The sequence below is a fragment of the Tachypleus tridentatus genome, chromosome 13 (genome assembly GCF_004210375.1).
Source record: "Tachypleus tridentatus isolate NWPU-2018 chromosome 13, ASM421037v1, whole genome shotgun sequence".
Classification (NCBI taxonomy): domain Eukaryota; kingdom Metazoa; phylum Arthropoda; class Merostomata; order Xiphosura; family Limulidae; genus Tachypleus; species Tachypleus tridentatus.
The window spans coordinates 194,253,354-194,325,442 of record NC_134837.1 but is presented as its reverse complement, the minus strand read 5'-3'; the positions used below and the strand labels follow the sequence as shown (position 1 = coordinate 194,325,442).

Sequence of the window (72,089 nt, the reverse complement as noted above, 5' to 3'; positions counted from 1 at the left end):
GTATGCGTGTGTTTTTATATTTTTTGCATGTTATTAAATTACTTTTTAATACATTCCACATACAGAAAACGTTTAATGGACATACGGATGGTTTGAAGTGTAAAGAATAACAGTGAATGATTAGAAGACATATAATAAATTATAATTTCTGTATTTGTAAACTACCATAATGTTATTGACAAATAAATATTACCTTATTATATACGGACAACATTTGATCAAAGTCATAACAACAGACAGCAAATCTCATTACAACATTTTCACGAGAAACGACAAAAATTCAGCAGTATCTCAAGGGTTTTGTTAGAGGTCGCCACTTAATTGCTTGGTTGTTTTAAGCCGTGTTAATCCTGATTCGTTCACTAAATAGTAGCCTTTTAGTCTTATCCTTACGGGCAAATTCCACTTGGGCGAGTAAAATTGTTTAGAAGTTGACAGATAAAATCATTTTTTGATTCAGAGCCCTTAGTTAAGAATGTTTTACATCTGACAGCGTCTTTTTTATTACTACGAGGAAAAAAGTTTATTTTTCCTGATGCAGCATTCAAATTAATCCACTTTTTTGTGCACTACTTTTACGAAACAAAAAATATTAACGGGTAGTAAATTAGTACGAATAGCAATGATTTTAATATTCCACCTTGTCACTGGTAGTTTTTATTTGGTTATTTGAACCATGTTCGATTTACATTTGCTTAGTCAAGTCATGGGAAATGTTTAAATTCATAAATGAATTTATAGCTCGAAGGTTTAAAATTTATAAAGATAAAAATATTAGTATGTATGCACATTATAATCTGTTATAAGTTGAAATTGGGAAGAGGGGAGGGCGTATGTGTCTTCATAAGAGAATAGAAAGACACTGACTAAGAAAACTATCGAATTTATCATACCTAATTCTGATTTAAGAAGAAAATAATGCTGATATATCATTACGTACACATCACCAGGTGGCGATAAGATATAAAAATTAGAGTGAAACTCAAAATGTGAAGGAAACATTTCTGCAGTTTACATATTTGTAAAAGTTCTGAACCTGAAGGAATACAGAACAAGTAAATGAATTTTTTGTTTAAAAACGTTACAACCACACATATAAAACGGTTGGTATTAACATAGGTTTATATTTAATATAGGTATGTATAAATACAAAGAAAGGTATTTTTGGAATGTGCTATGCCTATTATTGTTTTTCTCTATTACCTGTGAAACAGAATGTAAGTCTCGTGGCTTTTATTCCATTATTGAAGCAGTTTTGTTTTTGATTTGTTTGCTTGTTTGTTTTAAATTTTCGCGCAAAGCTACTCGAGGACTATCTGTGCTAGCCGTCCCTAATTTAGCAGTGTAAGATTAGAGGGAATGCAGCTAGTCATCACCACCCACCGCCAACTCTTGGGCTACTCTTTTACCAACGAATAGTGGGATTCACTGTAACATTATAATGTACTCACGGCTGAAAGGACGAGCATGCTTAGTGCGACGGGGATTCGAACCTGCGACCCTCAGATTACGAGTCGAACGCCTTAACACAACAATTTTTAAAAGAGTCAAAATGGGTATTCGTCAAGTTTTTTCTCCCATTGTTTGATTACTGGTATTTGTCACTGACTAACATTATTATTTCATTTTTGAAAAACGTGATATATATTATAGTAAAGGCTAAGTCTACTAGAATTATTCGTTCTATTCCCAGATTTCTATATTATAGCAGAAATTCAAGTACCAAAACTATTATAATGTTTAGCGAAAGAGAAATACAGAACATTTCTATAAAAAACAATGGCGACAATTTGTTTCCAACCTTTACAACAAAATATGTGATAAATTTATCTTGTTTCCCTGAGACTGACTTTAAATTAATTCATAATGTGAAATTGCATTCTATTACTCTTCTTGCTCTATCGACTATTTTATTCAGAAAATTAGATAACTTAATAATTCAGATGCAAACCACATTCTGAAACAACGCATCATCTTCACTGGTATAGATAAAAATGAATAATTAAGCCAGGCGCTGTTGGTAAATTATTTAAATGACAGTAACTCTTAATGTTAGTGGTAACATTTATGGACACATCTTTAACAAGTATAAGTTTAGCTTAATTTTCTCAATTTTATAAGTTTGGGATGAGCCTGAAATAGCGTACCGACCGTCAAAAATGAGGGTACAAGTATTACCACCCCTTAATATACCCTAACCTCACGTTTCATAGCTTACTGAAATAAATTAATTTTGCAAAACTAAACTTGGCCAATAAAGAGGCAGAAAAGTGCAGTCGCGACAGTTAAATGGTAAAATCCTTCGTGAGCCAATCAAAATTAGTCATTCATAAAATTAAGTCGTGACGTATTCATAGAGTAATTATTAGTAAACAAAACAATGCCTTTTCTGTTACGTTGCTCAGCAACAGAATTGTAACCCAATATTGTTGTTAGTCTGTCTACTTAAAACATAAAATGAAATGTATGTAAAAGAACACTGATATGTGTTGACTTCTTAATATCATGAGACTATTTATACCTTCCTCGTGCTATTATGAAGCGTAAAGAGATTCTTTTACGATTTTATTCCAACTTACCAATTACTGCGAGTACAGAACGCCATGAACGTTCAGAACGCTGTTTCACATGCCTAATTTCTAATGAAAGTATTTATGAAATTTAAAAATAAAGTAAAAACCAAAGCGATAACAGCAATACAAGTCAACCGAGTCGACCTGTAACTTTCCAAGCTTTCGAAAACTAAATTTTTATGCTTCCCAGATGTAGCTTCGTAGAATAACAATCAAACTTTTCCTTATCGTAAATAACCACTTTCATCCGGAAAACGGAAACGTAACAAACAGTAAGTAAAAATACAGAGATGAATTGCCAGAGCTCGTACGTGTATATTTAGGCACCACTTAACATTTTTCTATCCATAATACAGTGCATTGCTGTGTAATTATCGTTTATTTTATAATAGCTCGCAGGCAAGCGTATATTGCTACATGCTGAGGACTTTTTAGTCTTAGTTCAAGGTTTATGTATAATTACGTCTGAAATCAAATAAATCCTGTGTTGTTTTTTCCTCGTGACTTCAGGACACATACTGCGTTGTTCTGAATCTGTGACGTTAATAAATCCTGTGTTGTTTTTTCCTCGTGACTTCAGGACACATACTGCGTTGTTCTGAATCTGTGACGTTAATAAATCCTGTGTTGTTTTTTTCTCATGACTTCAGGACACATACTGCGTTGTTTTGAATCTGTGACGTTAATAAATCCTGTGTTGTTTTTTTCTCATGACTTCAGAGCACATACCGCGTTGTTTTGAATCTGTGACGTTAATAAATCCTGTGTTGTTTTTTTCTCATGACTTCAGAGCACATACCGCGTTGTTTTGAATCTGTGACGTAAATAAATCCTGTGTTATTTTTTCCTCATGACTTCAGAACACATACTGTGTTGTTCTGAATCTGTGACGTTAATAAATCCTGTGTTGTTTTTTCCTCATGACTTCAGAACACATACTGCGTTGTTCTGAATCTGTGACGTTAATAAATCCTGTGTTGTTTTTTCCTCATGACTTCAGAACACATACTGCGTTGTTTTGAATCTGTGACGTTAATAAATCCTGTGTTGTTTTTTTCTCATGACTTCAGAGCACATACCGCGTTGTTTTGAATCTGTGACGTAAATAAATCCTGTGTTATTTTTTTTCCTCATGACTTCAGAACACATACTGTGTTGTTCTGAATCTGTGACGTTAATAAATCCTGTGTTGTTTTTCCTCATGACTTCAGAACACATACTGCGTTGTTCTGAATCTGTGACGTTAATAAATCCTGTGTTGTTTTTTCCTCATGACTTCAGAACACATACTGCGTTGTTCTGAATCTGTGACGTTAAAAAATCCTGTGTTGTTTTTTCCTCATGGCTTCAGAGCACATACTGCGTTGTGCTGAATCTATGACGTTAATAAATCCTGTGTTGTTTTTTCCTCATGACTTCAGAACACATACTGCGTTGTGCTGAATCTGTGACGTTAATAAATCCTGTGTTGTTTTTTCCTCATGACTTCAGAACACATACTGCGTTGTGCTGAATCTGTGACGTTTATAAATCCTGTGCTGTTTTTTTCCTCATGACTTCAGAACACATACTGCGTTGTTCTGAATCTGTGACGTTAATAAATCCTGTGTTGTTTTTTTCTCATGACTTCAGAACACATACCGCGTTGTTTTGAATCTGTGACGTTAATAAATCCTGTGTTGTTTTTTTCTCATGACTTCAGAGCACATACCGCGTTGTTTTGAATCTGTGACGTTAATAAATCCTGTGTTATTTTTTCCTCATGACTTCAGAACACATATTGCGTTGTTCTGAATCTGTGACGTTAATAAATCCTGTGCTGTTTTTTCTCATGACTTCAGAACACATACTGCGTTGTTCTGAATCTGTGACGTTAATAAATCCTGTGTTGTTTTTTCCTCATGACTTCAGAACACATATTGCGTTGTTCTGAATCTGTGACGTTAATAAATCCTGTGCTGTTTTTTCTCATGACTTCAGAACACATACTGCGTTGTTCTGAATCTGTGACGTTAATAAATCCTGTGTTGTTTTTTCCTCATGACTTCAGAACACATACTGCGTTGTTCTGAATCTGTGACGTTAATAAATCCTGTGTTGTTTTTTCCTCATGACTTCAGAACACATACTGCGTTGTTTTGAATCTGTGACGTTAATAAATCCTGTGTTGTTTTTTTCTCATGACTTCAGAGCACATACCGCGTTGTTTTGAATCTGTGACGTAAATAAATCCTGTGTTATTTTTTCCTCATGACTTCAGAACACATACTGTGTTGTTCTGAATCTGTGACGTTAATAAATCCTGTGTTGTTTTTTCCTCATGACTTCAGAACACATACTGCGTTGTTCTGAATCTGTGACGTTAATAAATCCTGTGTTGTTTTTTCCTCATGACTTCAGAACACATACTGCGTTGTTCTGAATCTGTGACGTTAAAAAATCCTGTGTTGTTTTTTCCTCATGGCTTCAGAGCACATACTGCGTTGTGCTGAATCTATGACGTTAATAAATCCTGTGTTGTTTTTTCCTCATGACTTCAGAACACATACTGCGTTGTGCTGAATCTGTGACGTTAATAAATCCTGTGTTGTTTTTTTCCTCATGACTTCAGAACACATACTGCGTTGTGCTGAATCTGTGACGTTTATAAATCCTGTGCTGTTTTTTTCCTCATGACTTCAGAACACATACTGCGTTGTTCTGAATCTGTGACGTTAATAAATCCTGTGTTGTTTTTTTCTCATGACTTCAGAACACATACCGCGTTGTTTTGAATCTGTGACGTTAATAAATCCTGTGTTGTTTTTTTCTCATGACTTCAGAGCACATACCGCGTTGTTTTGAATCTGTGACGTTAATAAATCCTGTGTTATTTTTTCCTCATGACTTCAGAACACATATTGCGTTGTTCTGAATCTGTGACGTTAATAAATCCTGTGCTGTTTTTTCTCATGACTTCAGAACACATACTGCGTTGTTCTGAATCTGTGACGTTAATAAATCCTGTGTTGTTTTTTCCTCATGACTTCAGAACACATACTGCGTTGTTCTGAATCTGTGACGTCAATAAATCCTGTATTGTTTTTTTTTTCATGACTTCAGAACACATACTGCGTTGTTCTGAATCTGTGACGTCAATAAATCCTGTATTGTTTTTTTTTTCATGACTTCAGAACACATACTGCGTTGTTCTGAATCTGTGACATTAATTCAGATAGTTTTTTCGATCGTTCATGTCTCTGTCTGCGATCCGAATGTTGTTTTCCAAAGCCGTTGATGTAACTTTTAACACGTGTATGTGTGTGTTTTCTTATAGCAAAGCCACATCGGGCTATCTGCTGAGCCCACCGAGTGGAATCGAACCCCTGAATTTAGCGTTGTAAGTCCGTAGACTTACCGCTGTACTAGATGGGGGCTTGAACACGTAAAAAAATATGACCTGACATTTTTTCAGATCTCCATTAAAATCAGGCGATTACAAACATTTAAGATGGAACTACGATATGTGGTGATTTTCTAAATTTATATTTATAATCAAAACTGTTCTCAATTCTAAAGAACTGTATTTTGTAGACTAGTTCACTGCTAAATTTTAGGTTGAAATCTGCAGGAAAGAACACGTGGAAAAGAAGAGCCGAATAAATCGAAGAAAATGGATTAATGAATTAATGAATGAACAAAGCTGCCCACACGTGCTCTCGGAAACATTTACTTCTAGAACATGTTACGTATTTTGCAGCTCATTAACGGACATACCATGAACATCTTTCAGTGTTGCTGTGGGGAGGGAAAAGATGAAACTAAAAAGCATATGATTTTTATAACAAAGAGAACGATGCACCTGGCCTCCAGAAGATGACAATTATTTAAGGAAAAAGCTGGTATCGCAGACGAAGCTGATTGGTGGAATCTTTCTTTGTTCTTACCGTTCTGTAATGAATTTGTTGTCATTATAAACCTAACATATCCAACGTCACACTTGGTTTCAGTGACTTTTCTTCTGAAGAAATAAAACCAAAACTTGTAGTTCAGTCACTAGAAAATTAGGGATAACCAGAATGAAAACACACATGAATGTATTTCTATGCTGTTGTTTTTTTAATAAATTGCGAAATTTTTACAATAAAAACTTGGAAATATGTATAAATTGAGATCCACACATATGGTACCATATGTATATAGAATGTGATTACGTTACTGTAAGGAAATACTAGAAAATTTAAAGGCATTGATTTCTAAATAAAGAAAATATGCTAAATGCTAATTTTAAAATAAACAGAATTTTTCCATGGAAAATATCTCATAAGAAGTTATCGAAATAATTCGTCTACACCAAATTAAAATGAATTGGAAACAGACACATTACTTTAGACCAATAAAAGAAATTGCGTTAATTAAAGAACCCACTTACAGTAATTCAAATAACATATTATGCATGTAGTTCACTTCAGCTAGGACTTTTTTTATTTCAGACTTACGTCCAGTAAAATTTAAATCACTGTAATGTATAAGAGATTGACTTGGTGAATATGAAGAAACAACTTATCGTACTCCTTTACAATACTAAATTCAAGAATTCGACTGCTCGCGATTAACAGAGTGTAGATAGCCTATTGTGTAACTCTTCGCTACAAACAACCAAACATTATTATGTCCTCAATATATCGTTTTGATTCTACCATATTTAAAACAGTAGTGGCTTTGATCGACTTTTTAAGAAACGTATATCGGAGACAGCTATAATTGTAACGAAACGGAACGTATCAAGTTAAGCCTAACATGTTCTCATGTTAAGGGCAGTTGGCCATTAATCTGTGGATCACGGGTTCGAATCCTATCAAGGAACATACTTGCCATTTCAACCATGGAAGCATTATCAAAGGAAAGTCGATCATACTACTAATTAGTAAAAACTGTCTTTTTTTCTAGTCTATCATCTCAGAATTTAGGGCGGTTCGCTAATTAGTCCGTAAGTAGCTTTCCATGAAACTTCCCAAACAAACATCAAATTAAATATCAAATTTCGCAAAAGTTTGTTTGTTGGTAAGCGCAAAGCCATATAATAGGCTATCTGTGTTGTGTCCACCACGGGCATCCAAATCGGGTTTTTAGCGTTAAAACCGACATACTAACCACAGAGCTACTTCGAACATGTTCCTCCGCCGTGGTAGCGGTAAGTCTACAGATTTACAACGTTAAAATCAAGGGTTCGATTCCCCACGGTGGACACAGCAGATAGCCCGATGTGACTTTGCTATAAGAAGACACAAACACTACAAACATTCTGCTCGTGACAAATCACATGTTTAGAAAATAAAATTATTAAAAAATTACAGTACCTTACCTACTTTCACAAACCAGCTTTTACTGTTGAGTGCTGCCCTCTATATTCAAAGTTTTTTCACTCGGCATTAGCCTTGTGACTCCAAATCTACCCCACGATCAACGTGGTTTACCACATGTAAATTATCAAGCGACAACTCTTCACCGATAGTTGTGTAACAAACGAAGTAGGAAATGTTTGAATTTATTTCGGTACTGGTCTTGTAAATCTTGGATGTTATCAATGGAATGAGTTTAAAAAGTGTTTTTCACTCATTTTGCGACGTCGGTAAACAGACATCACACAACATCTTCCGTAACAGCCTACAGAAGAAACATACTTGATGTTACAAACAAACTCTCTCTTTGTTTAGGTCAAGTTGTGTAGGAGGCAAAATTTAATACAACATTAACAACAAGGACGTTGTTTTCATTTACGTTCCTGATAAAGTATGGTGTCCAATGATTAACACGAAAATTAAACAGCTCGAGTATCATGCCCAATGACTAATAAGAATATTATACAGCTGTAGATACATGTCCAATGACTAATAAGGACATTATACAGCTGTAGTTACATGTCCAATGACTAATAAGGATATTATACAGCTGTAGTTGCATGTCCAATGACTAATAAGGATACTATACAGCTGTAGATACATGTCCAATGACTAATAAGGATATTATACAGCTGTAGATACATGTCCAATAACTAATAAGGATATTATACAGCTGTAGTTACATGTCCAATGACTAATAAGGATATTATACAGCTGTAGTTACATGCCCAATGACTAATAAGGATATTATACAGCTGTAGTTACATGTCCAATGACTAATAAGGATATTATACAGATGTAGTTACATGTCCAATAACTAATAAGGATATTATACAGATGTAGTTTCATGTCCAATAACTAATAAGGATATTATACAGATGTAGTTTCATTTCCAATGACTAATAGAGATATTATACCGATGTAGTTTCATGTCCAATAACAAATAAGGATATTAAACATATAGGGATATCTCAAAGAGACGCAAATATTTGCGCCAAGCATGCGCTTATGAAAATGATAACGTTCCTAAAAATAAATGCGAAATGAATCCCTAAATAATAACTCTTGTAAAATGAACCCCTGAACAATAACCCTGAAACAAATGTTAATGATAAGTCGAATTTATAAAGAAAATATATACTATAAGAAACCATTTACTTAAATATGATTTATCATCACTATTCTTTCTGAAATGTACAGCAAGATGTAGTAACGACGTGACATAGAGTACAACTTGTTGAAATTAATACATCATCTGATATGTACTTGTCACAACATCATGATTTAAAACACGTGAAAAATATAGACCACCTAAAGCTGTATTCGTTGCAGATCGCTAATACTTAAGGTTTGGCATCTCCCAGTCATTAGTGTGCTGGGGCTGCAAATCTGAGGGTTCATGGTTTGAAGCCACTTGCGCAAAAAAGCACTCTGTACTATGAATATAAGAGTGACAGTAACATTCCACTAGGCCTGGAACTACCTGATAGTTAGCGGACAGACTTGAATCGCAATTTTCGGGTCGCGATATTGAAACACATCCCCGAACATGCTTACTCTTTCAGCTATGGGGGCGTTATAATGTAACGGTCAATCCCACTATCCGTTGGTCCAGTGTCCCAAGAGATGGCAATGCATGGTGTTGACTAGCTGCCTTCCCTTCTTCACTTCATCAGTATTATGTACGGCAAGCACATGCAGTTCTGTTGAGCTTTGCGCAAAACCCAACAACAACAACTATTCGATAAAAAAAAAAGCCCAAAAGTTGAAGTGGATGGTGTTTACTTTTCTGTGCGTGTGGTTAGCGTGACGAGGAGTAGATCTGAGGTTCCGTTACCACAAAAACACGCGCACACAAAGCGCTCCACACTTTTTGGTCTAAAGATGACACAAGTATGAAAGTCACATCCCACTAATAGGACAGAAACGAGCAGCTTAAGAGTTGGTATTTAGCAGATACGTTCTCCCCCCCCCATTCAATCAGTTCAAAATTAGTAACGGCGATCGTGAAGCTTTGCACGAAATTCAACAAAACAAACAATCCTTCCCTTTAATTTATAAATTCAGAATTAGGGACGACTGTGAGGAGATAGCTTGAGTAGCTTTGTCCAAGGATTATGAAACAAAACTAACACCTTTTCTGGTATGGATTGAGAAAATGTTTATGTAGAGGAGCGAACAACGTTTCGACCTTCTTCGGTCATCGTCAAGTTCACAAAGAAAGAAAGAGGTAACTGACCGATAGCTGACCACATGTATGAAGGGGGTTGTATAATTGAGTGTAGGAATGTAGATGGCGTGCTTAGATGTTTGATTACATTTATTAATATTGGTATAAAGGTGTTCCTTTGTATTGGTTTATTTTGGGCTTGAGTTGTTGTATAAGTAAGGGTTATTTAATTTTGCGTTTGTTTTTGTTCATACCAGCTATTTTTATACATATATTTTTCTCTACAAGTGGGTTTTCTCGTCATCACAGATTAACATCTGTTCTAACGAGAGAGGGTAGATACAAAGGCGTCAGTGTAGCAACTCTCTAAACAAAGAGATTTTAATATAGAGGGAGCTCTAAAAACAAATCTCACATTAAATAAGAAGTTAAACCAATACCACAAAATGAGAGCATTCAAGATTCTTTATTGTTTCAATGTAAACATTCTTTCTACAGTCCCGTATATGGGCTTTAGGTTGACTTACAAAGCTAGAAAACAAGCCAAGTTACTAATGAGGCGTAGATTCCTTTGTCATTTCGATCATCTTATAAATGCTTCCTCAAACCTAACTATTTGATGTATTCAGAGCGATGTTCCCACTAGGAGTGCATTTTTAGAATGCTCTGCATATTTCAAACATCCGGTTAATATTTCTCAGGGTTTCACTCCGTATCCTCGTTATTTTCCACCCGAGATAAAAACAAATCTCACTGAAAACGTTAGTTAGTTTATACGAAGCATGCTTCAAAAGCAGCACGCTTGTAATCCGTTTTGGCGCATACCGGTCCACTAAGCTTAAAAATGGCCTTTAGGCATTCGGAAAGTAACTCGGAAGAAAAAGTAAAAAAAAAAAAAAAAAAGAGAGGAGGTGGGGGGAGGCGCAGAGAGGCAAAATGATGACAAGACGAGTACGGTTAAAAACCGTCTGATTTACGTGTGTTGCGGTTATGCTTGGAGCATGGACGGCCGACGCGGTCGCGACCTGTCACTGTCGGAGGGACGAAAGCTCGGAGAAACGTAGAAAGATAATCATCAAAGGCAGGCTGGGAAGCATGCAAGAAGCCGGTCAACCCCCCGTGGATGGCCTTTGTCCTTCTCTGCGGCGGTTGGCGCGGCTTGGGACGTGGACGTCTTTGGATCTCGCTACCATCATTTATTACGACATATAAAAGTAATGTAATTTCTGTTTCTTTTCGAGGTGATAAAATCTGTAATAACCTCCATGGTTCCTAAGCAGCACTGAAAACCAAGGAATAGATACGTCACGCATAGAAACACTGACAAAATACTTTGGTCTGAATGAACTACATGAACATAGCTGACTTCTGTTAGTTTATCCGTCAGTATAATTTAAATAGCTTTTCATATAAAGCTGTTAGTGGACATGGTATACAATTTTATGATAACTAGCTAACGTTTCCCAGTTTTATAATGAGATGTGTCTTTTTTTAGCTTTGTACATATTTAAGCTGTGTGTGTTAGTTGTTAAATGGTAAGTACACTTCGTTGCTATTATAAATAAATGACTATAGACAAATTAATATCGCTTTAACTATTTTTCATGTATAGATATTATATATATATATATAAGGATGTCACAATTTCGTTACTAAAAAAAAAAGGCTTGATTTGTTTCGGCTAATCGCACAAAGTTGTTCACTGTATACTCATGCTAGCCTTCTCTAATTTTGAGCTGAGAAATTAAAGAGAAGACAGCTGGTGAACAACACCCACCTTCAACTCTTGAGCTGCTATACCCACAATTTTAAATTCCAGAACGCTACGACGGAACGCGATCTTCAAGCCCTCGCATTCATACTCCTGCACTAAACATTAGACCACGCCCGATCCAAATGCTTTTGTGTGCTTTTTCTTACAGCAAAGCCACATTGGGCTATCTGCTGAGTCCATCGAGAGGAATCGAACCCCTTATTTTAGCGTTGTAAATCCGTAGACCTACCGCTGTACCAACGGGGAATCCCGGTCCAAACACGATTTCGTTAAAGTACGACACACAATATCATCATAACATTTCTTCTCTTTATGAGATGGAATGTTGTGCTACGAGTTGATGTTTAACATTCAAAAACCAAATTGTTACTCATCAAAAGGCCCGGCATAGCCAGCTGAATAAGGCACTCGACTCGTAATTTGAGGGTCGCGTGTTTGAATCCCCGTCACACCAAACATGCTCGCCATTTCAGTCGTGGGGGCGTTATAATGTAACGATCAATCCTACTATTCGTTGGTAAAATAGTAGCCCAAGAGTTGGCAGTGGGTGGTGATGACTAGGTGCCTTCCCTCTAGTCTTACACTGCTAAATTAGGGACGGATAGCGCAGATAGCCTTTGTGTAGCTTTGCGCGAAATTTAAAATTCAAAGAAACAATACTCATCAGAAACTAGTTGGAAATTCGTTTCTGTACATAGACAGTGAAAACATACAACCAAACATTCTCCGATCTTAAATGCATTCGTGATTATTCAGTTATTTAAAAGCGATTTCTAAATAGTTACGAGCATTACATTTTCCACATACCAAAACTGTCATCACACAATTGTTGCTGCTATTTATAGCAAATGTTTGAAAATGTATTTGGTGTGCTGGTCAAAACCGTGTTGATGAATTTTGAACAGGTGAAACTGGAGTCAACAAGAAAGAGTGGGGGCGAATAAAATAATTTATTAAGCCTCTACGTTAGTGACTAATTCACAGTTTTACCTTTGGTTAAAAGAAGTCTGTAATATAATTATTAAGCAGTTGATCCATTGCATAATATCGAGTGTAAATTACGCGCAGCGACGTATTATTAAAATACTTAATTTGGTTACTACATAGTGAATTAAAAAGTACCTAAACCATCCATAAATAGTTCACTTAATGTCTTTATATACGTTTTATTTCTTTTTACAAATCGTTATTTGCATATTATCTCGAGAATAAGAGAATCAGAATAGTGCAATTCCAATTAAACACTTAATCATAATGTGCTGCCATCTACACGAATAATTCCAAACTATCATAAAGCCAAGATAACGTACTAAAATTATGTACTGAACAGTGTATTTGCTATTGTTAGTTGTTTATTTTTATCTTGATTAAAAGTATTAATTGTTTGAGCAAACAAGCTTCGGTACCAATATATGTGTTAGGAAGAACACAAAGCATGTAGCTATCTAATTATCTCAAAATAAAACTGCGTCCGTATTCACTAGGAAATCCAAAGAAATTCAAGAAAAATATTTTTATTCAATTATTTTTTGTGTAAAACTTTTAAAGTATGTTCAGCTCACACACGAAAAAAGCATGTTATTAATTAGATATATATGCCATGTTCTATGAATGTAAACAACATTCTTTTTTTTGAGTAATAATTTTTTTTACTCTAACACATGAAGGTAACATGCGATTTTATTTCTGTTTAATCAAGATCTCATTAAAGTCTTGATTTAACTATTAATAATGCAATGTACTAGCTCATGATGCAATTTCCCCGTCGCACCAAACATGCTCGCCCTTTCAGCGGTGGGTGGTGATGGTAATGACTACATGCGTTTCCTCTAGTCTTACACTGTTAAATTATGGACATGACGCATTTTATGTAACTTACGTTTATGGGTTGTTAAAAGATAGTTAAGAGTTACCTAATTATTTGTGTGTGTACCAAGCTTATTAACCCTTAAACAGCGGAAATCAACTGATGATGGCTGCCATTTGAAGGGTAATGAATACTCCATTCACACTTGATTCCTACATATTAATTTCTTATTGGAAGTAATTTAAACCATTTGGTGTTTAGAAATCATCATATAGTTTCATAATCTCAAATAACATTTAGAAATCATCATATAGTTTCATAATCTCAAATAACATTTGTTATTTATTTCCGATATACGTGCAAGAAAACTAAAGTAATATCTTCTGTAGCTGTCCACAATAGACGATAAGAGGGACAGCTGGTCAAAAGTACCATAAGCAAACTTTTGGGCTGTTATATGACCGAATAGTGCGACACGACTGTTATCCTTATAACGCACCCACAGCACAAAAGTACGAAGCCGGAAGTCTATCTAGCACGCTAACTACCAGCCAAACTTTAAGTATGTTGCTTCTAAACTATGTCTTTATACATATTTTTTTAAAAGTAACCACTGGAATTCCTGGGAAAATGGTTTTCTTTCTGAAAGTAACGGTATAGCATCTTTCATTTATTTCTTTTCTTCTTCTTCTACACCTAACGATAGCTATCATTTCAGACGAATTCATCATACTGATTTCGATGATCGCAGCCTACTTTTACTTGTACGCTTTTTTTAAGGTTCCTTAATTTTATATTGCAACCTGTCTTCTAAAGCTACTTAGGAGAATCCAAAAGCCAAGTACGTAATTCTTTTTCATATTTCTAGATGAATTTACACAACAAATACATAAAATATCAGTCTTATACTGGTCTGGTCGGATGTATCGAGTAATTTCGGCAAACCAGAGGCCAGGACCATGTCGAAGTTGTAGAACTGTATTCTGTGTTTATGATGTTTAAATCATTTTTTACTCGAAACTAAATACTCTATATTAATTTAAACATATGAAAATTGATGAGTAGCTAAAAATTAACTTGTTCTTCTAAACTACTAAGAAGGTAAATTGTTTGAAAGAACCGTTTCGTGGTGAAGATACAATCTTTTGAAATATTCTGGCCACTGAATAGTGTAATATAATAATTAAATATTACACAATAAAAAAAATTTGCATTCTGATGGTCATGCAGTATTAAACCTCGTATTGCATAAACTACCAAACGTAGTTTCATTAATTTATATTCGTAACCATTTTTGTTAGCTAAGGTGTTTCTTCAATCTCATATAAACCTTGCTGCACGCAACGTACTCGACTGCTACTGACTCAAGACTTTAGGCCTAGTATAATTATATAATGAAAATTACATCTTAGGCTGTCCAAGTTTCAAATACCCTAGAAAACGATCGGCGCTTCTCGAAACACCATTTCTGCTGAATAGTATAGGCGAATAAATCAGTAATATTCGCGTTATTTACTCATCAGATTCCTATAACTATACAAGTAGAAATACTTTATAGTGGGTAATAGACAATTCAAACACCATACTGTATTATAAAGTAAATATAACGTTTCAAAATGGGATTGACTGTATTCTGCTTAATGGAATATTAAACTTTGCTTCACTCCCACTGTTATTTCCACGGGGCTAAGAATCATGTTACACATGTTGCCCGATTCAGCTGGAGAAAAAATTGTTAGGGTAAGTTAATAAATAGCATTTGTAATAAAATACAGTATTAGAAACCTTGTTTGAACAGAGATGGCATAAACCATTTAATTAATATCTGTATTGTTGAGGTTTGTGTTTACAGGGCTGAACTTCCATAATTTCTTTCAGTAAAGACTGTGGTAATTGTCATAAAGTATTTGGAAAAAGGGAAACATTAAAAATTATTATGGTTTTCCCACTCGTGTAGTTAAACAAATTATATATTAAAGGATATATATATAAAGGTGTTTATCTGTGTTTGTATTTATTGTTAAGCTACTAAGACCATATGCCACTGTTCCTGATTCTGAGTTACTAACCAGAGGAAAAACAGCCAACCACCTGTATCTTATGTTCTACTATCATAGCTATGCATTTGACTGTTACTGACAGTTTGAAGTGTACAGTTTTTTGTTTGGTATAAAATTAATTTGAACCTGTTTCCCCAGGTCCAAAAATCCAGAGTTCTATTACAGGGCAAACCTGTGTCTAATATTAAATAAAACATGTCTACTTGTACTACAATGTAATGTGTTTGCCTTAAACACCTTACCTCATTCTTTTTTTGACACATAATACTTTCTACATTGTAATTATTTAAAGCTATAACACATGAAAGTCATCTAACTTTACCATGATATTAAGTGAAACACCTAAAAATTACATAACTTTATCATGATACTAACAACTGGAATATCTAAAAGTCATGTGACTTTACCATTATATAACTAAATTTCAACCTTTGGTTTGGTTTGTTTTAAATATTGTGCTTAGCTACACGAGGACTATTTGTGCTAGTCGTACCTAATTTAACAGTGTAAGACTAGAGGGAAGACAGCTAGTCATCACCACCAACTGCCAACTCTTGGGCTACTCTTTTACCAATGAATAGTGGGATTGACCGTAACATTATAACATCCCCATGGTTGAGAGGGCAAGCATATTTGGTGTGATGGGAATCGAACTTGTGAACCTTGGATTATGAATCAAATGCCTTAACCACCTGGTCATGCTGGGTCTTCAACCTTTGGCTAAACAAGTTTAAAACAAAAGGTTAAGAAAATATAATAAATAAAAGAAACTCACCACTTTTTACAGACAATACAAACTATTTGTTATACATTTATTAATAATTCTTTTCAAATAAAAATAAAATTATGAACATTTGTTTAATTTTTCTTAGCAATTAGTATATGCAAGTTACAAGTAATTACTCTTGAAATTTCTAGTTAATGGTATGTTCAATTTTTAAGTTTTTAAAACTTGTTTATAAATGTAAAATAAATATATAATACATGTATTTTATTTTCCCTGTTTAAAAGGAATAATAATAATGAAAGTATGGGAAAAACTGTAATTATTGCATCAAATAAATTATGTGTACATCAAACATAAGACCTGAAGTAATGGGTAATTCAAGCACACAGACCTTTATGAAGCTTTATGATGAATTTCCTTGATTTATTTAAGCTCAAACTGTTATTTTAAGGAATTAATAACTGCAATAAAAAAATAAAATAAAAATTATCTTGTTTAGAATAGTGTGAGGTCTCCTGTCTTGTTTGTGCATCAGGCCAGCACTACATGAAATAGTGTTTACTATATCAGTTTTTAAACTTTGCAGAGGTAACTGAGTGTTGAAGTCATGATCTTTTTCAAACATTCTTTAATAAGAAACACTACTGAAAAGTAAATAATAATCTTGTTAGTGTAACAGATTTAATATATTTATTTTAATATCTATTTGTTTCAGTTTGACATATATTTAGAAATGTATGTGATGTATATACTGCAAAAGTTCTGCATGTTCTCTAAATTTTCAGATCTTCATGCACAAGAATCTACAATGTACGATACATGTACACAAAATACTAGTGAGTGCCAGTATTATTGCCAATTGAACTTTTGAGAACCTCACCTTAAAGCTTAATAAAGGTAACCAATGTAGCCCAGAGAGACAGTTTAAATATTATTTGTTTGCTACAGTTGGTACACTATGTATCTCAGAAGCTATAACTGTGATAAACACTTGTCAATTTGAAAAGTACAGATATTTGACCAGAAACGTTTATAGATTTCAAACATTACAAACCGTTCAATTTCAGAGAATTAACTTTGGATGTTAGTATTTCTACACAGACATTAGATGCCTTCCTTGGCAAAAAGTTAGCTTGCAACCTGCATGAGGCTAGTCAAAAATAGACAACTAGCTTCCTGTTAACTGAATTGTACTTTTGTATCAACATACAATTAATTCTTTCTAATTCTTTCATTGTGAACTGTTGATAAAGTACTCAGTTCCAAACCAGATAGGAGACTCAGTATTGTTTCTCAGTTTTTAAAACTTTTGTGTATAAACCATTATTCATAATTACCATGATAATAAATTGTATTGTTGTTTGTATATTAAAATATATTTATGTTAAAAAAGAAAATTGTGTGTATCAATCTTGTTGGTAAATATAAATTTGATACATACTAACATTCAATTATCTTCTAAATAGAAATTAAAATTTCAGGCTATTTGAAATTGTAATATGTAACATAATAAATCGGAGACTCATCTAAGATAAATTATAACATGTAACACAAAAAAAAACAGACTGTGTACTGTTAAATATGTAATATATGAAATGACATGCTCAGTATTATATCAGATACATTGGAAAAATTGGTTGTCCAGTACTTGAGCACTTTCAGGAACACATCCATGCTAATGTTAATTTTTATTCCAAACAGGCCACTTTCAAACACTTGCTTATGAAATATGGTAAAGTAGATAAAACAAAGTTTACTCTTAAGCTCTTAGCAAAATGCAAGTTTCCTTGATATGAAATCAGAATCTTTTGATTCAATGTTATAAATGTAACAAAAAATTCTTGGCCTTTGTAACTAACATTTTTGTTCACTTATTTTTTTAGTTATATTTGTTAGATAGCTCGCAATTTTCTTTTATTCAATCATTTGAATGCTTCTTAATATGCATTCAGTAACACAGGACATTGCCACTGTTAAACTACAGCATCAAGTTTGAATAAATTCACTTTTTTTGGATAGTGACAAGTCATTTCTCTGTACATAGTGTTTAACATATTATAACAGTTACCATGGATCACACATTATAAAATGGGAATATACTTATGATTTTACAAACTGTTTTCTTCCTGGTTTCCAGTTATAAACTACATAAAACCATAGTAGCATTAGCTGCAAAATATCACAGTTTTACTATCATTTAAAACAACATACCTTCATGAAGATAAAATAGTCTGCTTATCATTTGTAGAACAGAGAAGTTTCTTCATTATATAATAGTCTGCCCATTTCTTCTAAAGCATACAAACTTTGATTATATGACAGATTTACCTTTATTTTTATAGCATATACACTTTTATCAAGATATCACAGTTTGCACATCACTCTTAAAATGTGTGCTGAATACTTCACATTTCTAATGTCTTGAACAGATCACCTGTTTAATAATTAAAAATTTTCACTGTTAACCATACATAAGAAAATTCCTGTACACACTTAGTGCTGGTGTGTTTAAATGTACAAGATAAAGGCTTGAATCCAACTGATGTACTAAATCAGAATGTGCAAAACCATTTGTACAGTACACTTATTTTTATATATATAAATTATAATATTTCACTAAACAACTGGAAAGTTTATGATTATAATTTCCAACATTTAAGACAACAGGTCTGACAGGGTAACCTGTATATAATATTAAAAACGATTTTACTTAACACAGTAAATTTGGTTTTAATTAAGTTTTATGAAAAGCCTTACAAATTAAGTAATATGGAAGAGGATAGATTTGAAATTTCAACTTGCTGGCTTACTTGAAGGAAGGCAGGGATTTTCGTGTACATGCTTAATGGTGATATGTTAAATGTTAGAGCGCAATTTCTCTGAAAAACACCACAGTCAGAAAACCAGTTTTAAGATTCAAATTTATAGCATTTAAAAGACACCAGTAAAACATTAATAAAAAAAGTTTTGGATATGACAGTTGTTGAGGTATCAATGCTAAAAAAAATAATAGATTCTGAGGACACAAACAACAATTACTGTTTATAAATGAGCTTATTTAAATATGATAGTACATAAACTAAATCTCACTCAAAACTATTAAACAAGATACAGTAATATAAGTAAAGTCTCAACAAAATAAACATCCAAGACCTAATAACCTTGAAACTATACAACTAAATTCTGACCACCCCAGGATGATAACAAACATTCAAATACCTCTCAAGTTTACTGGATCAGTGCTGACTTTGTACAAAGCTGTATCATAAACATTATCTTGACTTGAACTTTTATTACTTTAACTAGTTCTTGTTACAACCACTTTACTGTAAATAAGCTGATACATTCTCCTTATGTTTACTGAGCTGAGATTACAATAAACACTGTGGAAATCTTGGTTGACTGCATTGCACAAGCTTGTTTGCTACTGACAGTATCAAATAAACAGTCTAACAGCAGGAATGGTGATTCATTGCTCTATGTTCTACTTCAGATGCTAACAGTAAAATAAACATTGAAAATAGATGTGTAAAGGCCACAGAAACTCTCAGAAGTACCTAGGAACTTTGTGGTCGATATTAAAGAAATAGCATAATAGTATTACTTCTTTTATTTAACTTTTTTTATGGTCATCATGAGTTCAGTTCAAATTGACTAAATGAGTATAGAGAAAATAACAGATCAAATATAAAGTTTTACTCATCTTAGAATGAAAATAACTTTGCACTGAAAGCAGTCAACACTCTGACTTCGTATATTCATGAATGTTTTTGTAAAACCCTTGTTTAAAAATTCCAAATTTTGAGTTTAAAAAGCCTTGTAATATTATTATAAGTCTTAAAAATTCATGAAGATATGCAAAACACATTAAAAATTATAGCATGGAAATTCAATGGTTACTTAGGAGTCATGAGGTCAGTGTAATTCATTAAGATAGGATTAATCCTGAAACTATTAAGAAAAAACTGGAGAGTTGAAAAAATGATAAATCTTCCTGGGCCAAGGGTTTTGAAGAAGGTTAAGGACTGGATGTCTATTCCTACTCATTTTTTTAATAGTGAGGAGATGCCAGAAAATTTGAAGTTGGCCAATTTTCCTTCTCATTTTCAAGGGAGTTGATAAATATTGTCCCACTAAATATAGATTCATTAGTCTTACATCAACATTGAGATAAGTTTTTCAATGTTTAATAACAGATGCTTTGCAAATTCATTTAAAAACGTTGAAAAATTTGTTGGACAGTCAACATGGTTCCACTAGTGAAATCTTTTGAGGTTGCTTGAAGAGATGACTGCTTATGTAAATGAGACTGCAGGTATGGATTTGATATATATACTTTTAGAAATTGCTTAATAAGGTGTCACGTAAAAGGCTTGTTAAAAATATATCTATAGGTGTGGGGTAAAAGTTGGTTTATTACACAAAAAAGTAACTAATAGCAAAAAATCAGTATGTTGTTACAAATGGAGTTTGGTGGGATGCCTTAGGATTCAGTACCAGGACCTTTGCTTTTTCCAGTTTAAATCAGTAGCATAGATGAAGGTCAAGCCATTAAATTACTCAAATCTACTCAAGATATTAAAGTTTTGGGTTTTATTGACAGATTTAGTTAGTTGGGTAATTAAACAGCAGATGGCTTTGAATTATAATAAATGCAAGGTAATGCATGGGGATACCATAATTTGTGCTGTAAGTATAATTTTGATTGGAACAACCTTAAACAGTGTTATGGAAGAAAAGGATCTTGGTGTTCTAGTTGATCAATATCTTAAGTCATTCATGCAGTAAGTAATAGTAGAGTAATTGAGATTTCAGATTATACGAGGGCTGTTCAAAAAAAATACGCGGACTGACGTCATAAAACAAAATGTACTTTATTTAGAAGTGACAGGTCTGGGATCCCTTCAAAGTACTCTCCTCCCCAATGCACACACTTATCCCAACGGTGTTTCCACTTGTTGAAACAGTCCTGGTACGCTTCTTTTGTAATGTCCTCCAGCTCCTTTGTCGCATTTGCCTTAATCTCGGGAATCGTCTCAAATCTTCTTCCTTTCAAGGGTCTTTTGAGTTTGGGGAACAAGAAAAAATCGCAAAGAGCAAGGTCAGGTGAGTAGGGGGGGTGGGGAAGAACAGTGATCGAGTGTTTGGCCAAAAACTCATGAGTTCTGAGGGCTGAATTTCACAGCAACGTGGTGCATCTTCAATTTTTCAGTCAAAATCTCGTAACAAGATCCAACTGATATCCCACACTCTTCACCAAGCTCCCTGACAGTCAGATGTCGATTTGCCCGCACCAGGGTGTTGATTTTGTCGACGTGTGGGTCATCAGTTGATGTGGAAGGACGTCCAGGACGCTCATCATCTTCAATGGACTGTCGACCATCCTTAAAACGTTCATGTCACTTGAAACATGCCGTACGATTCACAGCAACATCACCGTAAGCCGTGTTAAGCATAGCAAACGTTTCAGTCGCAGATTTTCCAAGTTTAACACAAAATTTCACAGCAAGTCGTTGCTCCTTCACATCATTCATTCTGAAATCCGCCAAACGAAAAAAATCGCACTTCACTTAAAACTGTGTAGCTAATACACAAATAAAGATATCTGCAATTGCGAAATGGTGTCCTAATCAGCTGATCTGTGCAAACCTAGCGACACCAAACGGATTCCCCTGGAACCAACTGGAGCCGTGCAATTCAAACAGTCAACATATTTTTTTAACAGACCTCGTATTTAACGTAAGTATTGAATACAACTGTAAAGTAATTATAATATCATTGCATAGGCCACTGGGAACCTTAATTTAGGAAGAACATTGAAGTTTTAGAAAAGATTCATATAAAGGCTACAAGGATGACACCTGCAATGGAAAGGATGCCATACAAAGAGAGGTTATCATTTTTGATATTATTTTCTCTTCAATAAAATAAAAAATTAGAGAATTTGAGTGAAATATTAATGATTGTTAAAGAAACAAATAGTGCTAATGTTTCATCTTTTTCACACTTAATGGTGAGAATGCAGAATTAGAGGACAAAAATACAAATTTGGGCAGAGTAGAAATTATCTTCAGCTGAGTGAATCATATTTTTTCTAAAAGAATAGTTGGTCTTTAGAATGAATTCTGTCAGACTTGGTGGATGCAATAGATTTCAGAAAAGGTTTGATAAATACTTGAAAGATGAAAGCTGGCTCTGAATGTTTTATTTCTATTTTAAAGTTCAGTTTAGTGGATGGAATTGGCTAAAAGAATGAACAAGTTTCTTGTTGTTTTTAAATTATATATTACACAAAAAAACTTAAAGACCTTTAAAAAAAATCAATACATGGTCCCTAATGTGATTTATCTAAACATTATCTAACAATTCAGTAATATAACAGTCTGCATGTAGTCGATAAGACTAACCTTAAATTTACAATAATTATTTTTTTAAATTCATCACAAACAATGAAGGGCATTGACAAATCAGATATTATATGCAAAAGTAAATTACCATAGTGTTAATGAAGATTTCATGGAGTTCCACATGTGCTTCAGAGTTTTCAGGAAGAAGGTTAAGTTTTTCCAATAAACTGATATTCTAAATATCTAAGACAATATCTTTTCTAATGTAATTGAGATACACATTTGCTGCTGGACCACAGTACCAACCTATCTGTTTTGTGGATGACAGTAGAAAGCCAATTTTCACATTCATCATAAAGTTCACTAAAATGCCTGATCTTATAAAGCATGGTTTGTGCATGTGATTCTTTTCATTCCTCATGAAGACCTCTGAACATCTGGCAGCTTTCTTTCTTTAGAAAAACGTTTAAGATAATTAACTACCTGGACATTTTGAGCTTCTTGAGCCAATTCTAATGGTGTCACTCCATCCTGTCAGCAAAGAAAAACCATTGTTTGTTTGTTTTTACAGAATGAAAGAGATCTCACAACCAAAACTGAAACCAAAGTATAACAGTAAATGTGAACCTTAAGCATAAACAATGGTTATTACATCATATTAGGACAAAACTAGAAAGTACACTTTGTGAATAACAAGTATTTTGGCTCAACATACCCCAATAATTCATTGTCTTTCCACTTAATAATTGGGTATCATAATCTTCAACTCATTATAAAAGAGAATTTGAGAAAATCACACCTTTGTTCCATATCTTCATAAAGTGCATCACAATTAGGTATTGTAGTGTAGTCTTTAACTATTAATATACAAGTTAACTGGTTTGGTTTGTTTTGAATTTTGCACAAAGCTACACAAGTGCTATCTGTGCTAGCCATCCCTAATTTAGCAGTGTAAGACTAGAGGGAAAGCAATTAGTCATCACCACCCACTGCCAACTCTTGGGCTACTATTTTACCAACGAACAGTGGGATCGACCGTAACATTACTTTTATGCCCCATGGCTGAAAGGGCAAGTATATTTGGTGTGATGGGGATTTGAACTCGAGACCCTCTGATTACAAGTCAAATGCCTCAACCACCTGACCATGCCGAGCCACTAATTAATTGGTATAATTGAAAGAGAAAAGTAAACCTAATTAAATGTTTGACAGATACAAATAAAAAACAAACTTTTACCAGTTAATGTAGGTGGTTATAACTCAGTGAACCAGCAGACACAGGGTAAGTATGAACCATACTGAAACTTTACACTTATATTATAATTCAAAAATATGACAGTATATTTTACAGATTTATTTTTATCAATCAAGTGTTTCATTATTGTCCACACAGTACATCCCATTAAAAAAAAAACTGATACTGTAACTTAAACTATTTGCCACACAGCTTGAGTTGTGTTAACCATAAAAATAGTATTTGAAACCGTATAAAACTAGGGTATTTGATATAAGGCTAGTCGATCAGGTTGTGTTAAACACAAAAGTAGTAATTAAAGATATTTAATATATGGCTACTACCTTGAGTTATTTGAAATATTGGTAACTTTGGTTATTTACCACAAAACTAGCAGTTCAGGATGTTTGATACTGTGTATCTACCTTATAGTATTTTCCACAGAGCTTGGAACTTTTCGCAACAGAGCTAAAGGTTTCAGCAGTAACGACAGCAACCTCATCAAATTTATTACAATTTAAATAAGTGAAACGTACCTGTTCCATATCTGGGAACAATAAATAACTTCAATATTCGATAAATAAGTAAAGCATAATTAAACTTAACACAAACCAGTCTATTCTACTCTAAAGGAAAACAGCAACTCAGAAATATTTATCAGTCTTTCATAAGCCATACAAATTGTGAAGCAGTCCTTCAACATATGGATTTCACAATGTTCCTTCAGTGGTATGAAGACAGTGCTGGCATTTTTATTGTAAAGGTTATATGGCACATGAGCTAAATAGGCTGCTGCAATTTCCGACTAATTGTAAAAATAACTTATATGTAATTGCAAGCAAGAATCTAAAACCTGAACCTCCAACATTTGTTATTAGCTGAGATATCAATAAATTTCTCAAACCCACCAAAGAAACCCCTTCCCTTCTGACTTTTGGATTGGTTGCTGATGAACGTCATGTGACTGAGAGACATGTTTATAAGCAAAAGATGGAGCAGATTCTCATCCAGATCAAGCTTACAAATTTCCCTTTGAATTTGATACTATGGTATTCTCTTCATAGAAATATCATTTCATATAATCATGGTTATACTGCTGAGAATGGCCAAAAGATTCTTTTTAATGTATTTATAACCAACTTAAAATCCAGATAAATAATAATAACATTGAGATGTTCTATTCTAGTATTTCATAAGTTTTCTTTTATTATGAAATGCATATTTCAAAACTACCAAATTATCAGTGATGAAAAGAAAACCCACTTGTAGAGAAGTGAACAACGTTTCAACCTTCTTTGGTCATCGTCAGGTTCACAAAGAAAGAAAGAGGTAACTGACTGATAGCTGACCACATGTTTGAAGGTGGTTGTGTAACTGAGTGTAGGAATGTAGAGGGCGTGCTTAGATGTTTGATTATATGAATCGTTTAATTACAATCTTGGTAAATACATAGCATGGGCATTCTCCAAATATGTAACATCAGCCAGCCCATTCATCAAAGAATTTTAATTTCAAGTCCAATTTTAATTGATTTAATCATAAAACCTTAATGGCCAGTTTCAATGTTATATTCCTCTTTACAGAAGTCTCAACTGCTGAAGCCTGCAAGATAGCCTTAGAACTCTATATCCAAGACCCTAACCCATCAATACACATTCCCAGCAACCCTCACAGAATTCACCATGATGAAGACAAACTTCATGTTCAACAACCACAACTGTATACAAACAAATGGCCTAAACATGGACAACCCAATATCACCAGTTCTAGCCAATATCTTTATGACACAAGTTGAAACACAAGCAATTAACACAGCATAACATCCACCACTATACTGGTACGGATATGTAGATGACATGATTGCAGGATTCACATCTACAGAATACACACTTAATTTTTTCAATCACATTAACTCTATACATCCCAACATTAACTTCACATGTGAACAGAAAGAAAGCAATCAAATATCATTTCTTAACCTCAAAATTACAAAAACCGATACGCAATTTAAAACAGAAATCCACCGAAAAATCACTCATACTGGACTATACATTCTTTGGGACTCAGCACATGAAACAAAACAAAAATTTAACATACTAAGAAACCAAATAAACACAGCCATAAAACTATGCTCACCATATAAAATTAATGATGAATTAGGCAAAATTAAACAATACTTCATTAACATCAATAAGTTTCCTCCACAAACTGTAGAAAAGATAATACACACACACCTAAACAAAAAGCAAAATCAACTAACAAAAGTAAATATATCCCACAAATTAAAAAATCACAAAACCATATACTGCTGCATACCATATATTCCTGACATCAGCTGAAAAATAGCCAACATTTGGCACAAATAGTAATAAAATATGACATTCCAGTTAATACCAAATTTATTCAAAATCCAGGCACAAAACTAAGGCTTATACTATGTAAAAACTACACTGACAAACACCACACCAACATTATTTACAAAATACAATGTGAGATAAGTGCCACGACTTTTATATTGGAGAAACAAGTAGAAAAATGGAAACCAAATTCAAAGAACACAAAAGTCACCTTCACACGTTTTCAAACACTGTAAATCAAATAAACACAACATAACGATAGAAAACACCCAAATACTAAATACAGAAATAAACATAAACAAATGCAAAATTAAAGAAGCCTTACTTATACAACAACTTAAACCCAAAATAAACCAATACAAAGGAACACCTTTTTACCAATATTAATAAATATAATCAAACATCTAAGCACACCCTCTACATTCCTACACTCAGTTACACAACCCCTTTCAAACACATGGTCAGCTATTGGTCAGTTACCTCCTTCTTTCTTTGTGAAAGATGACCAAAGAAGGTCGAAATGTTGTTCGCTCCTCTGCATAAAAACTTTCTCAACCCAATACTACCAAATTGTTCTTTGGACACCCAAGTCTGTGAGACTCCATGAGGGTGAGGGGAGGACATCGACTATTTTATTCAAGTTCAAACAGCTGAAAAATGAAGTGGGTGCTAGAAATCTTTTGTTTTTATGTATATCTTTTTGTTGTTAGTTACTACTTAAGAAAGTTATTAAAATGTAAAAAATTACAATCTTTTCAGCCTAGCCTAACAAAACTTCATTAAAATAAAAATGAATAAACTCACACTATATCAATCCTTGATGTGAAATATGATAATAGATAACTTGCTGTTGTGTTAGCTCTCTGAGAAACAACTAATGGGCTCTCATTATGACTTACTGTTTGTAAGACAAGAATTGCTGTTCTGCTGGTACAATGTGTGATAATAAAACCATAAAATGATAAGAAAACAACTATGCAAAAATTTAACATTTAAAATATTAAGATAAGTAATTTGGAACATTTTGATATAAAATGCAATGAATGCACAGGAAAAACAGTATCATTAATTATTTTTTATCATATTATTTAACTTTATTAAACACTGATTTCTCTACAGTTAGTGTTGAGGAAAAGAAAATAGAGATAACATGTAAAGTTTTACCTGAAAAAACTTGAAGTTGATTGTAGAGGTTATACAAATGAAACACAATAACAGTAAAATGAAATAAAGAATCTTTCTTCTTATCATGAAAACCACCTTTCACTCGAACTGATTCATTAAACTCTTTGTAAATTCATAGTTAAATCTTTACTGTACAACGGACTTGTAATGTTAACTAAACATTAGCCAAATTTCATAAGTAGACACACATTAAATTCAGGTATGGTGTCACAGTTCCAAAGTTGGCTACATTAGCTAACCTTGTTTTAATAATGAGCATGCTGACTTCTCTTTGCATCTTGTCAATTGGAAGAACTTTTAAGCCTAACCAAATGTCAGATGGTACAGTATTAGCCACTGCATGACATAAGAAACAGTAATAATGATGAATTTCTTTTTCTTTTCAGCCTGTCACAATAATCTGCTTCACCATCTATTCTGATTATGTATATGCAGTGGTTGTGAACCTTCATACGATGACTAATTTGTAATACAAGTAAACTATATTTACAGGCATCAGTACAACATTATCACACTATAACTCTATTAGTAGTGAACACGTCATCAGTACAACATGATAACACTAACTCCATTACTAGTGAGCATGTCATCTCCATGCAAACTATTTCTTAACTTCACCAATGTGTCAAATGAAAGCAGTTGTAAAAAGAACAATTTGTTAATTTCAGCTCTGTCTTCCAATACTAGTTTCTGTATATCAACACTCTAACCTGTGTTTCCAATGTTAGTTTTTGAATATCGACACTGTCCAATCTGTGTTTCCAATACTAGTTTCTGTATATCAATACTCTAATCTGTGTTTCCAATGTTAGTTTTTGTATATCGACACTGTCCAATCTGTGTTTCCAGTGCTAGTTAATGTATATCAACACTCTAATCTCTTTCCCAGTGCTAGTTTTTTGTATATCAACACTGTCTAATCTGTCTTCCAATACTAGTTTGTATATATCAATACTGTCTAATCTGTCTTCCAATACTAGTTTGTATATATCAACACTGTCTAATCTGTGTCTTCCAATTCTAGTTTGTATATATCAACACTGTCTAATCTGTGTCTTCCAATTCTAGTTTGTATATATCAACACTGTCTAACCTGTGTCTTCTAATTCTAGTTTGTATATATCAACACTGTCTAATCTGTGTCTTCTAATTCTAGTTTGTATATATCAACACTGTCTAATCTGTGTCTTCTAATTCTAGTTTGTATATATCAACACTGTCTAATCTGTGTCTTCTAATTCTAGTTTGTATATATCAACACTGTCTAATCTGTGTCTTCCAATTCTAGTTTGTATATATCAACACTGTCTAATCTGTATTTTGCTCTTTTTCGTTATTATACATGAAAATGACTAATATTATGATAAAAGTAAGCTGATGATCTACCTACATTCACCAAACAACTTTACATCACATTAATACCTAAAGTAAACAGGTAACAATAACTAACACTTCCTGTTAACCCTAGTCTGATTATTCTTAACTATATCACTATAGTCAAATTTCTGGACTTACTTGACTACGGAGATGTGGATCAGCTCCTGCCGATATCAAGAACTTTACCACTTTCAAATGATCAAATAGGGCTGCAGCATGAAGGCAAGACTCTCCATTCTGTTAAAAAATTGTTTGTTACTCAAGATATATATTCAGGTACAAATTATTATAAATTATATGTTAACACCCATACATTTCACAACAAATACTTCTGCATGCCAACTGTCCATCAACAGTCTCTGTCACTTAATGTCTGATGAAACCTGAAACATCACTCCTTATGAAAAGTGTTTTGTTGCAGACTAATGTATTTATAAATATATACACTGCTGGCCAAAATTTTAATGCCAATGAACATAAAGAAAAAATATGCATTTTGCATTGTTAAATTCAAGCATTTATTTGAGTAGAGCTTCGAAAGATGAAAATAAGAAAAGGGAAAATAAAAATAAAAAAACTTTTTAGCATTTAATAGGGAAAATGTGAACACTATGAAATTAGCCTAAATACTAGTTGGTCAAAAGTTTAAGACCATACCAAAAAGAAGTCCTAAACAGGGTAGGAAATGCCCAACAAGAGGTCTCAGTAGTGAGTTGCATGGCCATCATTGCAAATAACTTCAAACATTCACTTTGGCATGGTCGATACAAGTGTTTGCAGAAGGCTGGCTAGAATGTTATTCCAAGTGGTGAAGATGGCTTCACGAAGATCATACACTGTTTGGAATTGACATCCATTTCTACAGACTTCCCTTGCCATCCACCTCCAAATATATTCAATGGGTTTCAGTTCGGGCGAACACGCTGGATGGTCCAAAAAAATCATGTTATTTGCCATGAAAACGTCCTTTATCCTGAGGGCATTGTGGATTGCAACATTGTCCTGCTGAAAGATCCAGTCATTTCCACACAAGCAAGGGCCTTCAGTCAATAAGAATGCTCTCTCCAACATACTAATATAGCCAGCTGCTGTTTGATGCCCCTGTATAACCTGTAGCTCCATTGTTCCATGGAAGGAGAAAGGCACCCCAGATCTTGATGGAACCTCCTCCACTGTGTCATGTAGAAAATGTCTCCGCTGGGATATCCTTATCGTGCCAGTAATGTTGGAAGCCATCTGGACCATCCAGGTTAAATTTTATATCATCAGACAACAAAACCTTCTTCCGCTTTTCTACGTACCATGTTTGGTGCTTCTCAGCAAAGTTTAACTAAGCTGTTTCGTGGTATGGAAGGAGGCATGGCCTTTGAAGACGAATACAGTTTTTAAAGCTTTTCTCTCATAGATGCCATCTTATTATTCTTGACCTGCATTCTGTGTCCATAAGGGCCTTAATCTGGTTCAATTATCAGCTGGTGTCTTGCCGGATAACCCGTTGAATCCTCCTGCTCAACACTGGGGAAATTTTCTTGGGTTGACCACTTGAAATTTTCATTCCATATCCCTCAAGGTCTTTTAAGAAATTTGCAACAGCAGTTTTACTACACCCAATATCACCAGCAATAGTACGTTGAGAGAGACCTTGCTTTTGCAGCTCAACAATTCTGCCACGTTTAAACTCTGTCAACTTTTTAGCCTTTGCCATGTTTTCACTCAATGTAACACAGGAGATGTCAGTGGGAGATGTTGACAACACTAATGCTTAAACACAAATGACTAAATTTCATTACGTGTTTACCGATTAACACTTCGTTTCAGTATGGTCTTAAACTTTTGACCAGCTTGTATTTAAGCTAATTTCATAGTGTTCACATTTTCCCTATTAAATGCTAAAAACGTTTTTTATTTTTATTTTCCCTTTTCATATTTTCATCTTTCAAAGCTCTACTCAAATAAGTTGTTGAGTCTAACAATGCAAAATGGAAATTTTTTCTTTATGTTTTTGGCCTTAAGATTTTGGCCAGCAGTGTACATATAATTATTTAATTTAATGCAATTACTGCACTGTAAACACAGGCATCACCAAGGGTTATCATCAAGTGTAAATGATATTGCATCACATCTGAGCCAGGTATCTTTTCACCATGAAAAAGGGAATGGTCAGGAGAACCAGACCTGGCAGTACATATAAGGAACACATCTGCATGGGAGATGATGGTGGAAGAAAGAGACAGAAAAATATCAACTTACCAAATTCCACAAGGAAAGTGGGGTAATAGATGATGTCCCATGGTGTAGAGTGGCTAGGATGTAATGGACCATACTCAGTAAGTCAACTACATCCAAAATTTCACTCACTGGGTACCAACATCCTCACAAGTGTAGGATGAGAGTCATTCTGTCTTCACCTTGAATCCTAAAGTCCAGCAGGAACCTATAAGAAGACTCTAAGAAACCATGGGGTGGCTTAATATCAATGATCTGGGTTATTCAAAATAGGAGTGAACTTCATCAGATGCACATGACCCATGAAACAAGCCTGGTATGACAAAGGTCATCAACAACTGTGTTACAATGAAGGAAACAAAAACATTCCACAAAGACCTTCTGCAACCCACAACACAGAAAACCAATCATGAGAGGAAAATGTACAACCCAAAAACTGTTAAGGACTTATGTAATTGGTTCACTCAACCTCCAAAACCTCACATGCAGGTTACTGACATCCACATGAGGGTAAGAGGAGGGGATTCAGTCAAAGAGATGAACTGAATTTGAGTGTTTCAACTTTGGGCAAATCACCCATCCAGATTATACTGTAAACTCCTCTACACTGGTAGAACACCATCACCTTATTCTGAACTGAATGGTTACAGCCATCATGTAGAACCAATATAGCATGTTGCCTCCATAATCAACCATCCCAGTGGCTTAGAACTGGTAAGTGGTAAAGACACTTGTACTGTACTGTAAAAAGAAGGGGGAACTATGCACTGGAGAGTATGAAGGGAAAGCAACACCCAAGACATTGCAATGGATGATCATGAAACTCCAGTTTTAAAAACATACCACACCAACTTATTCAATCTAGGCATGGCAGGGATGAGCAACAATCCTTTTCTGCTATACCTATGATGTCCATGGGTGGTGGTCCAGAATGGACATATTATGAAGCAGTTATCACAAGGAATTTACATTCTAGTGATTTTATGAAGTACCCTATCTCATGGTTGAACATACATAACCATGAAAAATGTATAACAGTCAACATGACTTACAACACAGATTTAATAGCAAGATGTTTGTGAACAGTTATAGCCATTGAAGTGGAACCCATTCCAAGTATAGATAAAATACCTGGTTAGGCACTACTTGCTGCAGAGGGGGATCCAAAGTGAACTGAAGCAGGTGCCCCTGAAAGAAAAGAAAGCACCAGTAAAGACTTATCTCATGTCACAGCTGTGTTGAAATCTGATGGTAGGCAATACCCCAAGGAGGCAAAAACAATGACATGGTGTAGGTAGTGGGAGGTGAACACAAACAGTTGTCCACATGCCCAATCTAAGAATATCTTCAACTAGCCAATAAAGATGAGAAGCAAAAGAGAAAGTAAGGTGATGGATTTGATATGAGGAAACATGAATGTAATACACTATGAAGGAGACAAGGAAGAAGAAGCCAACTGGATCAAACACAGGACTCAAATGCTCAGGGTAACTAACCAAGGAAAGAGGAAGGTTGCCAAAGGTATAAAGGTGGAACAAGGAACTCTGAAATGAAGCCGTATAAGCAATGCAACAATGGAGGGCATGAACAAAATAGAGAAGTCTATCTTAATCAGGACTAGGGTAAAAATGAGAAGCAGAAGATAGCAAAAAAGGAGAACTGATCATCTTGAGCCACAGAGGTCTTAGAAAGGAAAGTACAATCTGAATAAAGGATAAGGTAGGAGAAGTGGTACAAAGTCTTGGTAATGCTGAGAGCGAAAATATCCAACCTATAACATTTGCAGGACAGGAGGAGAGGGAAATATGCTTGCAAAGAGAGGTGGATTAGGGATCACACAGACAGCAGTTTAAACAGAGGTAAAGTGACAGCATGAAGGACCACATTAATTACCCAGTCCAGGAGCAATGGACATCTCAGTAGCTGATGGAGCTGGAAGGAATGAATCAATAAGGAAGCAAAGACCCTGTGGAAAAGGGGAAAATGAAAGGCATGTGATAATGCTGCCCAAAATTGAGGAGTTTGAAGAATCCCTCTCACAACCATGTGAGAAACTCAGAGGTATGATCAACTATAAGGTGAGAAGTCTAGAAACATTGAGTCAAAGCCCAAGAGCAAAAAACACTCCACTTCCTTGAATGAACAGCTAAAGAAAAAAGACAAAAAGAACAAGCTAAATGAGAAGCTACATTGTGAGAATATTCAGAACTCTTTGCCAAGGACTGGACAAAAGCCAGACTTGAAAATGTTGGATAAGAAGTGCAGGATGTAAAACTGCTGAATAAGGTTAAGGTAACCAGTTTGGAAGAAAGGGAACAGGGATAGAAGGGATTACCAGGAGCTCAAACAATTGAAAAACCATAGTTGAGTGAGCCAGTAAGAAGCAATCAGAAGGACTTTGTTAGTAGTGGTAAGGGATAGGGAGGCTAGCTAATAAAGTAGTTGGATAGGAGAAGAAATAGGTGGGACTAATCCCTGCTGAAGGCATCTATTGCCAAAGTTTTATAATGGGAATAGGATGGTAAAACGGAGGTAACTTGTGATTGGTGGTGGTGACAAATGCATCAATACAGGGATTACCCAAATGATGAAAGTACTGCCCAAAACAGCAGGATATATGGGTCACTATGAGGAATGAACCTGATCCACTTGGAAGAGATGATTTGTCACCAGATAGAAAGTGCCTGGAATATGACATGCCATAAAAATGTGATGGTACTGGGCCTAATAGATAAAATCCAACATGCAAAACAAGAATCTCAACTGGGTGTTGCCCTGGTGATTGATATAAACAGCAACAGCTGTTTACAGAAAGAAAAAGAACTAATGCCTGACCAGTAGTTCCAGGAGGTTGATTGGAAGGGAATGTTCTTACATAGGCCAATAACCTGAAGGGATACATCTGTGAACAAATGTGCATTCTGGCCTTGGAGGATGAAGTGGGACTTGTGGCAACTTAAGGGCTTTGTCTAACCACCATTGTAAAACATTCATTATGGAGAAGGGAAATAGAATAGGATCATTTGAGGGTTCTGTGAGTGTTTCCACTGGTCATGAATGGTCCATTGAAGCAAATGCATATGAGTCCTGCCAAGGGCTATTATAGGTGTCAGAGAAAACCACCACCCCAAAAGTGATAGAATCTTGCCATTAGTAAGTAAGTATGCAGACAGCCACTTACATAGAAATGAGCTTAAGAGAAGGTTGGGCCCCATTAAGACAGGTATTTAAGAAAACATCCAGAAGTACAAGGTACTTGGGAGGATGAAGGAAGAACTCCTATAATGTGATCAACCATCCCATATGCACAGCTTCAAAAAGGAGCCAACAAGTAGGACTGGCTGACTCCCATTCAGAATGGAGAAGAAGAAGCTAGTCATCCAAGTATGCATGAAAGTGTGGTCCCAGAGTATGATTATGCTGTGAAAAGGGGCAAATCACTCACAAAAAATCATATGGTGCAGAAGTCAGACCAAAAGCAGAACTCTAAATAGATATACCATCTCACAATACATAAACTGTGGGAGTAAAATCTGCAAAACTGAGAAGAGCAGGTGCAACAACCTGTTGGGTCAGGTGATCAATGCCTTAGATAGACACTGACATGTCCAATGATACTGAGGAAAAGGAAGGAAAAAGGTATGATGAAACCTTCTAACAGAACAGCATAAACCAGAATGTCAGAAAAGAAAGTGCTGCTCTGATGAACAAAATTTGCAAGACAACCTACCACCAGACCTACACTCACCAGGAAGTCACTACATCCATTATTTGCATATTGTGTATCACCCCAAAAAATAGCAAACAGGCAGGGTTAGAAAGTGTAAAGTTGGGAGATGGGACATGGATCCACACTCAGCTCTGCTGGAGGTCAATGGGGCACCTGTTGGGAAAGGTGAACCACTGTTAGACAGAAGCCACAGTAACCATGTCACACTTAAAATGTTTGATAAAACTGAGTTATAAGAAGGTCCAGTATACACTGAGCCATGAGAATAAAGTCTTCTGACCCCAAACGTTCTAAAGAAAAGTGAATCATGGGTGTAGAGCCAGATCCAAACACAATACTCAGTCTAGAGTAAAAAGGATGTCACCAGAAAAAACCTATAGGGTTCCTGTGAAGAGCCTCAGACAAGAAGAAGATTGAGATGAGGTATTACAGAGTGCCAGAGAAAGACAAAATGGGGCATAGGTAAGATAAACAGGAAAATTGGTACCTGTCCCCAAACATGTAGAATTGAACCCACAACTGGTGGTGCAGAATTTGGGAGTTTGCCCTAAAATTTGCGGGACTGGACATGTCAATGCCACCACCCAATGGGGCAGCAAATGCACAGTGTAAACCCAAACATAAAGGGACAGTGGGAGAAGAGGTAGAAACAATAAGAAAGGGCAAAATAATTATGGCAAGAGTTAAAACATCACATACCTAAGACAGACAATGAGGGCTGAACAGAATCAACAGGATAGTGTGGGACAGCACAGCAAAATTGGGGGGAAAGGAATCAGCGTGCACCTGTAGAAAGCTAAAAACGTACAGGAAGAAGAAGAAGACAATGTACATATCATAAATTGCTCTATCTCTACACAAACAAAGGCCGATAAACTCCCAGACAGGTTGCCTGCACCTGTGACTGAAAGTGCAGTAACAGATGAGTGGTATGCACCTGAAGTGGTAACAGTGACTGGAATAGAAATCAGGTACTAAGCCAGTGAAACATTTACAGCAAATAGAGGTAAATCAAATGATCTTAAAGAAAAGTGAAATGATATTAAATGAAGTTCAACTAAGGTAAGTAAAGTTAAACCACTTCTCTAGTAATCGGTGGTTTAAAGAAAAACATCTGGACTCAAGCACTGCCAAACAAAAAGTGACAGTCTGGTAGTGGTGCATACCAATGCATCATGTGATAGAGTACTCTACTAGTGCTGGAGCAGTGATACATAATGATTTGCATGAGATATGTGTTACAGTTTTGTATTCCAACAGATTTAATAAAGGCTTGTGGCATGCATTAAAAAACTTTAATGAGATATGTGTTACAGTTTTGTATTCCAACAGATTTAATAAAGGCTTGTGGCATGCATTAAAAAACTTTACAAGTAAGAGGTAGCACAAAATACGAAGAGCTAATCTCGTGAGTGGAAGGAAATTACTGCATCAGAAATAAACTTTCAATAAAGCTAACAAAGATAAAAATTCCATTGGAGTGACTATTACAAGTTTTTACACTATTAGAAGAAGCAAAGTTAGAGGGTCTACATAATGAGTTAAATATTTTGTTTCATACAAAGGTCTCTTTAGTAGTGATGTACAGCTTATAAAATTTAGCTAAAATGCAATAATATACAATTCTCAAATGATACTCTTACTGGGCCACTAAAAAGGAATATATTTTAATTTCTCATCAATATTAACATAATACAGTACTAGACCTATAGCTTTTTTATAAATGCCTAAGGACACCAATATTCTTGGTAACCAACAACTAGCATTTAACTTTCAAATATTCTGGCTTTTTTCTAAAGATAAAATGACAGCTAATATTCAACTTTCTCTGGGTAACGTAAACACAAAAACAGATGGTAAGCACTTGTGCTGAAAGATATAAACCAATTTTATTTCTGTAAATTACTTATAATACATACATAAAACTAAAGTTAAAACAAGTTTATTACCTTCAGCAATCCTAAGGAAGCTCCGTTTCTTACAAGAAGTTCAACTAACTCTAAATAACCTTTGTGTGAAGCCTTGAACAAAGGTGTTGCTCCATCCTGGAAAATGAACTAAAAACATTGCCATACACTCAAGTCTATCGGGGATAATATCAGGAACTGCTGCTCCATAACTTAAATATACAGAAAGCTAAACACATGCACTGTACAAGTGAGCTTACTAAGTAGTACTCACATGTTTATTTTAGATAACTGAAACCAACTTGAGGTCATGACACATAATAAATACCTAAAATAAATGTTTGTAGTACTCACATGTTTATTTCAGATAACTGAAACCAACTTGAGGTCATGACACATGATAGATACCTAAAATAAATGTTTGTAGTACTCACATGTTTATTTTAGATAACTGAAACCAACTTGAGGTCATGACACATGATAAATACCTAAAATAAATGTTTGCACAGCTTTTCTCAAGGCTCTCATTTAAAAGATTTAGAAATTAGTAACAAGTTAAGTAATTGCATAACTAGTATGTGACTTTCAAAACGAAACATGACAATAAGTCTTTCCTAATAATTCACAGGGTATTACTGGTGTATACAGTAAGCTACTGTGGATCAACATAGAGGACATACCTTCACAATTATTAGGTCTTAGTATCACACACTTCTGCAAAAAAATCTGATTTATTTTTCAAATCCTCATTGCAGATATTCTTTCTATATGGAAACGTGCAGCACGTTGTACATGGGATACGTTTTTGTATAATCTAATAATAATTACCATGGTTTTATACCTCCTACTGAACATCAGAAACCTTCTAAATGTTTAATTCTAATGTTGCTCTTATCAGGCATTCTGTACTTGTTAAAAAGGCATGACAGCTTACTGAATTTATGAATAAATGATAGCAATGCTAAAAATATCAAGAAATCTCTAGATATTAGTCACAACAAATACATTAAACAATATTGCTATGTTAAAAAAGTATAATGATTTATTAAAAGTGTGTGTGTGTTTTCTTATGGCCAAGCCACATCAGGCTATCTGATGTGTCCAATGAGGGGGCATATAATACTTAATCAAATAAAAAAATTAAAAAAGATTTTTGACCTTCAGTCTAGTGTCAGAGTTTTTATATACAACATTAAGTTCAAGACATGAGTTTAGAGGTGTATTTACAATTCAAATATTAATGCAGAGTGCTGATAAATTGTGTAAAGAAGAATTCTACAGGCTGTCTTAAGTCACGAAGAAAATTGTGTCAAACAATCGTGGTATCTACAATCTGCTCTGAACTTGGTATTGTGAGAAGTTGTCTGAATAATTAAGCAGATGGACAGCTTTTGGAAGGTATATGAATGCTTTATGTGACACAAGTGCTAACCAACCAAAGTACATTCTATTTTCATAATTTTTTTCAACTATTTGTGTTTGTTGTACAAGTAATTTCATGTGTATATGCTGAATCCATATTTTAAATGTTTGTGTTTTGTATCACAGTTTATTTAAGGGTTATTTTAATTGCTATTGTGAATATCCACTTTATTAGCTAGATAGCACATTTTACTTCAAGTTTAACTAAAATGTCTCGTATATTTAATGTCTCGATTTCAACAAATTCAACAGTTTTCCTTATTATTCTAAGTAACTTTCAAGTGTATGTATATGTTGTGTTATAGCAAATATACTTCAGGCTATCTGCTGCATTCACCAAGGGGAATTAAATCATCAAATTTAGCATTGTAAACTTGTAGACTTACTGTTGTCCCACCCGTGGACACAACTTTCAAGTTACAACATACGCTTTTCTTTTTAGACTTATGTTTTCTATTGCTCAAGGAATATTTCTTACTGTTTTTCTTTCATGTGTCATAATTATTACAAAGATCTAAATCAGTTATAATGAAAGACTGATAACTGTAGTTACTACATCAACAGTATCATAAAAATCAAATAGCTTCATTCAACAATTCAATAAATGGCAGAAACTGGAAAATTTTTAAATATGACAGAAAGAACAGTTCCATACTTCATTAACACAATCAATCTGAGCATTGTGTACAATAAGCTCTTCTAGAACTTGGTAATGACCCATTTGGCAGGCAATCCAAAGAGGGGTAGCTCCATCCTGTGGAGAAAAATGTACTCACTCAAAAAAAAAAGGAATTGTTTATTTATTATTTAAATTGAAAATATAGCAAAATTTATTCATGTTTAAATAATAAAAATTAAGTTTATATGCAATCTATTGATATTTACTAATTCCTGATGATGAGAAACCCACTTGAAATAAAAATGTATCTCAGAACTGCTAGTATGAGTATTAACACTTTTACTAATAAGGCAGAGAACAATGTTGCAACCTTCCTATGTCATCTTCAGGTTAACGTTGTTCTCTGCCTTATTAGTAAAAGTGTTAATACCCATACTAGCTGTTCTGAGATACATAAATATTTACTAAGTATACCTGTAATGTTATAATGGACTGGACTATGTATTTTTCTGCATTTTTCATCACAGCTTTTGAATATGACTGGCACCTTGTGCAACATATTGACTAAACAGTTTGGGCAAGAACCTCTAAAATTAGTGTACTGCCATCTGTAATTTTGAAATAGTGAACAAAGAAGGCAATCAGTCAGCAATACATGTTATCACAAGGGTTTGGTCCAGTTTAAACTGAATAATGGACACAGTGACAACTTTTATAAAAAACCCACAGTTAAATGTGTTAAGAATATTTAAAAGTATCAGGGCATGAACCTAGGACCTTATGATTCATGGTGTGGCACAATAACAGTTCTGTCATACCCAGCCCTATTCCAGTATTAAATACAAACACTGTGGTGTTCATGTGCAGTACTGAAACATATAGCTATTGCTCAGAAGCCCTAAATATAAAGAAAAAAACTAGAAATTATGTTAATTTAGGCAAAAAAAATAACTGTAAAACAAAAATTATAGACTGACATCAAGAGCCCTTTTGTTTTTTTTAAATAACAAAATGTGATTTTTATAATGACAGTCAACATACATAATTACAAAGATATTAAGAATGACCACTATTGCTTACCTGGCATTCTTAGTGGGATACATCAACAGTGTTTCTTTTGGGTCATAGTACCAAAACTAAAACTGTAACTTTTGACACTTAAAAATACTTAAAGGCTATGATCCTTCAACACATCTTGACAGATACACAGTAATTAAAAACATGAGAAACTTTCACATAGAATTCCACTTCAACACTAGCATTTAAGGACACTTAAAAACCCTAATCTCATGCAATTTTTCTTAAAAATAAATCTGTTTCATGTCAATCTAAAACATGCAGGAGATACGGCACAATTAACCATAACATTCAAAAACACTTAGATGAAATAATGTTTAAGAATAAATGAAATATCCGGTTAAAAGATAGAATTTGATAACTATATTGTGTTATACATGTATAAAATATTCATCAATACTACTGAGAAATAAACAAAAGCAAACAAACAGACACAGCTCAGAAATTTTAGTATAACTAAGACATTAAAAACTCTATGATTTGTAAAATTAACTATGTAAAAGCTCCTACTGATAACTGATTATTCAGTAAAAATAATCCAAAGTCCAACCTACCAACTAAAAGGAAAGCACTTTTACTTCTTTGACTGAAATTTCTAGAAATTTAATTTAACTAACAAAGTCTAAACAAGAGATCTAATTTATCCCATAACTATTGCTTTAGGTATAGAGTAGCTAGAACTTACTTGGTAAGTCAACTGCATCCAAAACCCAGCCACTGGGAACTGACATCCAGGTGGGGGTAGGATGAAGATCATACCATCAGTAGGTCAACTACAATCCAAAATTCAGTCACTGGAAACTGACATCCATGTAAACAGAAGGAAAGAATATCATACCTGTGGCAAGTAAACTACAATCCAAAATACAGCCACTGGGTGGGAATAGAAAAGATATATAGCATCTTTACCTCAAGTTCAGCGGAGTGGAAGAAGATATTGTGCCCATTGATCTGTGAATAGGACATAAGAACAAAGTTATCATAAATTATCAATCCAGGATTCCAACATATGCATGATTGGAATTATAATGATGTCCCCATACTGTGTGACATTCCACTCAAATCCAATCAGACAGGAATCATCCACAGCACGGTATTATCCTCAGCATATGTCACTCTCAAAGAGGTAGCACAAGAGGAAGCAAACTGCAGGTTCATTCACAATGACACAAAACATGTTAGCAATGAGAGAACATAGACACTAGTGAAACATGTATAAAGAGATATGTTGATTGGTTCTGACCTGAATTCAAAACCCAGCCACTGGGAACTGACATCAACATGGAGGTAGAATGAAAGATTCCAATAGAAGGGGTGAACTGCAATTTTGATGGCTCATTCCAAAGCTACAATATCCACTGACAGAGCATCAAATTGAAAGATATCATCTACACCAGCAGAATACCACTGCATGATTATCAACTGAACTAATTCATTATTGATTGTATCAAAATCACATTCAGGAGGATACCTCCATGGTCCACCACCACAGTGGTTCGGAACTGGAAAGTGGAGCTCCCATACTCCACTGGAAAAATAGTAGTGGAGAAAACACAGTGAAGAGTCCAAGTAAACATCAACATCAGAGACAGTGCAACAGGTGGCCAAGAAAACTCTATTTTGGAAAACAGATCGCTCCCAAATTACTTAATCTAAGGAATGGTATGGATGGGAGATTATCCCTTCTGCTTTACTCATGAAGTCCATGGATTAGTATGACTTAGAACAAGCATGTTAATGAAGTAAATATATCATGAAGAAAAACCTATGAGCAAAATATGGAGCACCTCATTTGAACAGTGTGCATTTTGTGGCTATGAAAATTATAACTATTAAGTCATAATGACCTTACAGTGCAAACTAGACTAGTAAGAGTATACCTGGACAGGCAACAGTAACTACAGAGCACTATCTTCCTTTAAAAAAAAAGGGGTAAATGCTCCTGAGAAAGAAGATATATATATAGAAAGATAGATAAAAAAGTAACCCAATCACCATCTCACTGACAAGTGAAAGATGGCAACAGGTGGAAGACAGTACCCCAACAATGAAGAAACAGCAGTCTAAAGCAGATGATGGGAGATGAATGTATGAGGTGCAGTCCCAGTGTTTAACAGAAGTACCTCCAAAGTAGGATGGGGTGAGATGCAATTGGGAGATAAGGTGCATGGTGAGAGTGAAGACACCAGGAACTGATTACGGAAAAAAGAAGACATGGAAGAAAAAACAACAACAGTGAAATCAAAAGTCAAATCTATTTGAAAAGGAAGGATGGAAAAGAATCACAGAGTGTTGATGCCAGGGAGTGAAACTGCATGAAAATGAACCACTAAAAAGAAGCAACAAAGAGCATGTATGGGACACAGAAGACCATCCAGATCTGACCAGGCACAGAGGTGGAAGATGGAAGGAAATAAAAATCACAAAAAGGAATAACATTCCATTCAATCCACCAAAATGTAAGTAAGGAAAAATTGACCAGAACAAAATAAACGGATTAAGCCAGAGCAGCTGAGAAAACCAGATCTGTGCTGGCCAAGAAAGAGAAATCAGAAAGACCTGACATAGAGTAGCATGGATGAATGAAATCATCCTGGGAAAAATGACTGATGTGATGAGAGAAATAAAGGTATAAACTGGTCCCAATCCTGTCTGAGTGTATAAACATCCAGGACAAGTGAATAAGGAACTGGAAACAAAAATCAAAAACGATATAACTTGGAATTGATGAAAAAGGCAAAAGCACCCCTCTGAGTACACCACTTGAGGTGGAGCCACAGGAAAATTTTGTGAATCAAGAAATCACTCTGTGTGATAAAGTGTTAGGACTGGGAAAGATACCTGCAACAACATCAAAAGCACCCAGAACATGACACACTAAGAAACATGCATCAAGTGTGTAGGCCCAAAAGGGGTCAAACACAAAGGGAACTAGAATGGTTGTCTATTTGGTGAGTGATGTAAGCTATCACCATCAAATTGTCAGAATGGATATTGATTAGTTGAATCCTGGCAAAAGGAATAAGTGAACAACCAAAAGTTCCAGGTTGTTAACATTATAAGACTTTTTGGCTATACACTATTATCCTGAAGCTTCATGCTGATTGACCCACTTTCCCAACCTTAAAGGTGAACACAAGTAAAAAGAAACAAATCTGGACAAGAGAGATAAAATGGTAAAGCCAACAAAGTAGGGGTTTTGTTCAACTACAAATGCATATTGTTCAAGAAGAATTGAGAAAAGTTATCAGGAGAATAAAAAGAAATCCTATTAAGATTCCATGGGTCATGAACTGTCCCCTGGAGAAATTGTATATGTTCAAGACCCAAGGGTAAGTGTCTCAATAGATGCCACCTCCCCCAACTTGAGAGAACCTTACCAGTAGTAAGATAGGTAACACTAATGATGTGGAAAATTGAAAGCTTCATTAAAGGTAGGTAATGGGAAAGACTTTTCCATCTGGAAAACCCAACCACACATGCTGTGTATGTAAGATGAGTATGAAAACCCTAGCTCAGATTGAGCTAACAGAAGCCACATAATCAAATTCTGGTATAAGAACAATCCACATCATGCCAAAGTGAAGTAAAACTAACCACCCAACAAAAGATATATTGATTAAAAAAAAAGCTCAAAGAGCAAGTCACAAACCTGGTACTCAATTCCATGGTAAACAAACATAAGATAACATCACAAGGGATAATAAATAGGATCAAAGGTATGAGAATATGAAGTACTGAGCTTGAGCATCCTCAGTATTGTAGACATTGTCCATAGCAATTGCTCAATGTGAAAACAAGGAGGAGGAAAATAACTCTTGAAAATCATCTGAATGCATCAAAAAGGAGTTGAACAGTAAACACTTCCTGTAAGAGAGTCGATAGGATGAAACAAAGGCATGGGATTAAAGCATACAACTGGGCCTCCAAATGCAAGGGTATATGAAGGTCAATTCCGATAATGATCAGTCTCCAGTGAAACACAGCATATCATTCTCATATGAAATTTAAAAAAAAAACTAGGGGAGCAAGCACAAAGAAAAAAAAATCTAGAAAACAACATTGCCAAATAAGAAGTGGTATTATGGAAGAATTGAACACAAGGAGTCACTTGCATCAGAGGGATGCGATTCATTCCTATTAGCAGAATGTTGTCACAAGATAATTTGCATGCAAGACAGTTAAACCACAATAATTGTGGAAATGCAAGACTTGTGGCATGTGAAAAAATTCTATTGCATGTAGAGCACAGCAGTGAATGAGAATAGCTATATTTGTGAAAAGAGGTAGTATACTGTATCAGAAACAATGATACCATTTGTGAAGTTCTATTTTGTTTACTGAAGTTTTGTTGTTCTCTGATAATAAGTTACTCTATAAGTTTGAAATTTTAGTCTCTGAAACATGTACATAATGTTTCGGGACAACAATGGACTTACTGATCCACCTTGGACGTCCAATCTTCTAAACTGAATTAAAACTATTAAAAAAAAATTTAAAGCTAGCCAGTTCCTATCATTCATATAGTTATCAAGCTTTCTCTTAAATTCAATTAAATTTACCACCTCCACAACCCATACCAAAGGCCAACCATCCTGTTATTAAAATAATACAATTTTAGCTGAAGATGTCTCCTTCCCTGCCAGAATTAATATTTGTGTCCCCTAGTCTTACCATTCTTGCCATTACATATGAAAAACAATGATACATCAACACTATCAATTACCTTTACCATCATAAATTTCTCAATCATATCCCCTTACCTCTTCTTTTTCAAGAGAAAACAATTTGAGAGCTTTCAACCTCTTCTCATATGACATCTCCTCCATCATAGGCACCATTCTAGTGACCCTTGCCCTACCACTAGCAACAGTATACTGCTTGAATGTTTTAAGAGTGATCCACCATTATACCAGATTCTTTTTTCCATGACACTGTCAAATTATAATAATCTACATGCATTGTCTTGCATTTATTATAATTAAAAGTCTTTTACTTGCCCAACTCACTAAATGATATTAATCCTTTCATAAATCAACGGCATTCTCTTCACAGCTAGCAACACACAAGACCATAATATCATCAGCAAATAAAGTACTTTATGACCATTCATTCATCTAAATCATTGATGTAAATCAAAATAAGCAAAGATCCTAATACTGAGCCCCAAGATACTCCGCTTCTGACATTAATCAAGTATAATTGAACTCTGTTTAGCAAAACCCTCTGCTTTGTTCCATCCACTCACACCTGTAGAGATTATTTTTGTTAAGTTTGTTAAGCCTTTTAAGTGGCACCTTATCAAAGACTTTCTGAAAATCCAGGTACACCAAATTTACACCCTAATCTACATAAGATTTTCTCCTCAGTCAAACCACATTGACCATGTAATAAATTTCTAAACTTTGTTAAATGACTTTCATCAGACATGTTTATAAAAGTTGACAGCTGTGGATTAATGAACTTGTAAGACATTGATAGCTCCCGACAAAGCTCTAATAATGAAATATTGAGCTAACAGTTACGTTCTGGAAATGTAGTTGTGAATTTAATTACATTTGTAAAAATACCATAATAAACTCCAGTTTTTGTTACACAAAGTTAAGAATAATATCATTTTTTATCAGACTTTCCAAGCCTTTCCCATAACTATTAGTATCATAGTTACTGGGACAACTTTTATTATCTTCCTTGATAAAAAGAGTAACATTAGCTAACTTTCAATCCTTTGGCACCTGTCAATTGTTAAAAGCCTTAAATTATAGCAAGTGGCTCACATATCTAATCCTTAACCTCCTTCAACACCCTTACATAAATAACCAGCCCAGAAGCCTTATCATTTTTAAAAACTTCCCAATTTTTTTTTAACAAGTTCAAAATTAATGTAATCATATTGTCCAACCCTGCTTACAGACATCAGTTGTTCAACATAAGGAATACTACTTAAATGCTTAGAAGTAAAAATTGAAGAAAAAGCAGAATTTAATAGCCTAGCTATTTCACAATCATCATATACAAGACTTCTCACCCCTCCATTATAACATTCTGTTTACCCTAAATGTATTTAATGAAATCATTCATCTTAATTTTTTTCATCTTTAACCAACCTTATTTCATACATTCTTTTTGATGTCCTAATATGTTTCACCAACTTTCTTAATCTTCTGAATCTCTTCTCTTTCCAGTCAATTTAAAGTTCTTACATTTGTAATACTTTTCTTTAATTTTATCTCTTACACCTTATGTGAACCAACCCATTTTCTTTTACTTGCAGCCAGCATTTATTTTCTTTAAGGACTGTGTTTATCTTGAATATTTATGATTTATTGTTAAAAAATGTCCACATTTAATTCACAACAAATAATTCCTGTTACACCTCTTCAAAATTTCCTTTTTGAAATTTGTAACCAAAATATCATTACTCCAGATTTCCATTTTCAGCAAAACATCAAACCTAATACAGCAATGATCACTTGCACTCTGATGTTCCCCAAATTCCACCCTCTTAAAAATTTTGTATTAAAAGTTATGTAGACCAGTGAGTCCTTGACCTATGAAATTATACTTACTGTTCTTCTTGCATCCACACAGGCACCAAGAGAGATAAGAAGAGACACTGTCTCTGTATGTCCATTTTGTGCTGCTACAAACAAAGGTGTGGCTTTATCCTAAAGAAATTAACCATATAAAATTCCACAAATAAAAAAATCAGTCACCACATAAATAAAGTTGTAATGGTTTAATAAAGAAACATCAACAGAAGTTCATGTCAACCTGATTTGTATACATTCAATTTCATTATGATTACAATTTCTACATGTAAGTTTTTAATGCTCACAACCAGCTCAACTAAACAACCTATAATCAAACTATATCATAAAACAGGTCATTAATATTCTGTTTTTGTCATAAAATATATCATTTAAAAAAAATAAATACAATTCTGCAATATGTTATAAATCTTAGCGTGCATTATGAAATAAACATTCTATTCTATTTTATTCTGAGAATAAAATGGCTTCCAGTTAGACAAAAATGGCCTCCTTTAGAACAAATACTTTAATTCTGTCTAAAACGAGCCAATAGTAACAGTTAAGTACCATCTGGAAGAAATTATGTGAAAAGATTTCTGATCAGGTTTAGAAATTAGAAAATATTACGCTACAGTTTCCAACTACACTCATGACCATTAAATGCAATTTTTATTTAAATGATATTAAAATGGAGATATTTATGGAGTTTTTAAGTTCTTTAAACTCATTTAAATGAATATAATTAATTTAAATACTAAATTAATTTAGTATGTAAGTAATATTGGGGCATTGCACCAAATCTATTGTTTGGTAAAATCTGTAATATCATTAGATTAGAGACGCTTTTTTTTTTATCAGCTCTTCTTCACGTCTTTAAAAACACAATAATTATAAGCAACAAGTAAAATATCATGTTTCTAGAAGAAAAAAAAGATAATGCACTAGAATGTTTCAAAAACAGTTTCACATTTTGAAAAGCATGGACATTTGGAGCAGTTTTTCCATTATAAAAAGGCCCAGCATAGCCAGGTGGTTAAGAAACCTAGGGTCACAGGTTCCAATCTCCATCACGTGAAACATGCTCACCCTTTCAGCCATGGGGGCATTATAATGTGATGGTAAAAGAGTAGCCCAAGAGTTGGCAGTGGGTGGTGATGATTAGCTGCCTTCCCTCAAATTTTACACTACTAATTTAGCAATGTAAGACAAGAGGGAAGACAGCTAATCATCACCACCCACTGCCAACTCTTGGGCTACTCTTTTACCCAATAGTGGGATTGACCATAACATTATAACACCCCCAACAGCTGAAAGGGCGAGCATATTTGGTGTGATGGTGACTCAAGCCCGTGGCCCTCAGAGTATGAGTCGGGTGCCTTATCCACTTGGCCAGGCCGAGCCTGCCTAATTTGAAACATCAGTTATAACTACTCTTTAGTGAATTGGTCTATGAAATCAATACATATGTAAAATTTGTTTAAATATAGTTGTCTTTAGACATTGCCAGTTGCAGTTTCATTCCACATGACAGTAGCAGTGTAAAACAAGTCAATCTTTACAACAGTTGCTATATGGTATTTAATAAGATTAGTTTACTCAGCAGGCTGGCTAGTCTGTTCAGTACTTTAGTAAATGGTAGTGGCAAAATTAGATTATTAAAGCTAAATATTTAATGTATTCTAATTTGTGGATATTACAACATTTGCTGATTGATTTTCAGTTGGAATCTCAAGAAAAATAAAAAAATATTTCAATAGGTCCATAACACAGTAAACAATTGCTATGCTACAAGAGAAAGTGTGATAACATTCTAAATGCACAAGATGCTAGTATAAGTATCAGAAAAGGTATGAAATTTTTAGCAGAATTGGAATTGTGATGGATGATCAGTAGATATACAAACCCTTAGAAGGCATGTGACAGGAAGCTAAAAAAAAGCCATTATGTATGACATATTCAAACACAGAAACCATCATGGAGTTTCTGACTGGATTAGCCATAGCCCACCCATACCTATACCACTATTCAGTGCAAGATAATAAATCTAAGTCCATTTTATCAATATGTGCTCTTTCCAACTTTACAAATCATTCTCAGTCTAAGTTTGTTGCTTCATTACAATAAATATCTTCAGAACTTAACAAAAAACTTAGTTACACATTTTTTTACTCAGTAGCTGATTTAAAGAAGTTTTTTTCAGATTTCATGTGCTTTTACATGAATTACTATGAAGAAAATTAATAAAAAACTGTGTAGCTACACACAAGTAATAAAGGCAACAATACAGTACCAATTTATAATGGCAAGTTCAGTTATAGTTATAGACAGCTTTTTGGAACAGGCAAAACTTCTCTTAACAAGAAAAACTGTTACAAAAATGTTACTGGTATCTAAGTTAAACTGTGGAAAATTAAAACAGAAGACTGCAAGATGAACTTTTATTATCCAGAATTAAATATCCTCATGTCTTTGTGAAAATCTTTAGCTACATTCAGACTACACAACAGCTAATTCTCACAGTTCAAAATAAGAGTAAAATATGTTTCTATGAATGTAACTTCACCTGTCAACAGCTTAAACCCATTTGGATACTGTAATTGGATTTACTTTCATAAACCCATCCAAAATTTAATTACCCACTAAAAGTGTTGAAAGAAATTAACAAAAAAAATGATGCATGTTTTTAATAGAACTTTATTGTTACTATAACAGAAATTACTTCAGTTTCATTAACATCTGAAACACAACTATTACTTTAAAATACAAATATGTTTAGCAAGAGCACATTACCACTCACATCATAAACTACTTATGAAATGCATGTGTGAAATAAGAATTTATAAATTAATAATGCTAGTCACATAATTATGTGTAAACTAAGAAAGAGGAAATTCTTCAATTTCCTTTTATATCAACATCATTCCTCCATCTCTAACAGAAGGACCTGTGATAAAAAACATTCTCAGATGCAATGCACTTTTGGTCCCTAAGATGCACATCTGGCTGTTTGTTGTTGTTAGCATGCTGTGTAATGGTTTATCTGTACTCTCTCCACACCAACTGTTGTTTAAAATGAATAAGAAAACATATGGAAAAACTGGTTTAGAAACTAAAACATAATACATTCTCTAAAGATCACCCTTAAGACATAAATTAGTTTTGATAACTATTTTCATTCAGTATTACTTTCACTCCATTCTAATCATTTCTTCAAAGCTTACTGAACATTTAAAGGTACATAAACAAGGTTGAAGGATGCACTGTTCATATGAGGTCTCACAAAACATTTCCTAACATACTTCCTTACTGTCTCATACACCTTGCCATAACCATTACACGTGTAAAACCTCAAAGAATATTTCTCAGGGTGCTTTATTGCATTTTCATGCCTTTTAGGAATCATTAGTCATTAAATATGTAAGCATCATATGTGAAAAGAGAGATGTAATTTAAGTTGTTATTACAACTGCACCTGTTAACATAGAGCAACTAACAGAATTATATGGAGATGGAGAAACTGTTGTTTCAAAAGTTACTACTAAAGTTAGTAACATGCACAATATTTTTAACACGTGGATCCTTGACACAACAATAAATTTATAAAATTTGTTTCAATTCTAACAGCATTTGTTCCTGAAAGATCACTGTTACATTTTACTAAACTTGTGCCTTCACAAAGTGGTTTATAATAATTGAAACAACAGATCAAAACTACACACCAGCATTCTTGCCTCAATATTGCCTCCATGTGTTACTAATGCCTTGACTACATCAGAATGATTACATTGAGAGGCAACCATAAGGGGGGTTCCTCCATCCTATAAAATAAACATACATAGTTATGAAGTAGCTTTAAGATCACTAAACACCAGTCTACCTACAAACAAAGTTTCAACCTTCCACAAATTCATTCCTCAAAAAAATAAAGATATCATCTATTTTTGTGTGATGATTGTTTCATATAAATCTCTCATTGATACCAACACCATAAAGAAAAATTCAGATATCTTGAGTTAATACAAAAAAACTTTCTATATATAAAAACACAAATACTAGTTATGGTGCATCTTGAGTATTTACTCTGTCACCTTTTTACATTTGTAGCACCTTCCATTACTTCAAGAATTTCAGGACCATCAAAACATTCCCATCAAGATCCCTGTTACAATCCTTCTTATATAAGTGTTGAGTTTGGACAACCTTCACTGAAATTCTATGAAACTACTACAAGCCTTTTTGTTGTTAAGTGATACAACTGGATTTCATAACAAAATAACTTACTGTGAACATATTAAGCACTCATTTGTTACACTCACTGTTGATGAGCTCATGTCCATTGAAGATGACATAATCTTACACTTGTTAACAACAAACAGATAAAAAATTCTTTAGTTGATTAATTTTTACAGCAATAATTTAACACTTTTATTTAATATCTATGTATAAAACTGCTAAACTTTCATACAATAAATTTATAAAATTAATAATAACATTATTTACATAAAATGATGCTCAATAGATCTTCAGAGGTTCATAAAAGTTATATTCTAACACTAACCACGAGAACTTTATGACTTCACTCAAACAAGTGGGTTCACAGAAGTTATGTTCTAACATCAACCATGAGAACTTTCTGGCTTGCTTCGTACTAGGGGGTTCTTAGAAGTTATGTTCTAATACCAATGGCAAGGACCTTCTGGCTTAGCCCATGTACAAAAACTCATAGAAATGATATTTTAATACAATCCATAAGGATTTTCTAGCTAAGCCCATACAAGTGAATTCATAGAAGTTATGTTCTAATAGTAATTGCAAGAACTTTCTGGATTAGCTCAAACAAGTGGTGCAGAAACAGACACAAGGTAAGTGTGAAAGCAATCAAGAATTCTTAAGATTAAACTTATAATGATCATCAAATAGAAACTATTCTTCTAGAAACAATGAGGATTAACAGTGGAAGTTCTAGATGAAAATATTTCAATCTCATTTGAACCCTTGTCATCACAGAAAAGTATTCATTTCTTGAAAGTAAGCTCTATTCCAATAGGACCATAACAGTGACCATACAAGTGAAAATTTTGTTTATGTAGAAAATTGTAAATTGTCAGTAGAAATTTTGAAATAAAACTAGCTTTACAGTTTATTAATGATAAAAATTATATCTAAACACACAAATTTCATATATCTTCCCCAAAAAAACACAACTCAACAATAATATGATTTACTTTAGTTAAGGTGGACTCTTACTTCCTGGGCACATTTCACATACATTTAAGGATTCCCTAAACTTTCCACAAAAACACAGTTCTTTTAATTATTTCTATTAACATATTTCTAGTTCTTTAGGCATGCATGAAAAGATATTATAGATTTTCATTTTCAACTGCAAAGATTGAATTGGTAATTTCAATTCTCAAAGTTTGATAAAAAACATCAAACCTGATATTCACAGCTGTTGTTACACATTTGTAAGAAGATGTAACAAATTATCATTCAACTCATTACCACATAGCTACACTGAGAAACTACACCTTGCTAGTTCTTTGTGAATATTACTTTACATTTTTATATCAAATTTCCCCCAGCAAATTATTGATTATTTCTATAAGAGGATTGGTTATATTGTAATAGGGCAGAGGACTGAAGTTGTTTTCTGCCCTGATGCCATTGTCTGGCAGTCACTTCACACCAGTGGAAGACACAGAAACTTCACAAAAAGTGTTTTATGGAACTCTTAATTGAACTTTTTGAAATAAACATACAATCAATTAATTTATACGTTTTAACATTTCTAATCTTTAGAAGTGTTGGTACATTTTTTGCCAATTGTGCTAATAGCCAATATTTACACTGTCTGTTTGGCAATGCTGGTAATATTGAAAAAACTTTAGTATTTTGAAAATTAATTAATTTTATAAAATCAGTATAATCAGCAACATCATAACATTTAATATTTTAAAGATCAATTAATTAGTTTTCTATATCAGAACCCATGGTACTTAGAACTGCTATAATTGCTTACAGTGCTACTATCAGCACCAAAACACATATCATGATTGATACATCTAAATATTTCAAAAATCAATAGTTCTCTTTTCAAATGTTAGCTGCTGGAGGTGAGTTGAATCATCCTTAACTGAAATGTATTTCTGTTACATACTGACATCTCTAAACAACAAACAGTTACAACCTCAAGCAACTGCCAAGAAACATTTTGCACACTTCAAGAGATTTACAAATGTTTTCTCACCTAAGTCTGAAAAAAAGACATCTCTAAACAACAAAGAGTTATAACCTCATGCAACTGCCAGGAAACATTTTGCACACTTCAAGAGATTCACAAATGTTTACTCACATATGTGTAAAACAAAGAGCTATTACCTCATGCAACTGCCAAGAAGAATTTTGCATTGTCGAGGTTAATTCATGAATATCTTCATACTTTCCACTTATCAAATAGCTCAAGAATAATTTACAATGAAACATGTTGCAAACATTTCTGTAATAATCTTATCAAAAAGATTACCCTATAGTTCACTGTTCAGTTCTTCAAATGAATCATACATTAATCTTTACAGATAATTGTCAGATATGGTTCAAATATTAAAATGTACTTAACATGAAATTAGCAATAAAACTTTACTAGTGAGTTAATGTTTCCTTGTGTGCCAGCTACTACTCTAGAGACCGTGTTGTAACTGTTGAAATATACATTAAATAAACAAAACATACTTACCCAATTAGCTACATTAACAGGAGCTCCATGTTCTAGAAGAAGATTTACAATGTCCAAGTAACCTCCTTGGGCTGCACAGTAAAGAGCAGAGGTCCCAGTCTGTAATATCAGACATGCTGAAATTAACTATTTTAACAAAATACAAACATACAACTGAAGACAAAAATAAAGAACCACAGTTAAACCACATGCAATTAAAGAAAGAGGATAACATGAAACAAGATGTGAGAAATAATGATATTCTGTTAACCTAGTAACATTCTTCTAACTGGATAAACTTGATCTCACAACTAATGAAACAAGAAACAAACTGAACTTGTAGTGGAAATCAGTGTTAAGGTATATGCATGTGTCTGAAACTTATGGTCTTTTCTGCAAAATCTACAAAGTTTCACACATTTAATAAGCTAACACATTTTTAAAACCTGATATATCAGTGGATTTACTTTGTATTTTATGAAAGTATGATTGGACAAACCAGTTTCCAGGTGTAAGCAATCATTTAGCCTATTATATGTCAGTTATTCACTGTGTTCCAAATGAAAAGCAAAGCAAAACACAATACTACAATTTACTAGTAAACTTTACTTATTCACTAATCATGTCCCTATCAATATTACTCATGTAAATAAGAAAAACAAAGGCTTCAAACCAAAACTAGAGATAAAAGTCTATGTTCAGTGGACTCCATAAACAGCACTTTTTTACTCTCTCTAATGAAACCACCAATCCAACTAGTTTATCTTTCATCAACCCTCACTAGTGATTTTTTTTAATCTTCTGTATGGTATCTCCTCAAAGTTTTTTTTTTTTAATCTAACTACAATGAACTCCATTAGCAGCACTTTTTTACTCCCTCTAATAAAACCACCAATCTAATTAATTAACCTTTCATCAACTCCAACCAATGATTTTTAAGTAATCTTCTGTATGGTATCTCCTCAAAGTTTTCATTATGAAAATCTAACCACAAATCATTTAGATAACATTTAATGGCCTCAAAACAAATGAACAAATTAGTACAGCAGGTTTTATCTTTAGTGAATCAACACTAGCATTCTTTTATATCACATTTCACCAAATGACTGAAAGTTTCCATTATGAATTTCTCTTGGAATTTTCCCACTATAGAAGCGTAAACAAATGGCCAGTAACTACTGGTGCAACTGTTAAAGCTCCTTTAAAAGTAGAAATAACATTACTAACTTCCTAATTTTCAGGAAACCTACTGAGTACCGAAATTTTTGACCTCCTTTAAAACACCAGGGACAACACTGTTTAAATGGGAAGCTTAGTATATGTCTAAATTAACAATATTTTTTATTTACCCTAAATGGATTAATATCTACATTATTCAGAATCGTCTTAATACTTCCGATAGAGTACTGAGTGTCAGGAATATTGCTAACATCCCATCTCTTGTTAAAATAAACACAACACTTCAAAACTTAGCCTTCTTGGCCTTAGCTAAAAACCTAGTCATCAGTAACATTTACTATTTTATTTTCAGTTAACATACTTAAAAAAAATGTTTGCTGTTATTCTTAACATTATGAACCAGCTATATCTCAAAAGCCCTTTAATGAATTCCAAGTTTGTTTTTTGAAACCAAATCCAATAATTCTGCAAATTTGTCATCCAATATGTCAAGTTAATAAACTTTAAAACTTGTTGTAATAATCCAATATTTTATCCTTTATGACCTCGATTTTGCTTATTAAATTTTATTTTCTCTATTTATCTTTTGGAAGGAGAGCATGTCTATCTTGAAGTTAATCCAATTTATTTTTAAAAACTTTCCAAATCTTTCTCATAAACTTTTAATTCCTTATCCCAATACACTGATGATAAATCTTGTCTTATGGCCTCAAAACTGACTTCCTTGAGAACTAGTAACTAAAATATCATTCTTGCTGATCTCAAAATACAGAAAAACATCAGACTTATTTCAAAGTAATTATTCATTCTAAATGTCACAATGCTTCAATTCTAACCACATTTCATTACAGGAAGACAAAAAATCTAAAATAAGATCCACTGTGGTACATAAAATCATACAAAATCACTTTAAGAAATCATTTACTCTCATTACTTTGACTTTGTATAATCACAATCAATACATCTAAAATTAATTGTTTCATCAGTGTCCCTATTAGTGATAATCCTAACCTCATTATACAGTATCTCAATGACCTATCTAATCAGTGACTTGCATTGGCTGTCAATTAAAACTTTCTATCCTTGAAACCCTTAACTGTAATTCTTATAGATTTAATCAGGACTATAATATTTTATTTCTTCAATCTCAACAGGATGAGGTTATTCCCTTTTATAAAGAGTCACTTTGTCCTTCCTTTAAAGCATCTCTATCACTACTAAATAACTCTGAAATTAAAATTTCAAATTAATTCCCATTACCAGTATTCTTCAAACCTGACCTTTCAGTAATTTATACTGTACCTCTCAATTCAACTTTAGCCCTGAACTAATCAGCTTTGTTCTGACTACTCTTAAAATTAAAATAATAGAAACTATGTTTTTCTTGAATCAACAGTGGTTACATTTAAATCTGATGTTTATCTTCTAAGATTATAATTTAGCCTGTTGTGTTTTCTGAATTTTATAATTTGAAGGCATGTTTACAATTGTTACAATGCTTTTATAAAATCACTAAAATCATCAGCTTGAAAAACTCAATCATTTCAGAAGTTATCCCAACTTTGTTATAATATAAGACATTTTGAGCTGAATATGATGAAAGCATCCTCAAGAGAAGAGCTTAAACCTAGATTTACTGTAATACAAAGAAATCCAAGTTCCACTTCCACAGTTCCAATGAATCCCAATTTAAGGTATCATTTTTTAAAGGGAAACAGAACCAAAAGGTGGTACAAAGTTTGAACACTGATACTACATTACACTGCACTGAAGCATGTGTTTACAAAAAAGAGAGACAAAAATTGCAAATTGGAGTTTGTTAAGTGTATCTACAATTTCTTTCAGAGGGAACTTTTTTGCAATGGAAGATTGAACACTTACTGCTGAGCTACTAAAAAGCTATTGTTTGAAAAAGCAACAAACTAAATCTCTTAATCTCTTACACACTGGAACAGACTCTTACAAATATCTGTTTAAACTGTTTAGCAGTTTATTTTGAATACAAGATAAACAAAAGTCCATAAATTACACACAATTTTTTTTATTACTTAAAGTCTTCAAGTGCTTTTAATTTAATTTTTTTTAATATATGAATGGGCCCTAAAAAGGAATATAACCTAAATAATAATATACTTACTACTCTCCGTGCAGCTGGATTGGCTCCATGCTTCAAAAGTTCCTTGGCACATTGAAAGTTATTGTTTGCACATGCCAGAATTAAAGCAGTTGTTCCTTCCTACAAACAACAGCAGTAAAATAATACAACTCAGTACAATTCACCTGATAATAACTTGTGTATGTATTTCTTAATGTTTAGCTTCTAGGTTTTCTTATGTAACAAAATTTAATACAACAAATGTTGAAAGTTTTGTTGAAAACACTGATAGAGACACTTCTCTAATGATTATTCAGTTCATTTTAACTGAATTTAGTGAATAATAATACACATAAACAAACACACCACACACACACACACTATATACAAACACAAGCTGAAACAAATATAAAAACATTAAATCTCAAGATAGCTGGTATGAGTGCTGAAACTTTAGAAAACAGAACAATATTTTGACCTTCTTAGGTCATTTTCAGTTTAATAAAGAACACCATGAAGAATAAAAAATGCAACAACAATTAAAAGGATCCCCAGGGTATAACATGGGATATAAAATGTACCCTATGTTTTGTGTTATTTAATGCTTTAGTATTAATATTCTCTCTCTCTCTCTCTCTCTCTCTATATATATATATATATATATAGTCATGTGAAAAAGTTAGGACACCCTATGAAAGCCTGTGTATTTCTGCAACATTTTTGGATATATAGATATTTCATCTCAATTTTAACAATACTGAGTGATTATAGGAATATAACCAAACAATTAAAACTGAAAAAAAGACTTTTCAAGATCTTCTGTAAATGTAATTCTACAAAAATGCATATTCTAACTGAGGAAAAGTTAGGACACCCCCACATTTATTCCCACTTAAAATGGCTCAACTCACACACAGGTATATCACACCAAATGCACATGATTAGAAGATCGTTACTCAGCATTTTGAATGAGGCTTGCCCTATTTAAACCTCAGACATTTAGTTTGGTGTACTCCTGACTGTTGAAGTGAGAGTGAGCACCATGGTGAGAGCAAAAGAGCTGTCTGAGGTCTTCAGAAAGAAAGTTGTAGCAGCTTATGAGTCTGGTAAGGGATTTAAAAGATCCAAAAAGATTTTGAAATCATCCATTCCACTGTTCAGAAAATAGTCAACAAGTGGAGGACTTTCAAAACAACTGCCAACATGCCCAGGTCTGGTCGTCCAAGTTCACCCCGAGAGCAGACCACAAAATGCTAAAAGAGGTCTCCAAACACCCTAACATGTCATCATGGGACCTACAGCAGGCTCTGGCTACTGTTGATGTGAAAGTGCATGCCTCTACAATCAGAAAGAGACTGCACAAGTGTAACTTGCATGGGAGGTGTGCAAGGAGGAAACCTTTGCTCTCTAAGAGAAACATCAAGGCCAGACTGGAGTTTGCCAGAGAGAATGTAGACAAAGACCAGGACTTCTGGAATAATGTTCTTTGGACAGATGAGTCCAAAATTGAATTATTTGGACACCAGAACAGAGGACATGTTTGGCATAAACCAAATAGAGCATTCCAGGAAAAGAACTACATACCAACTGTGAAGCATGGAGGTGGAAGTGTCATGGTTTGGGGTTGCTTTGCTGCAGCAGGACCTGGACAGCTCACAAGCATAGAATCCACCATGAATTCTACTGTGTATCAGAGAGAGCTTGAAGATCATGTGAGACTATCTGTACGAAAATTAAAGCTGAAGTGGAATTGGACCCTGGAACAAGACAATGACCCAAAACATACCAGTAAATCCACCAAGAACTGGCTGAAAACTAAGAAATGGAGAGTCCTGGAATGGTCGAGTCAAAGCCCAGATCTTAATCCCATTGAGATGCTGTGGGGTGACTTGAAACAGGCTGTACATGCAAGAAACCCCTCAAACATCTCACAGCTGAAAGAATTCTGCATTTAGGAGTGAGGAAAACTTTCTTCAGACCAGTGTCAGAGACTGGTAGATGGCTACAAGAAGCATCTCACTACAGTTATTTCAGCCAAAGGGGATAACACTAGCTATTAGAGGGTAGGGTGTCCTAACTTTTTCCTCAGTTGGAATATGCATTTTTGTAGAATTACATTTACAGAAGATCTTGAAAAGTCTTTTCTTCAGTTTTAATTGTTTAGTTATATTCCTATAATCTCTCACTATTGTTGACATTGAGATTAAATATCTATATATCCAAAAATGTTATACAAATACACAGGCTTTCATAGTTTCATAGGGTGTCCTAACTTTTTCACATGACTGTGTATATATACACGTATACAAGTATATTTGACAATTAAATAAACATGTTAAAATCTATCCTTGGAAAATGTAAATATACATCTAATAAAGCATATATTGAAGGTACTTGTACTGCATGCTAAGTTCATCATAGAGGTTGTATTAATCAATGAAACTCAGGTGTAGTTCATATCTAATTATGTACATGACAGTGGTTAGTTGATTTGGTTCTCTGCATTAACAATAAGTTATTTTTACATCTGTTTCAGTGCATTACAATCACACATCTTGTAGAACCCCCTGTTATTCAGTAGACATATCCTCTTTCTCTACTATAAAATCAGGTATTACTCAAATATATCACTTGTATATAGCATGTCAAATTTATTTCAGATTTCACCCTATTGGTTACATTATCTTATTATGAACCATTTCTTTTATTCTGGAATGAAATTCATTTCTTATAAGATGCCATTTACTATTTTTGACATTTTAATAGCATACACAAGGTATGCTTTTATAACCCACTATTTTCTAAAAGTAAACACATAGTGACAATTTGTTCAGTGATGTATTATCGGACATTAATCATTCATTATGAATGGGATTTGGGGAATAAACAACAACAAAAGGCACATAATTCTATAAAATTTGTCAAGGTAGCTGATGGAAATAATTTTTATACATGTTATTTATTAATACATAACAAGGAATTGTTTTAACTCAGTTATCTGTAATTAACTCGATGGGTTAAAATATGATGACTTTGGTCAACTTGCATGGATGAAACTCTGAAACTTCTGTGTGTTAATTACACAAGTATAAATTTCTTATAAAAAATACATACATGGATAGTTAATGAAATACAAAATAAATGTATTTGTATGACTTCTGTTTTTCTAACCACAACACTCAAATCAAAGTATTGAAATATTTTCATTGACTATATTATGAAAGTTCTTTGAATAAGAAACTATATTTGTGGTTTAATTACCCACAACTCTCAGTGTATAAGACTAAAATAAGATGGATTCTATTCAGAAAAGTAAATTGAGTCATAAGTTACAAATGGAAGAGGAAACACAATCATTGAATAAATTAGTTCAAACCACATAATGTTTATTTCAACCCTCTTGAGAACAACAAATACTGATTCACAAATTCAAGCTTTTCGACTTATTTACGTGAACTACTTAAAGACTTGGGTATTGATGGAGAGCCACTGTATGTATGGTTCAAATTATGTCCAACTCATTTCACATTGGAAATGAATTAGTTCTTACTAACTGTGTAATAATCACATTTATTTAAAAAAAAATCATATTTTTTTCTGGTGTCAGAAGTCAAATTAATTCAAAACAGTCACTTCTTCTGCAGGAAAATCAATGATCATGACTGATTTACCTGCAGTAAATCAACTTGCTATACTTTCAGGATAGAAACTGATATATTTTTTTTATTAATTGGATATGATTATTTGTTAAACAATATTGAACAACTGATGAAAACAAATCAAGCTATACGAAAACCTCTAAAAATGAAAAAAGTTAAATGAATTATAATCACTGATCTACTTTTAACAGAGCCTCAATTTAAGAATTTACTGCCCTTTGAATCTGAGGTCCAATTAGCTTCATAAACTAAGTTAGGCAACATGGTGATTCTTAAATGGGGATAAAGTTTTAAACTGGGGAATCTGTAAACTCTCTCCCTTAAGATTTGTTTGACCAACAAGAAAATCTAGCAGGCAAACTTTTAAGAATTTTGTGGGATATTTTGTGATCCTTCAAGGCTCTGAAAAGTTTTTAGAATATAATTTCATTAATTGTTTCAAGACTATTACAGAATGATAAGAAAACAAGAATAAATCTTAACAAATATTTTATTGGCTCCTTGAAGTTATTCCTACCTTACTAAAGAATATAATTCAATAAAATGTGGCCAGATTAAAATGTTATTATAACCCATGTTCATCACTTTAATGTCTTAGTTAATAATCATGATATGTGTGTTGTATTACCAGTTACTTTGTCAAGGTTTCTGTGTTTTAATCAGGGAGGCAACACCTGCAATCTTGAAAACCTTGAAATAAATACTGCTTTTCATTTTCATCATTGGTAAACAAAGTTGTACTCTTAAATGAGAGCAGCATCCCTTTCAGCTGTATCACTGATCATCTTCAGACTTTACACAACCTCCAATGCTACTTTGAGACTCCACAATTCAGGATCCACATAAAAAACTTTAATGGAAGTTCCAGACACCTAAAAAAATTGAGAATATTCTTTGTCACAAAATTTGTGAGGGGCTTTTGTTAAACTGTGTTGGTGTTGATTCTGATCCACTTTGATGGATTTTGGGTACCTTAATGAAGTTTACTTTCATTCACTGCTTTTATCATGGATCACTTTGTGTCAGATGATAAACCATACAGCCCAACAAATTTCATTGAAGTTGATTTGGATACAGCTGGATTGATTTCTTCATGTTTTTTTAGGCTCTGAAGAAATGTCAACTTGCTTTGAGGAGCATTAAACCAATCCCTTATGTATAGTCAGATTAGAAACATACAGACATCACAAATTACTCTGCTTTTGTATGCAGTCTGAACATGTAGATTTTGAGCACATACAATGATTTTGCCTTCCATCAAGCATGATGTATAGCAGCTGGTGACTTAAAATGAACACCTCAAGGAGGAATTTCGCCAACAAATATGATAAGTTCCAGGAACTCTCTCTAGTCATCTCTAGATTGGAACTCTTGAAGCTGGTTTTTATTAAATTGTTTAAAAATGCTTAGATTTTGCCCAAACATTCAGTTTACTTATTGGAACACATTAGTACAATAAGAATATAGAAAATAAAAAGTTACAAAATAAGGTGAGGTCATCTTTAGAACCTTACACCGATATACTCAGATGAAGCTGGAGCTCCCCCGAATTTCTTCTGAAGTTGACATGGCTTTACACTTGGCCACCTGCCTTGCTTCCTAGCTGAAAGCCATCTTAGCATGTCAGATTCAGGGTTGAGTCTACAACTGCACAATCTGATAACTGGATATGGAAAAAGAGTGCAGAGTGTGCTTGATTTAAGTGTGAATCTCTAATCTAATTTTATTGTTTTCATCAGATTGAACTCCATTCAGTCTACAGTGCTACAAAATCAACTTCAAAATGAGGAGAACCTTTAGTCACCTGTCTCCAACATTCCCAAGAATCCTTTCCCACAAATCTTTGTGGCCGATATTGTTGTTCTGTTTATTAGATAATTCTCCTGCTCCTTCCACTCATGGTGACAACCCATGATATCACAATTTCTCATTTCCAGGACATGCAAGAAGTATGGTGGTAACTACTTCAAGCTGTTTCTCACCAAAAATCCTAAATGCTTCTACACCCAAAAATCAACCAAATGGGTTGAAGATGTTGGATGTCTGGAAAACATCTTCATTGGTACCTTAACATGTGCTGTCAAAAGTGTCCAGTATTTATCTGAATGTGCATGGAATGTCAGTTGTTGTTAAATACCTCCTACAAGAGATATTACTCTGTATTGAATAAATTCACTGTTGAATTATCCATACAGTGTTGTCTCAATGGTTTCAGGAATAATCATTTCCTGAAAATGTTCCTCAGCAGACTTCACTTAAATTTAACAGCACCATTTAAACTGAAATCCCATTGCTCTGCAAAAAGGAGAAACATTTTGCAAACACTTTGTAGAACAAAAATAGGAAGTTCAAGCATGAGAGGAATATATGGGATTTCAAAATGTGAAGAAACCTCTTTGCTTTAGCTTTATTATCATTAGTTGGTTCATGCATTATAATCTGATTTAAATCCATAACTAGGACAGGAAAAGTTAACATTGTCCTAAATTGAAAATGTATTTCCAACAATACTTACCTCCTCTCATTATTACTAGACCACCAGGATTTCTTCCTTTGCCCACCTAAGCATTGGTCTTTTTTTTTTTTCCTTATCTATAATTTCTCACTGAGAAGTTGGAGGAGGCAGAGATGGCATTATCCATACAGAAAACATCTACATAGATCATGGGTGTGTCAAAAGAAGATTGGCATCCTAGTGGGGAAACTGCATTACATCCAGAACAGGTATGCTCTAAACTCTAAGCATAGTTCTTGTATCAAGGATGAAACTGTACATGACTGATCATTACCATAGACAAGCCCCAAACAGATGGCTTAGGTTCCACTACTTGGGGTTGGAATTAAAGGATCTTAGTCCATGTATCACACGTTGTTGGCTAGAGCAATTGGACTGCAATGTTATTTATATATAGTGATGATTGAATCTCAGTCCGTGATACCACCACAATCACAAGAAGAAAAAAAGCAATACTGAAGTGAATAAACCTTCTCTTCCACCTGAGGAAGCCTGAAAGGCAACACCACAGGCTTGGAATGGCAGGATTGTGTTTGCCTTACCGATCAAAGGAAACAGAACACATTCTACCCATATGAACATTCATCCTCACTCCAAAACTGTGTGGGCAAGAAACATTCTACTTGCACCTAGAATTACTGGAAGGACATGAAACAATTGTGTTCAGCCAAGGACCAATGATGGGATAACTTCATGTTCAGAATTACAAGGAGATAGTAGACCCTCTTCCACAAACAAACAGGCCAATCAAATCTGAAGTTGCATTATGAATAAGATCCCATGTAGGCTGGTGCTACTGCTACCAATATCTGGGGAAAGTATCCAGGGACCCAAGCAAGAGGGTCTCCAACTTCACTCTCTCCTCCATGAGTAAAATAATTCACTCTAACATTCTGGAGGAAGCGCCTCTGTTCACTGCTCCAGTGACTGGAAACCAGCTGTGGTAAGAATTGCCTTACTCCACAAGTAGAATCTGAAGAACAGTGCTCTTGAAACAATGTAATAGATGAACCAAGGTCCCCAAATTTCTATATGCAAACTAACCCCAATTTATTCAATCTTGATCAGCAGAGACAGACAGGATCCCTTTATGCTAAAGATATTCCATGAGTGGAAGCACTGCATAAAACAGTAGTACCAGCTGGTCAGCTCCTGGGTGGCCTTATGGAACAACTTGTTTCTACAATGTCTGTTGTAACCGGTATAAAGTGTACTGTAACAGTGGTTGCTAGTATGGAACTGGTTTGATAAATGTATGCCTGCCTGAACAACACTTGCCATAGAGCTGGATCTCATGAAAATAAGGTAAGGAGTGCTGAAAGGTAGCAATGAAAATACTCTGGGAATTTAGACATCTCCAATCAAAGCAATTCTATTTCTGTAATATAGTAGTAAATCTGTGATAAAAATTGTCATTTAGAGGCTATTTTACATGAATTAAAGAAAAAAATCTAATCAAAACTTAGTGATTAGTTTTCTATTTGTTGAAGATGGTTGGAAGTCAAGACATCCAAGATGGACCAACATACCCAGTAACATCTTGTAAGTTACATATTACTGCACCAACTACACAACCAAAAATTCATGTTACAATATGATACCTTCTTATTAAACAATTAATATCTTGTGGTTACTTATAATTTCAAATGGAATCAAATAAGCTGAGCTGTACCAAAAAATCAGTGAACACTTAACTTACCTGATCTTGACTGTCAACATAAACTTTCCCGCTCTGTACGAGTTCTTTGAGGTTCTCAGTGTTTCCTTTTAAAGCTAATAGGTGGAGCTGTGAAGATAAAAATGCTTCATTCTGGAAATCAAAGTAAGTAAAACCAGTTGCTGCCAATCCTTGGAAAGGCATTGAGGAGTCAAAGAATTTCAGAGAGAAAAACAACAATGAACCTCATAGGCACCCACTCTTTATCACCAAGTTCTACAGCTCTGTTCAAACTTGTAATGAATGATTCTGTCGAAAAAGTAAATTTTAGAAACATTAAAAAAATCTAATTATAAATAATTTACATATACATATAGAAATATATATTTTTAATCCTGTTGTTTCAAGAGAAATGTTATCATATAATTGTGAAAACACCTTTATCACATTTGGATTTCAACTAGAAATAAAGCACCACATCAGTCATATTCCTATAAATAACATATTAACATGCCTAACTTTGCTCATTAAAAACACATAAAATATAATCATATGCTATCCAGGTAAAAGATGTAGCACTGATTTTTTTTTCAACCAACTTGGAAAACAGGATTATGAAACAGCATTAGCCTTTTATTTAATGTCAGTTCATTGACCTTCAGATAATATGATGTCCTACCTGTAAGACATATTATAAACCAAACCTTAATCTCTTGCAAATCATCATACGAAGTGCTAACCTATCGAACAATCTCTCATCCCATACAACTATATTTATGTCACATCTACATTACACCAATTCTTCTGGTTCAAACATAAAGTTTAATTTATTTACTAACACCACTGGTTTACGAATATTTTCCAAATGTATTAATTCTTATTGCACAAGGTGGTTTATAATTTTTTAATAGATTACATAAAAACATAGTATTTAGAAATTTAATCAGTTTTTATATACAGAATTCAATGTTAGAGATATTTTATACACAAACTAAATGTTGTACTCATATACAGTTCTCAGCTACGAGTACTGCTAGGTAACGGAAAGTACGTGTTTTATAATAATCTCCAAACTTTTGTTTCGTTTATATCAATCTGAGTTATTAAATTTACTGGTTAAAAATAACTTATTACAGTATACTTATTACCAAATGTGCATAACAAATAATAAGCTCTAAAAAAGTTAAACTTCTTTACAAACATACAACACGTAACACTTGACAACAAACAAAAACATCACTCTCACATTTCTAATTCAGAATACGTGAACATTGCCCTCTGACGGTGTTACCAAATTAATGATAGCATATTATAATAACTAGAAATATAAATGATATATTACAAAAACATTGTACCTCATTGTTCACAACATGTGAAATATTTTTTATATATAAACATACACACTCATATATATTTAATAATGCAACTTTTCGATTATTTACTTAAATCACCACCAAGCGCAATAAAATAAGGTACTAATTACCGAAGAGTTTGGTTTGATCTGATTTGGATTTTGCGCAAAGCTACACGAGGGCTATCTGCGCTAGCCATCCCTAATTTAGCAGTGTAAGACTAGAGGGAAGACAACTAGTCATCACCACTAACTCTTGGGCTACTCTTTCACCAACGAATATTGGGTTTGATTGTCACATTATAACGCCCCCACGGCATGTTTGGTGTGAAGGGGATTCGAACCCGCAACCCTCGGATTACGAGTCGAGTGCCTCAACCACCTGGCCATGCTGGGCCTCACCGAAGAGACTCAAAGTTTTCCTATGCCAATCTATAAAAGGAAAATATTAACAAACCAGCTCACCCAGTTACACAGTTATATAGAGGCAATTTCTTTGTCCCCCGCTGGTATAGCGATAAGTCTACGGATTTACAACGCTAAAATGAGGGGTTCGATCCCCTTTGATAGACTCAGCGGATAGCTAGATGCGGCTTTGTTATAAGAAAACACTCATACATAGTTTTATTTTTTGGTATAAAATATCAATCTAATGGTATGACTACTAACTGGAGCTTTTAAGAACTCATCAGCTTGTTTTACATTATGTACTGAAATAGTTTTTTGTTTAAAAATACTATTATATAATGAACATCCTGATAAAAATAAAGAAAGCTTAACCAAGGTTTTTTTTTAAACAAACCATTTAAAACTTTCATCAAAATGTTCATAGTTAATAAATGCTCAGGATTCTCTCCTACTTGTGACAACAAATTATCATACTTTTAAATAATTTGATTCTTTAGTAACAAAGTTCTGCAAACAAGTCAAACTTGACATAATTCTCAAACTATCATTTAGAATAAAACAAACAACTGTCTCTCTTTGCTCTTGAAATTATCATAAATATAGGTGTGATATTTGCAGGTCCATCTGTGTCGAAAAAACTAGAAAACATTTTCCTGCTCGCATACACGAGCGTAACAGAGTATCACTTAAATTAGGTAATACCGTATGAAGCGCACCAAATTCGGGAATCCCAAATTACAGATGTGGAATTGGACAACAGAAAATGTACAAAGATTCACCATGATATATAATGTTAATTCTGACTTTAAAATATGAATCAAAAGTTCATAAAGCAATATTACCGTTTAGTTAAAATAAGTGCTTGAAGTGAGGCTGGATGCCGTAACCTTTGTTTTTCAGTAGAGCATAAATCCACCTCTACTTTTTATTAGAGTGTAAGTTTCTCAAAAGGTTCAATATGCAATTCAACAAATATTTACGATGCCAAGAGGCTAGGGAGAGAACAATATATTTTTCTTAGAATGTTAAGTAAGAGTATTTGTTTTGTTTTTGTTTGATTTGAATTGATTGATTGATTTGGTGTTTTATGGCACAAAGCAGCTAGGCTATCTGCGCCAAACGTCCAGTAAAAAGGTAAAAATAAATTAAATGTAGTAAAATACATAAAAGGAAGTGAAAGTAAAACAAAACATCATTGAAAAACAGAAAAAGCATAAAACCAATGTTGATATATAGTCAACAATGTTAAGAGAGAAAGCAGAATAAGAGAAGTTGTAAAGGACTTTCTCTGGCAAAATGGTAATGATCATAACCCGCCAGGAAGACTAACACCTGTAGTTGGCCTTTCCAGTCCTGGTTCCAGGTTATGTTGTCATAACAGCCATTATCAAAAGGTAAAATAAGAAAAGTGTTAAAAAACATATAGCAAAATCGTAATAAAAATGAGCCAAATGTCCTGTAAAAAGGTAAAAGTAAAGTAAATGTAGTAAAATTCGTAAAAGAAAACAATGGTAAAAACAAAACAGCAATTAAAAACAGAAAATGGCATAAAACCAATGCTGACATCCAGTCTACAAAGTTGTAAAGGACTTCCTGTAGCAGAATGGTAATGATCATAACCCGCCAGGAAGATTAACAGGTAAGTACAAAAACCACCGTCAGTCACCTGAAGTTGGTCTTTCCAGTTCTGGTTCCGGGTTATGTGTCATTATGGCCAGTACCAAAAGGTAAAGTAATAAAAGTGTTGAAAGACATGCAGCAAAACTGTAATAACAACTCGCCAGGACAACTAACGGGTAGTTCAAACAGCAGCGTTAGTCACCTGAAGTTGGCCTTTCCAGTCCTGGTGTCAGTTATTTAATGTTCTGGCCATTTTCTAATGTCAAATTGAACTAGAGAGATTGAGATTCTGAAAAGGGAGTCACAATTAAAAGGTGTAATGGATAAATATCAAACACTTAAATGAGGTTAAAAAGATTAATGTCCATTAAAAAACTAAAAACTTTATCAAGGTGGACAGTGTCACCATCACCAATAACACTGGCCAATGTTACAGACAAACCCTGGGACAGAACATGTTTAAAATAGTGCCGTCGTTGAGATGGCAAGAAAGTAAAATGTGGCTTACAGTGATTTGAGTGTTACACAAACTATACGCTGGTGCATCAGTTCCAGATAAAAGAAAACGATGAGTTAAAAAATGCGTAGTCTAGTTAGAACAACTTCCTCCTTCCGAACCTTACGGAAGCTAGACGGCCAAGGCCCAATATAGGGTTTTATTTGGAAAAGCTTGTTGTCACGTTGCTCACTCCAAGTGGACTGCCAGCTGGCACGAAGCCGAGCTTTGAATACAGGACCATGGTCCATGTATGAAATGGGCACAGTGGTGATAGTGCCAGAGCAGATAGATTTAGCTGCCATGTCTGCAAGCGCATTCCCGCGAATACCAACGTGGCTTGGTATCCAGAAAAACTGGATAGAAGTAGATGTTAATGAGAAATGAGCCAGTCGGTTTAGAATATCAGCGAGGACAGGGTGTGAGCCAACATGAAGTGATTCCAAGGCCAGCAGAGAACTAAGGGAGTCAGTATAAATAGTGTAGTCGGAGTACTGCTCAGCTTCAATATGATCCAGGGCAAGAGATATGGCATACAGTTCAGCAGTGAACACAGAAGCTATAGAGGGGATTCTGCGCGCAAACCCGCAACAAACCATGGCAGAGCCCACAAAATTACCTGATTTGGAACCATCCATATAAATTGGAATGGAATGATTGTTTGAAAGATGTTCAGTAAATAAAAGACAGTACTTCCAATCGAGAAAATCTGCCTTTTTCAGATGACTTGAAAGGTCACATTTGGGGGCTGTAATAAGCCATGAGGGGATGGGCTGACCAGTGGATTCTGCAATGTTATCCAAGGACAGACCCAATTCATCCAATTGCGCCTGGATGCGAAGGCCCACTGAGGAAGAAAAACACATCCCCAAGTGGGATGCTTTGGTAAGGAGCAAAATGTCAAAGAATACAGTAAAGACAGTTGCAAACGGCGAAGGTGCAGAGTAAATTCATCATATTCCACGTATAAGCTCTGAACTAGGGAAGTGCAGAAAGCCCCAGTGCAGCATCAAAGTCCTTGATGATGAATGGGGTCCAGCATCTTTAAGGGCGAGGATCTGGCAGAGCCATAGACCATTGATCCATAGTCGAATTTTGAACGAATAAGAGCACGATATATCTTTAACATAGAACATCGATCTGCTCCCCAACTGGCGGTAGAGAGGACACGGAGGATGTTCAGTGCTCTGGTGCATTTGGCCTGTAGCTGCTTTAAGTGTGGTATAAAGGTCAGCTTACGGTCAAAGATAAGCCCCAAGAACTTGGTCTCAGGGACCACTGGCAGCGAAACTTCACCAATACGGAGTACAGGATCAGGGTGGATACCCCGTTGGCGGCAAAAGTGCATGCAAACGGTTTTAGAGAGAGAAAAATTATATCCGTTTGCCGTAGTCCATTTCAGTACACGATTGAGGGCAGTTTGTAGTTGCCGCTCAATATATCTCATGTTCGACGACTGACACGAGATGGGAAAGTCGCCGACATAGAGCCCATTTGCAACAGTGAGAGGGAGTTGTTCAGTGATGGCATTTATCTTTATACTGAAAAGTGTGACACTCAAAACACAGCCCTGAGAGACTCCAAGTTCCTGTACAAAAGAACGGGAAAGTGTTGAACCCACACAAACTTGGAATTTCCTATCCATTAAAATTTTTTAAATAAACATGGGTAAATGGCCACGTAACCCATATATATGGAGGTCTCGCAAAATGCCATACCTCCATGTTGTGTCGTAAGCCTTCTCAATGTCAAAGAATATTGAAACAAAATGTTGGTGTTTGAGAAAGGCTTCTCTGATTGATGTTTCAAGTCGAATTAGATGGTCCGTGGTAGAATGCTGTCGTCGGAACCTACACTGGGTGGGCGAGAGGAGGTTGTTTGATTCGAGGAACCAAACAAGACGAGCATTAACCATCCTCTCTAAGGTCTTACAGAGACAGCTCGTCAAAGCAATTGGACGGTAGTTTGAAGGAATCTTGTGATCTTTCCCAGGTTTAAAGAAAGGTAAGATAATAGCCTGGCGCCAGGCATCAGGAAAAACATTCTCCTGCTAGATCCAGTTAAAAACAATTAGAAGAATATCAAGAGAAGCAGGAGAGAGATCGCGCAGCATGTCATAGTGTACATCATCAGGTGCAACAGATGTACTGCCAGACCGATGAAGGGCCATTTTCATTTTCACCAGTGTAAAGGGACAATTATAGTCAAAGAGACAGTCAGTTCGAAAGGAAAGAGGTGAACGCTCTGCCTAAGTCTTGATGGCCAAGAAGGTAGAGGAACAAGCAGAAGTGGTAGATACCCAGCAAAAGCTTTCACCTAGAGTATCGGCGATGCTTCGGACATCAGCTACCTCTTGGTCATCAGATAGTAAGATGGAGAGGAGAACAGAATTGTAGTGCTCACTGACCTTTCGAATCCTGTCCCATATGACCTTGGAACTGGTGGTAGAAGATATGCTAGTGGTGAATTTAATCCAAGATTCCTTCTGGCTTTGACGTCTTACCAACCTAGCATGTGCAAGGGCCCGTTGGAATGCGATGCGGTTCGAAAGTGTGGGATATCTACGGAAAGTATCCCAGGCCCGTTTTTGAGCCTTCAGTGCCAAGTGGCAAGCAGGATTCCACCACGGACGAGGATATCGTGGAAAACGTGTCGACGTTTTAGGAATACGCTGAGCAGCTGCTTGTATAATACAGTCAGTTACCACTGCCACACAGTCGTCTATTGATGGCTGATTCACGATGGCAGGATCATGTTCTGCGAGAGCAGTGAAAGTGGACCAGTCTGCCTGATCCAGCTTCCACCGGAGCACGCGGGTAGGGTGGCATCGATCAGGCCAGTCTCTCTTAAAAGTATAGGAAAATGATCACTGCATAGTGGATTATTATCAAGCTTCCATGAAAAATGGGAAAAAAATTAAGGGGAGCAAACCGAGAGATCAATAGAGGTAAAGGACTGACTAGGTGCGTGAAAATAAGCGGAAGAACCAGTATTGAAAAGAGAAAGATTGTGATCAGAGAGCATACGCTCTACAAAGCGACCCTTCCTATCAATAACAGCACTTCCCCAGAGGGGATGATGTCCATTAAAGTCCCCGAGGATTAGAAATGGAGACGGCAACTGTTCAACGAGAGCATCAAGGTCTGATTGACCATATGTCTCTCCAGGGGACAGGTAGAGAGAACAAACAGTGATGGAAACACGGATGGCTACGGCCTCCAAGGATGTGTTGAGTGACAAAGAGAGGGTGGGCACATGCTGATCAACCAATAGTGCCACCCCTCCATGTGCTCGTCCATCTCACAGCCTGTCATTTCTGTACAGAAAAAACTGCCGAATGGTGACTGTATCAGCAGGTTTTAGAAATGTTTCTTGTAAGGAAAGACATACAGGATGGTAGAAAGCAATCAGTGTTTTAATATCATCCAGATTAGAACATAAACCTCGACAGTTCCATTGTATCAAGGTGGCCATTTTTAATGACGTGTAGACAAAGTGGCTAGAGAACCCTTCTGTTTACGACCACGTCTTTTTTCCTTACTGTCCTTATTCGGAGGAGGTCTATCGACCTCCATGGATCCTACCCTGGGTCGATTGGGCAAGTCTTTGTTGTTGGAAGGGGTTTCCAGTGACTGAGGACGCGAACGAATGATTGTTTTGCATCGTAGAGTGGTAGAAAAAGATGTATCAGAAGAAATGCCTGTATTTGAAACCGAAGGATGTGGATCTTGAGATTTGTTGGAATGTATGGGAGGAACAGAGATGGGTGTAGAAGTCTATTCATCAACCTTTTTAACCATGGAGGTCAAAAGGCTTTTCATTTGTTTTGAAAACGATTCTCTTGGAGGCACAGAGAGATCTGTCTGCACTCTCACTGTAGTTGTGGAA

General features: G+C 34.5%; 1 protein-coding gene across 7 annotated transcripts; it reads right to left on the bottom strand.

The window, feature by feature from the left end:
• Positions 1 to 18,803: 18,803 nt before the first annotated feature.
• Positions 18,804 to 65,599, bottom strand: LOC143236626 (uncharacterized). Of its 7 annotated transcripts, none has more exons than XM_076474963.1 (10): positions 65,573 to 65,599; positions 64,369 to 64,635; positions 56,538 to 56,636; positions 53,243 to 53,341; positions 50,226 to 50,324; positions 46,543 to 46,641; positions 38,933 to 39,031; positions 36,898 to 37,005; positions 29,131 to 29,229; positions 18,804 to 23,370 (listed from the first exon to the last, which is right to left on the bottom strand). In XM_076474963.1, the coding sequence occupies exons 2-10, from the start codon at positions 64,528 to 64,530 to the stop codon at positions 23,257 to 23,259; spliced, it is 978 nt and encodes a 325-aa protein (XP_076331078.1). In that variant the 5' UTR covers positions 64,531 to 64,635; positions 65,573 to 65,599; the 3' UTR covers positions 18,804 to 23,256. The 7 variants fall into 7 exon arrangements, with proteins under 7 accessions (XP_076331078.1, XP_076331081.1, XP_076331077.1 ...); XM_076474966.1 differs by having other exon boundaries at positions 36,898 to 36,993; positions 65,573 to 65,597; XM_076474962.1 differs by lacking the exon at positions 65,573 to 65,599 and adding an exon at positions 65,475 to 65,570.
• Positions 65,600 to 72,089: the final 6,490 nt, after the last annotated feature.

What these genes read in the sequence shown, in the direction of transcription:
- LOC143236626 (XM_076474963.1), bottom strand. Translation starts at nt 64,530, where the DNA reads ATGCCTTTCCAAGGATTGGCAGCAACTGGTTTTACTTACTTTGATTTC. An exon ending in ATCCAGCTGCACGGAGAGTA is followed by an intron (nt 53,342 to 56,537) that starts GTAAGTATATTA and finishes CTGATATTACAG; the next exon opens with ACTGGGACCTCTGCTCTTTA. An exon ending in GTGTGGATGCAAGAAGAACA is followed by an intron (nt 39,032 to 46,542) that starts GTAAGTATAATT and finishes TTTTCTCCACAG; the next exon opens with GATGGAGCTACCCCTCTTTG.